Genomic DNA, 72,089 nt, shown 5'->3' with positions numbered 1-72,089 from the left:
CGAACCGGGAGCATTTCACCCCTGGTCTAGCCTATTGAAAAATAGAATTGAGGGAACCTGATAATTGTCTTCCAGAATTTGAGAGGCTGTCATAAACAATGCTTTGTAAGCTGCCCTGAGTCTCCGGAGAAGGGCGGCATATAAATCAAATTAAAAAAAAACAAAAAAAACCCAAGAGATGTTCTCCAAAGCACCAGAGGGCAGGACAAGAAGAAACGGGTGGAAGATCATAAAAGAGTGATCCAGCCTAGAATAAGGAGAAATTTCCTGACTGTGAGAACAAATAATCAATGGAATAACTTGCCTTCCGGAGTTCTGAGTGCTCCCATCACTGGAAGTTTTCAAAAACAGACTGGACAACCATTTGAACTAAGACAACTAAGAGCCTTGATGGTACAGTGGTTAATGCACCCTGTTATTAACACAGCTGCCTGCAATTTCTGCTGGTTCGAATCTCTCCAAGGCTCAAGGTTGACTCAGCCTTCCATCCTTTCTAAGGTAGGTGAAATGAGGACCCAGTTTGTGGGGGCAATAAGCTGACTTTGTATAAAAATATACAAAAGAATGAAGGCTATTGCTTAACACATTGTAAGCCGCCCTGAGTCTCCAGAGAAGGGCGGCATATAAATCAAATTAAAAAAGAAAAAAAAAAATTTAACTGGGATGGCGTAAGGCTCCTGCCTTGAGCAGGGGTTGGACTCTAAGACTTCTGAGGTCACTTCCCTTCCGAGGATTCCCTGTTCTATGATTCAACGAAAGCCTTAATAGTTCTCCCATCACTGGCAGTCATAACATGCTTCATTTGTTTATGGATTTAGCATGCTATGTGAAAACAGCAAACGGTGGCATCTCCAGTAAGTCACGGTTAAGAAATTTATGGCTGAGAGCAACGAGCGTTTAACTCCATTTAAACAAATGCACCACCGGCCCTGTTTACACGGCTTGCTAAACCGAAATCTGTGCGTAATCATTTAATAAATACACATACACGCACACCAAATTTTGGTTTGGTTTCTTTCTTTCTTTTCTTTTCTTTTATTAGATTTATATACCGCCCTACTCCCGAAGGACTCAGGGCGGTGAACAGGCACAAAATAAAATACATAAATACCAAAAGTTAAAAGATATAATTAAAACCAGATTAAATAATTTAGCCCAAGACAATTAAAAAAAATCCCAATAATTTAAAACCAATTAAAATTTCGATGTAAAAGAATTTTAAAACAGGGGAGAAAATTAGGCCAGGCCGGCTTGCTGGAATAGAAGAATCTTAAGAGCACGGCGGAAAGTGCGTAGATCCGGGATCCTCCGTATCTCTGGGGGGAGCTTTTTCCAGATAGTGGGTGCCCCCACAGAGAAGGCCCTCCCCCTGAGGGCCGCCAGTCGACATTGTTTAGCTGACAGCACCCAGAGGAGCCCCTCTCTATGAGAGTGTACCAGCCGGTGGGAGGCTGCTTGTGGTAGTAGGCGGTCCCGTAAATAACCAGGTCCTAAGCCATGGAGCGCTCTAAAGGTTTGAGTCATATATTAAAATATAAGTTGCATCCCTTTCGGTTATATTCGGCTTACAAAGACTTTTAACTAAAAACCTTCCCTTTGTTCAAAATCTTCCATTTTCTTATTGAAATAAATATATGACCATGAATATTTGAATCAGGAAAAGCTATGGCATAATGTTTCAACAGCCATGAAAGATTGGCTCCTACACACACCCCACACCCCACACACAATCCTGCTGTACACTCACAATGGACTCCCCAAAAGAAAGCATGGCTTCCATTTCAATTGAAGTTTTCTCTCCATGGTGGAAACTGATTTCTATCATGTCACCCCTTGTCAGGGGTGGGCTTCAAAAATTTTAGCAAGGGGTTCTGTGCCTGGTTGCTGGGTGGGCATGACCATGGTGCATGTGGCCAGGTTGGCCTCCTGCACCACAGTAGGGGGGGGATTTTTGCCCTCCCCGGGCTCCGGAGACTTTCTTTGAGCCTCTGGGAGGGCAAAAACGGCCTCCCCAGGCTCCGGAGGCCCTCTGGAGGGCTCTGATAGGCCTGTTTTTCACCCTCCCTGAGCCTCTGTGCGCACCCTGCACTTACCTGCATACAAAACAGGCCACTTGGGAACTCCTGGGGGGGCAGGGGGGGCGCCAGCCAAGAGTGGGATTTGGGGTTTCTCCAAACTGCACAGAATCTTAGCTAGAGGTTTTCCCGAACCCCTGGGAAGCCCCAGGAGCCCACCCCTGCCCCTAGTCCTTCTCTCGGTTAGACTAAATTAGATTAAATTCATTAAACCAGATTAGATTCCTTCCTTTAGATTAGATTAGATTAGATCTGCTGATGTTCTCAAGATGAAGGAGAGATCACAGCACAAGGGTTGAAGACTTTTGTTTTGTATGAAGAAGGTGCCAAATCCTCACCTGCTCACCTGGAACCTGGCAAAGCTATTGATACCAACAACAAGTAGGGCAGATGGAGCAATATATACATCCAATGCTTTTTAAGTCCGAGAGTGTGACTTTAACATTCAGGCATGTACATTTGGGCAATGATCCTGAATTGATCACTCGCCTGATATACACCCTTCCATCAGGAAGTCCAGCCCTTGTTCAGCACAGGAATCCAAATGAGAACATCCACAAGTGATAGAGATCAGCATTCACCTGACATCACAAAAAAGGAGTTCAACACAACTCCTTCAATGCTTCATTCCATTGTTGAAATATTACAAAGCATTGCCTAACATCCAGCTGGGATCTGCCTTCCTCTAATTTAAGATTAGGATGGTCAATGATGAGCACATGGTAGACCTCGACTTACGATCACAATTGAGCCCAACATTTATCTTGCTAAAGGGAGACATTTGTTAACATGAGTTTTGCTCCATTTTATGACCTTTCTTGCCACAGCTCTTAAACGAATCACTGCAGTTGTTCAGTTAGTAACATGGTTACTAACTAATGGTTCAATATCATTCTGCCGAGCATCCTTATCGAAAAGCTGACTGATTTGGATTTTCCCTCTTCCATCTGCGACTGGATCAAAGACTTTCTGAGGGACCGGCCACCAAAAAGACTCCTGAATGTGAAATAACATCATAACTACAATAGGTAGTACGATGGACTTGCAGGGCCAGCGCTGTTGTCGTCCGCCAACAGCCTGCGGAGCTGGCAGTGGAGTCGGACAGTGAGGAGGCTGAGGAAGAACATGGGCCAGTCCTGGAGGCTGGGGAAGGCCCAGATGAGGTCTCTGCGTCGGAGGCAAAGATGGGGCCAGGGCCATCGGGGAGTGATGTGCAGACTCCGGAGCCTCCAGAGGCTGACAGTAGAGAGGCAGAGGAACAGGAGGAGCCTGTTCCTAGTGCACACATGAGAAGAGCTGCCAGAAGGTAAGAGCAGCTAAAGCAAAAAGGACGACTCGGGAGTAAGGCCAAGAGATGATTGACCCCTCCCATAAGGCTTAAAAGACCAGCAACGGCTCTTGGGTTCTTTGTTGGAAAACAATGTTGATAAATTTGTTTCTTGTCTTGCTGCATTTATTTCTTGTCGGCGTCTTCTGCTTCTGAACTTTTGCCAAGAGAAGCCTTTGGCAAGTTGCCAAAGTATACCAAGGTTGGTGATAAGGCTGAAGAATTGTGTTATGAACAATTTGTTTTGAATGAGTTAATTCTCAGCTGTTCTAATAAAGTCTGTTTGTTTAGAACTGATTGCCTGATAATACCTACTTGGGCCTGGGTCACAGCAGGCGCAACATATGACATGTTCACACTGGTGCAATAGGACTGGGTGTTTTATTAATATGATTTATTGGGTTAGGGATTTTCTGTCTTCACTGTGAATTGAATTGTGTTGGGGGGGCTGCACTGAGGGAGCTCAACCAATCTCATTGTACATATGTTGTGCACTGACCATAAAGATTTGAAATGGTTGTTAAGTGAATCTGGCTTCCCATTGACTTTGCTTGTCAGAAGGTCGCAAAAGAGGATCATATGACCCTGGGACACTGCAACCGTCTGTTCTGCCCCAGCTACGGACCCCAAAGAACGCAGCACACACAAAGTCTGTACAAACTTTAGTTTACTAAATTAAATCAGTCTTTTTCAAACAAAGGCTGTTAATTAACTTTCTTAACAGCCTACAAGAATCCAAAGAATAAATAATCGTAATCTTACTATGGTTGGCAGAAAGCCCAGAAGCAATTTGCAGAGAACTAAGATCAAGGCACGAAGGAGAGTGAACAAAGTTGTTCCCTACAAATTGCTTCAGTCAATATTCCTCCTTAAATAGGCTAAGGGAGTGACCAATTAGCCCCAAGCCTTACTCTCGAGGAGACCTCCTCCTTAGGAGCCACTCCTGCCTTTTGGCAGCTCTACGTGCCCGTGCATCAAGAAGAGGCTCCTCCTCTTCTTCCTCTTCACTTATGGGAGCTTCTGGAGGTTCTGAAGGCCCTGGATGACTCCCCGCCTCTGGCACCACATCTTCTCCAGCCTCCTCATTGTCTGACTCGAGTGCCAGCTGCACAGGCTGCTGGAGCAGCACCACACCAGCCTCCTCGCTGTCGGAATCAGCTACTAGCTGCACAGGCCGCTGACGGGCCACAACACCGTCATAAATAGGACACAGTTGCGAAGTGCCTGAATTTTGATCGTGTGATCATGGGGTATGCTGCAACAGTTGTAGGTGTGAAAAAGGGTCATAAGTCACTTTTTTTCAGTGCCATTGTAACTTCGAATGGTCACTAAACAAACGGTTGTAAGTCAAGGACTACCTTGACTCTGCAAAATGAAAATGAACTCTGGTTCTTGGCTGTTAAAAAAAAATCTTCCATTATCTTCCTGTGAATTTTAATTCTGTTCTGCCAATCACACATTCGCTCACCATACTACCTCACTTTTAATCTCGTTTCCGACCGAACATGGCACTCAAAACATGAGCCGAGGGATTTTTTTAAAAAAAAACCGGCGCTATGATTTGGTTTTTCTCTTAATTGCTTTGAATAGTTCTTTACATCTGTGATAGGTTTTTATCTCCGTTCACTGCCCAGAGTGCCACTGATAAGATGGGCCACCATATACAGGTAGTCCTCGACTTGCGACCACAACTGAACCCAATGTTTCTGTTGCTAAGAGAAACATTTATTAAGTGGATTTTGTCCCATTTTATGACCTTCCTTGCCACGGTGGTTAAGGGAATCACTGCAGTTGTTAAGTGAGTAACCTGGTTGTTAAGCGAATCTGGCTTCCTCGTGGGCTTTGCTATTCAGAAGGTCACAAAACATGACCCCGGGATACTGCGACGTTCATAAATACGAGTCAGTTGCCAAGCATCTGAATTTTGATCACGAGACCATGGGGATGGTGCAATGGGTTGTTAAGTGTGAAAAAGGGTCACTTTTTTTAGTGCCGTCATAACTTTGAGTGGTCACTAAAGAAACGGTTGTAATTCGAGGACTATCTGTAAATTATATGTATGTGTGGCTGGAATTTCCAACCGAATTCCTGCGGCTATGATATCAGGTAAGATGGCAAGAGGAGCCCCGTCTCGCTCAGCGTCCCCCAAAATAATAAGACATCCCCGAAAATAAGGCCAAGTGCTTATTTTGGAATTCATAAAAATAAAAGACAGGGTCTTATTTTCTGGGAAACACAGTATATATCTATATATCTCCTATATTGTGTCCTATATTATAATATGTGTGTCTCTCTGTGTGTGTTTTTTTCTATTGGGGCACCTGGTAGAAAAACACTTCATCTCCCCTGGCTCAAACTGATGAAGGGAGGAGAACTTGTGGCTCAGAGGTTAATACAACTGCCTAACATGTAGGCAGCCCAAGTTCGAATTCAAGTAAGGGTATGGCTAGCTGATGAGAGCTAAATAGCTTGAAATAGATCTATACTAGTCTCCCTTTATTTCTTTATCAGCAAAATATAAATTTGATATATATATATGTATGTATGTATGTATGTATGTATGTCTTCTTAAGTTTTCGCGGGTGTACATATGCAAAAAATTAAAATCTTGGGTGTTTTCCCGCGTCATTGCAAATAAGTTAGTTAAAATGTTTAAAATTCTGGTTAAAATCCCAGCTTAAAATCTTCTAAAATCCTTACAGAGCACTCTGCAAGGTCCTTTAAAACTTCAGCTAAAATCCTACCAGTATTTTAAAAAAAAATTCTTTCTAGCAACGTTTCGACAGGCTCACAACCCTGTCACAAGAGCCTGAAGATGACAGGGTTGTGAGCCTGTCGAAACGTTGCTAGAAAGAAATTTTTTTTAAAATACTGGTAGGATTTTAGCTGAGGTTTTAAAGGACCTTGCAGAGTGCTCTGTAAGAATTTTTAGAAGATTTTAAGCTGGGATTTTAACCAGAATTTTAAACATTTTAACTAACTTATTTACAATGACGCGGGAAAACACCCGAGATTTTATTTTTTTGCACATATATATATATATATATATATATATATATATATATATATATATGTGTATGTGTATGTGTATGTGTATGTGTGTGTGTGTGTGTGTGTGTGTGTGTGTGTGTGTGTGTGTGTGTACACAAACACCACAAACACACATATATATACATACATACATATAATAAATCTAGGACAATAAAGGCAAACAATTAAGAAATTCCTGCGGCTAGGACAAACAAACAAAAGTAGAGTTTGTCTTATTCAAATTGTGTTTCGGCAATTAATTAAACACAATAGGGCTACTCCCCATATGTATAATCGTGTTTCTCTTTTGCCTCATTTTAAATTATGAATCAGTGGCATATTTTAACAGGGCTCTGGAGATCTCCTTGCAACCTTTGGGCTTCCGGACATTTAATTCAAATTGATTCACCACTGCAGAACAACAAAGACATCCTTGTAGTCTTAAATGAACCAAATTAATTGGATATTCCGGCATTAATCCCTGTGGATTAGAGTTTACCTTTTGTTTTGGACAGAGTTAAATTGCAAATGGTTATTTGAAAGAGGGCTCTGGAAAGGCTCCAAGGATGTATTCAAGGAAAGCCTCCCACATATGCAATGCAAGTAGTCCTTAACTTACGATGGCAATTTGGACTGGAATCTGGTCGTTAAGTCATTACCGTCATATCTCGAGGTATACCTGTGAACAGAAATAATTTTATAACTTTTTGTATGGTGTTCCATTAGCAAATATGGCAGTTGTATGTGTGAATTCATTAATTTGAATGGGTGTTTTTTGCCAGAAAGTAGCAAAACGCACGGCGACACATCTCAAATGATCTAAGCGCCAGAGCTCACTGTAACAGCATTGCCAAAAAGGCATTAAGAGCTGTTAACCTAATCTTGCGAAGCTTCTTCTCTGGTAATATTGTACTGCTAACTAGAGCATACAAAACCTTTGCTAGACCAATTCTCGAATACAGCTCATCGGTCTGGAATCCACACTGCATATCGGACATTAATACAATTGAGAGAGTCCAGAGATATTTTACGAGAAGTGTCCTCCACTCCTCTGCTCACAACAGAATACCTTATGCCACTAGGCTGGAAATTTTGGGCTTAGACAACTTAGAACTACGCCGCCTTCGGTCTGACCTAAGAGTAGTACACAAAATTATCTGCTACAATGTCCTACCTACTTCAGCTTCAACCACAATAATACACAAGCACACAATAGATACAAACTCAAGGTAAACCGCTCCAAACTCGATTGCAGAAAATACAACTTCAGCAACAGAGTGGTCAATACCTGGAATGCACTACCTGACTCTGTGGCAGCTGGGTGTCCTTGAGCCAGTCTAATCCTAATCTCTTTCTATTCTGACCTCTTTTCTCACCTTCTTTTTTTTTTATTGAAAAGTTTTATAAAAGATAAACATTTTCTCCCCCCTCCCACCCCTCACCCCATCCCACCCCCCCTTTCCCCCCACACCCCTTTCCTCCTCCCCCTTCCCCCCCACCCCCCTCCCTTGACTTCCCAGAACAAGCACAGGGTATAGCATTCACAAACATAAAACTAAAATATGCTAACAATTTGTTGACTTCAAATTCTCCCTAGGTCTTTAACTCCTTATGACTCAAAACACTGTAAACATAAACTAAAGATTAAAAATGTTTCATTCATAAACTATATGAAACTTCTTAGTCTGATACTTGTTTTGAATATAGTCAATCCATCTTCTCCATTCCGATATGTATCTTTTGTTTGAGTGATCTTTAAGATATGATGAAATTTTCACCACCTTCTTGAAGACCAATCAGTTTCCACCTCGTGGGTGAGTTTAAAGGTGCTAGTGAAGTTCCTGAAAAATAATAACCACATGCGTAGCTTCGTTTAAAACATCCGTGTGAAAACAGAAAAAGAGTTGGAAGGGACCTTGGAGGTCTTCTAGTCCAACCCCCTGCCTAGGCAGGAAACCCTACAGCACTTCAGACAAATGGTTATCCAACATCTTCTGAAAAACTTCCAGTGTTGGAGCATTCACAACTTCTGGAGGCAAGTTGTTCCGCTGATTAATTGTTCTAACAGTCAGGAAATTTCTCCTTAGTTCTAAGTTGCTTCTCTCCTTGATTAGTTTCCAGCCATTGCTTCTTGTCCTGCCCTCAGGTGCTTTGGAGAATAGCTTGACTCCCTCCTCTTTGTGGAAGCCCCTGAGATATTGGAAGGCTGCTATCATGTCACCCCTATCATATGATGTGTTGTGTCTGCATTGTTGTTATAGCCCCATATATGAGCCTTGGTGGAGCAGCAGACTAAAGCGCTGTTAAGTAGCACTTAAGTAGCACTTAGCTGCCAGCTGCCTGCAATTACTGTGAGTTCAAATCTCACCAGGCTCAAGGTTGACTCAGCCTTCCATCCTTCCGAGGTAGGTAAAATGAGGACCCGGATTGTGGGGGCAATAAGCTGACTTTGTATAAAAAAGAACACCGCTTGTGGGGGGGGGGGTCCGAAAGCCCTACTAAGCAGGTATATATAAAAAGTATGAAGGCTATTGCTTAACGCAGTGGTCCCCAACCTTTTTATCGCCGCGGACCAATCAGCCTTTGATAATTTTACCGTGGCCCGCTGAGCGCGCGCAGGGGTGGGGGCTTTGGGCCACACGTGCGTACCTGCGCGGGGCTCTCTTCCCTGGAGCCTTTGCGCACGGCCCAGGAGCTTTTGCGCACGGCCCAGGAGCTTTTGCGCACGGCCCAGGAGCCTTTGCGCTGCAGCGTTCATGTCCCCCCGGCCGCTGCGTGGCCCGGTGCCAGGTACTCCACGGCCCGGCACCGGTCCGCGGACCGGGGGTTGGGGACCACTGGCTTAACGCATTGTAAGCCTCCCTGAGTCTCCGGAGAAGGGAGGCATATAAATTGAACCAATAACCAATAAATAATAATATTACCCCTATCTGGAGAATAAACGATTTGCAAAATCCCAAGAAGTATATAAGGACCAGGACACAGAGATAGCACTAGTACTAGCACTTAGACTTATATACCACTTTATAGTGCTTTACAGCCCTCTTTAAGCAGTTTATAGGGTCAGCATATTGCAAACCCCAACAATCTGGGTCCTCATTTTACCCACCTCGGAAGGATGGAGATGTTGATAAACTGTTGGGGAATTTAGTCAGTAGCATCTGGTAGAGGTATCTTCATGTTATACAGTTATACAATATCATATACAATAGACAGCCAATTTGGTCTAGAGGTTAAGGCAGTAGGCTAGAAAGCATGAGACTGTGAGTTCTAGTCCCACTGTAGCCCTGAAAACTGGCTGAGTGACTTTGGGCCAATTCACCAGGAGATGGTGAGTTCTAGTCCAACCCTTAGGCATGAAAGGGTAATTTGGGGACAATCACCAAGTGACCATGAGTTCTAGTCCTGCCTTAGCCATGAAGGTTGATTAGGTGACTTTGGGCCAATCACCAGGAGACCGTGAGTTCGAGTTCCATCTTAGCCATGAAAACCAGCTGGGTAACCTTGGTTTTTTTTGAGCCCAACTCACTTCACGGTGTTGTTGTTGTTGTGTTAGGAAAATAGGAGGAGTTGTGTATTGGATATGTTTGCCACCTTGAGTTCTCTGTAAAAACAATAAAGGCAAGATGCAAATAAATAGGTAAATAATTAGATTCTACCATTGTATAAACTCTATAACCTCTGGACTCACTGTAGCAACTGGGCACCCCAAAATGCAGCGAGGGGGTGGAGGAAGGACTTCAAAGAATGTGAAGAAAGCATAGCCAGGAACATCCAATTTTAAGGCAGTTAAAGAGCCTCCTCTGTCCCGTCTCTCTCTCTCTCTCTCTCTCTCTCTCACACACACACACACACACACACCACACACCTTGAGTTGGAATGGCGGTGCTGTCAGGAAAAGGAAGTGCATGAAGTAGGGTTAAGAAAAAATCAAATAACTTAATTATGTCTAACTTCAATTCCAAACAGCCTTAAGACCGAATTACTCATCGAAATAATAGTTTTCCTCCTCTGGCGACACTCTTTACAGCAGCTGTGTTGGCACCTGCCTCAGTTTGTGAGGTTCTGTCTTTAAAAGAAATGAGGGGAGGCTTCCACAAACTGATTAACCCTGGACTTTAAAGAGAGAGGCAGGAAAAAAGAGAAGAAAAAAGTCACAGCTGAACACAACTTTTCAAAGTAAAAATGCCACAAGAGACTGCCAAGATTCCAGCGTGTCCCCTAAATTCTTCACTAGGCTTATGGTGAAGTGTTTTTCAACCTTGGCCACTCTTAAGACGTTCTAAACTCCCAGAATTTAGAAACGCTAGGCTCATACCAGTGGTGGGTTTCAAAATTTTTTACTACTGGTTCTGTGGTGTGGCTTGGTGGGCGTGGCAGGGGAAGGATACTGTAAAATGTCCATTCCCTCCCCAATCCAGGGGAAGGATATTGTAAAATCTCCATTCCCTCCTCAATCCAGGGGAAGAATACTGCAAAATCCCCATTTCCTCCCCAATCCAGGGGAAGGATATTGTAAAATCTCCCTTCCCTCCTCAATCCAGGGGAAGGATACTGCAAAATCCCCATTTCCTCCCCAATCCAGGGGAAGGATATTGTAAAATCTCCCTTCCCTCCTCAATCCAGGGGAAGGATACTGCAAAATTCCCATTTCCTCCCGATCAGCTGGGACTCGGGAGGCAGAAAATAGATGAGGGTGGGGCCAGTCAGAATTTTTCTCCGAACTACTCAAAATTTTTGCTACCGGTTCTCCAGAACTGGTCAGAAACTGCTGAAACCCACCTCTGGCTCATACATAACCGAGCCAGTGATGGGTTTCTCATTATGTTACTACTGGTTCGCCGTGAGCGTCTACGCTCACTTCGTGCGTGCACGTGTCTGGTTCACGCATGTGCCTGCCTTCTACACATACGCCTGGCCCTCCAGGCATGCACTTTGCTCATTCGTGAGCCTTCCACGCATGTGCCCAGCCTCAAAAACGTGCCTCAATAGGATGGCATAGAGCCGGGGCCCCATCCGTGATTTCCACTGCCGGTTCGGGTGAACTGGCCCAAACCGGCTGAATTCCACCTCTGAACCCAGCGAGGAAGCAGAGGAAGGGAGTGAGAACTTTCAGCGTGGAAAAATTAAGAAAGAAAACCTGACTTCTGAAGTCTATATTTTAGCCTGCAGATGAGAGGTTGAGTGCTGCAACAGGATTATGGAATACCACAATACTACTATAATCCTTTTATCTTTGGGCCAAAGGCCCGTTTAACCCAACATCATATATCAGATGTTGGCCAATCTCTAGTAGAGTACTAAACAGGTTGAATGAAGTTTGCAGAAACTTCTTAAAAATTTCTTAAAAACATCTCAGGGAGGCATTTACGGGAGCAAGATTCGAATGGTTTAACCCAATGGTTAGATTTGGGAGATTCCATTCTATCCCATAGAATGAACGTACTAGAATGGAATGGAATGGAATGGAATGGAATGGAATGGAATAGAATAGAATAGAATAGAATAGAATAGAATAGAATAGAATAGAATAGAATAGAATAGAATGCAGAAGAGAAGAGAAGAATAGAATAGAATGGAATGGAATGGAATGGAATGGAATGGAATGGAATGGAATAGGAATAGAATAGAATAGAATAGAATAGAATAGAATAGAATAGAATAGAATAGAATAGAATAGAATGCAGAAGAGAAGAGAGGAATAGAATAGAATGGAATGGAATGGAATGGAATGGAATGGAATGGAATAGGAATAGAATAGAATAGAATAGAATAGAATAGAATAGAATAGAATAGAATAGAATGCAGAAGAGAAGAGAAGAATAGAATAGAATGGAATGGAATGGAATGGAATAGGAATAGAATAGAATAGAATAGAATAGAATAGAATAGAATAGAATAGAATAGAATGCAGAAGAGAAGAGAGGAATAGAATAGAATGGAATGGAATGGAATGGAATGGAATGGAATAGGAATAGAATAGAATAGAATAGAATAGAATAGAATAGAATAGAATAGAATAGAATAGAATGCAGAAGAGAAGAGAGGAATAGAATAGAATGGAATGGAATGGAATGGAATGGAATGGAATAGGAATAGAATAGAATAGAACAGAACAGAACAGAACAGAACAGAACAGGACATTGGAGGTCTTCTAGTCCAGCCTCCTGCTCAAGCAGGAAACCCTGTACCATTTCGGACAACTGTCTGTCTAATGTTCTATGCATCGTTGCAAGAGTTCCCAAAATTTCATTGTCTTGTTTCCAGGGGTGTGTGTCTGCCTGCCTGTCTTGTGGAGTTTGCATGTTTAGCGAAGGTGTCTGCAGGAACACTGCCCTGGCCTAAACCTAGTTGTCCAGCCAGGGCTGTGCAACCTGTTGGCCGGTAACTTTTAAAGCCCCAGCTGGACTTCAGAATTCCCCAGCTGGCCAGGTTTCACCAGTCTAAAAGTTTGCAAGGTTGGAAACAAATAAGTACACGCCCACACCCCTAAAGCAGGGGTCTCCAATCATGGCAACTTTAAGACTTGTGGACTTCTAAAATCCACACATGGTTGGAAAAAATGATTAAAAAACATGTAGATTTTAAACCAGAGATTTTTTTTATTGGGGATTGTACCTGAAATATATAATAGAGAATTGAGATATCTGATTGTGAATGTATTAACAGCGGCTAGAATTGTGTTTGCTAAAAATTGGAAAAATGAGAAAATACCAACGCAAGATGAAGTCATTAAGAAAATAACGGAATGTGCTGAGATGAGCAAATTGACATTTGAAATTAGAGAACAAGAAGATAAACAGTATTATAAGATATGGGACTTATTTTATCAATGGTTAGATAAAAAAATATGGAAATGAAATATGATAAGAGATTTTTATAATAGAAGAATTGTAGAATTATATAAAATATAACATAAAGATGTATTATTATTGGATCAATTTAGGATGATGAATGTTATAATATAAATGAACTCAAATCTTAGAATATTTTGTACAAAATGAGGGAAGAATAGCTAGTCAAATAAAAGATTAATGAGAACAATAATATATAGATATAGATATATTAGATCGATAATATGAGAATTTAGGAAAACTATAAGCTATGAATATGGTGAAGACGCACAAAAGACTTGTAACCAACTGACACACTGTGTGTAATTGAAGATGGCTTTATGTTTTTATGTATGTGTGTTAAAAAAAAAAAAAGACTTGTGGACTTCAACTCCCAGAATTCCCCAGCCAGCCAGATTTTCCCCAGTCCAGAAGTTTTGGAAAAGTTTGGAAGGTTGGAAACAAACAACCCCTCCCACCCAAAAACAGGGGTCTCCAACCTTGGCAACTTTAAGACTTGTGGACTTCAACTCCCAGAGATCTTCAGCCAGCAAACTGTGGGAGTTGAAGTCCACAAGTCTTCAAGTTGCCAAGGTTGGAGACCCCTGACCTGGATGATTGAGAATTTCTGTAGATATAGGTGCTTGCTTGTTTTGCAGAGATGTAAAGAATACACAAATGTGAATACCTTGAAGATTATTCCTATGGGTGACAAAGAATCAACTAAAATGAAGATGCCTCAACTAGAACAATTAATCAGTGGAACAACTTGCTTCCAGAAGTTGTGGATGCTCCAACACCGGAAGTTTTTAAGAAGATGTTGGATAACCATTTGCCTGAAGTGGTGTAAGGTTTCCTGCCTAAGCAGGGGGTTGGACTAGAAGACCTCCAAGCTCCCTTCCAACTCTGTTATTCTATTCTATTCTATTCTATTCTATTCTATTCTATTCTATTCTATTCTATTCTATTCTATTCTATTCTATTCTATTCTATTCTACTCTACTCTACTCTACTCTACTCTACTCTAATTCTACTCTACTCTATTCCATTCTAACAGATTTATGGGAATATGTATAATTGTGTAATCGGATACATCACTACGAAACAGACACTTCAAATGATTGAATATATATAATTGTTTTATTGTATAATGTACTTTTTTTTGTTGTGCTTTGTTATATATGTTTTGTGCGTGTTTTATTTATTTGTTAATAAAGTTTATAAATTAAAAAAAGAAGATCAAGTGTGTGGAGATTTATTTATTTAAAAGACAGCCGCCCATGTTAACCCCCACAATAAAACAAAACTCTGGGAGCTGAAGTCCACAAGTCTTCAAAAAAGAGCCTTGATAGTACAGTGGTCTACGCACCCTCTTATTAACACAGCTGCCTGCAATTTACTGCTGGTTCGAATCTCTCCAAGGCTCAAGGTTGACTCAGCCTTCCATCCTTTCTAAGGTAGGTGAAATGAGGACCCAGATTATGGGAGCAATAAACTGACTTTGTATAAAATATACAAAAGTACGAAGGCTATTGCTTAAGGCATTGTAAGCCGCCCTGAGTCTCCGGAGAAGGGCGGCATATAAATCAAATTTTTTAAAAAATGTACAAAAACACGTAAGGAACACACGCAAACCCACAATTCACATAAAAATTAACACAGCTGCCTGCAATTTACTGCTGGTTCGAATCTCTCCAAGGCTCAAGGTTGACTCAGCCTTCCATCCTTTCTATTGAAAAAGTTTTCAAATACAAATTTTTCCCCCTTTTTCCCCCCCCTCCCCCCCCTCCCTAACCCCCCCTCCCCACCCTTCCCCCCCTGTGACTTCTTCGTAACAAAAAAAAAAACCCTAATTCATAACAGATTACTTACTCCCTCCTCAAAATACTGACCTTTACTTACTAAAAGTATTATAAATCCCCCTTTATCCATACATCTCAGAAAAGAAGAAGAGAAAAAAACAAAACAAAAAACAAACACATTATACTATAACTATTATAAAATAACTTCTAATTTAGCATAATAGTGTTTTATATCTATACATTATTGCAACAATTCAAAACCACCTTCCACTTTAAAACTATACGATAAGTCCTACTTTAATAACATTTCAAAGCGGGCTCCCCATAAAATCTAATTTAACATTTATTCCACTCTATCCATTTCCTCCACTCCCCTAAATGTATCACTTAAAAATCCCTTTTCTTAAACTAATCAATCTGTAGCTAGCTTATTCACCCACTGTCTTACAAATTTACCATACACAACAATTCTTGATATCTTTAATTCACTGCCCACACTACTTAAAAATATATATATATATATATTCCATTATATCTAAATAAAAAAAGAAAAGACAATAACTTTAAATTTATAGTCCATATAATATCTTCTTGAAGTCTTTCCACTGGATTGTTAGAACCAACATCCATAATAGGGTAACATAGCTTGCTGATGCAACAGTTTATTCAAGGTCTCCAATCATATCTGCCCCCATCAGTAGTAAACATCTTCTTATATATATAAAAGTAAAAACAACCACCCGAGTGACATTATAATTATATTCCATATAATAATAATTGTGGGTTTCATCAGGATTATTAATTTCCATCATCGTATTGGGTAACAACCCGATCTTCTGCATGTCCCAATGTGATTCTCTTGCCTTATAATTCAAAATAATTATAATATATTTATCAACACAAAAAGAAGTTTCAAAGTAGATAATTCAAAACCATCAATTTGAGGCTCTTTCCATGTCCCAAAATTACGGCAATGCAGAGATCTGCCACTATCCTCAGGATGATATTGACCAATGTGTCGCCTCCTCTATGTTTTCACATCCTTTCTAAGGTAGGTGAAATGAGGACCCAGTTTGTGGGGGCAATAAGCTGACTTTGTATAAATATACAAAAGTATGAAGGCTATTGCTTAACGCATTGTAAGCTGCCCTGAGTCTCCGGAGAAGGGCGGCATATAAATCAAATTTAAAAAAAAAAAATTGCCAAGGTTGGAGACCCTGCATAAAGGAATGCGCGAGTCCCCATAGCTGAGCTCCCGCCCTCCTGTTGCTTGGAGGTGGCCCGCAGCCTTGCAGCCCCGCCCGGCCTGGCTTACTCCGGCAGCAGCTGCAGCTGCAACGCCCCGCCCGGCCGTGGCTTCCCTGGCGGCTGCAGGTGAGCTGTGGGGCCCGGCGGGGCGGGCGTGGCCCCGGCGGGGCGGGCGGTCCCGGCTGCCTAACCTCCGCCCGGCTCAGCCAGCGGGCCAGTGCCCGTGCCCAGCGCCCAGCGCACCGCCAGCATGTTCGGCGTCCAGCAACACGTCCAGCCGACGCCGCTGCCTCCGCCCTGGAGCTCCCGCTCTCAGCCGGCCGTCCCGTCTCCTCCCCGGCGCGGCTACTGCCCGGTGCCGGTGCCTCCGCCGCCGGCGCCTTCCCGCTCCTGCTTCGACCCCTGCTTGGCGCCGCCGCCTTCGCTGCCCGCCACGCTGCCCCGCGCCCGCCAGAGCCGCCCGGCCCCGCTGCCCTTGCAGCTCCAGCCCTGCCCCGACCCCTTCCCGCCGCAGGAGAGCTGCAACGGGGGCGGCAGCGTGGTCTACGAGCGGGTCCGCACCTACAGCAGCCCCGGCGGGAAACGGGTGCAGCTGCTGGACGCGCCCAACGGCTGCTCCCCCCGGGCGCTCTCGCCCTTCGACGCCAGCCCGGGCTACCAGCACGTGATCTGGAGCAACGACCCTCCGGTGCAGGTAAATGGCGGCTCGCCCCCTCCCCCGCAGCCCGTTCTGCCCCCTCCCACGGTTCCCCCATTGGGTTCCTCCATGCTCTCACCTGGAGGAGAGAACACCCCCATGCTCTCACCTGAAGGAGGGAGCACCCCCATGCTCTCACCTGGAAGAGGGAGCACCTCACCTGGAGGAGGGAGCACCCCAATGCTCTCACCTGGAGGAGGGAGCACCTCACCTGGAGGGGAGAGCACCCCAATACTCTCACCTGGAGGAGGGAGCACCTCACCTGGAGGGGAGAGCACTCCCATACTCTCACCTGGAGGAGGGAGCACCTCACCTGAAGGAGGGAGCACCCCCATGCTCTCACCTGGTAGAGGGAGCACCTCACCTGGAGGAGAGAACACCCCCATACTCTCACCTGGAGGAGGGAGCACCTCACCTGGAGGGGAGAGCACCCCAATACTCTCACCTGGAGGAGGGAGCACCTCACCTGGAGGGGAGAGCACTCCCATACTCTCACCTGGAGGAGGGAGCACCTCACCTGAAGGAGGGAGCACCCCCATGCTCTCACCTGGTAGAGGGAGCACCTCACCTGGAGGAGAGAACACCCCCATACTCTCACCTGGAGGAGGGAGCACCTCACCTGAAAGAGGGAGCACCCCCATGCTCTCACCTGGTAGAGGGAGCACCTCACCTGGAGGAGAGAACACCCCAATACTCTCACCTGAAGGAGGAAGCACCCCCATACTCTCACCTGGAGGAGGGAGCACCTCACCTGGAGGAGGGAGGACCCCAATACTCTCACCTGAAGGAGGGAGCACCCCCATGCTCTCACCTGGTAGAGGGAGCACCTCACCTGGAGGGGAGAGCACCCCAATGCTCTCACCTGGAAGAGGGAGCACATGTTACACAGAGAGCAACCCACTACAAGGGTATAAAGCCCACCCCCCAGGAAGAAGGGCTTGGGTCCTATCTATCTACCTACCTACCTACCTACCTACCTACCTACCTACCTGTCTTGTTGTTAGTTGCGAAGTCGTGTCCGATCCATCACGACCCCATGGACAACGTTCCTCCAGGCCTTCCTGTCCTCTGCCATCCTCTGGAGTCCATTTAAGATTACCGCTACTACTTCAGTCCTATCTATCTAGGTCCTATCTATCTAGGGTGCCCCTTTTATGCATGGATCTGGGTGGGGGGCGCTGGATGAAACTTTACCCTCTTCCAGTTCACGGGTTGTAAAGGGGGAGGGGGGGCCCTGAGCATCTTTTTTCAAGGTAGAAGGGTCAGAGGCTTTTGGCTGCTGCCTCCCCCTCTCCCGCCAAACTGTGGAACTGGATCCAATTGGATCTCTCTCCTCCCACTCTGACTGCTTCCTCTTTTTTTTCCTCTCACCTGGACGAGAGCGCACCTTTCACAGGTTACGTAGAGACCCTGCGCTTGCCGCCCGTTGCAAGGATATTACAGGCCCAGGGGAGGAAGAGGCTGGGTCATCGCTCTCCATTCAGGGTGCCACTTATTTTTCAGGGATGTGGGAGTCACGATGGACTGAGTTTCACCCTCTCTTCAAAAAGCCCCCCCCCCTCGAAATTCACTGACAAAGTTAGGGGCCCTGAGCATCTGCGTTCAAAACAGAAGGGCCAGCTGCTGCCCCCTTCCCACGGAAACCAACAATGGGACTGGATACAGCTTGCAAATATTCCCAAGCATTATGGTTTTTGTCTGTATCACCTTTGGCAAACACAGCTGAGTGTGCTAAGAAAGTGTTTAGCAGATCGTTTGGGGCCAGGAACAATAACAAAGGGGAGTAACTTTTTTTTTTGTTTTGCAAGCTCTCTTAAACAGGCCTGTTTGGTGCTAACTATTTCCTTAGTTCCTTAAAAGTTGATTTCTCTTCCTCTCCAAAGTCCAATTACTGTATTGTTCTAGCAGGCGTGGAAACATCCTTCTCATATTTAAAGTTGATTCTCTGCACTCCTTCCGCCGTGCTGTGAAGACCTTTTTATTCCATCAGGCGGGCTTGGCCTAATCTCTTCCCTTTTTAAATATGTAAATTTTAATCTGTTTTTAAATTACTGGGGTGTTTTAATCTGTCTGGGCCAAAATGATTTAATTTGATTTTATCTGGTTTTTAAATTTTTTGTATCTATGTATTTTATTGTTGGCTGTTCACCGCCCTGAGTCCTTCGGGAGTAGGGCGGTATACAAATCAAATAAACTTAAAAAACTTAAACTTAAACTCTGTGTGAAATAGATTAATACCTCTAAATGTGTACTTCCTGGCCTTCAGTATTGATTTAATTGTCTTGTCGTTTTGTTTATTGCCCTTATATTACAATCTCCATTGACTCTTGTGTTGTAGTCTCGGTTGACTCATTGCACGCACAACGCAAATTGTGTTATAGAAATCATGCGCCCAGTTGCGTTCATTCTGACTAACATTCATTTCTAGATGAAATAGAGAGCTATAATTGTTATTAGGGCCAGAAGCTTTGCAAAACAAACAAGTACTGTATATTGAAAAAAAATACACCTTTCTAGATGTGTTTCTTTTTTGTTAACAGAACAAGGGTGGTTTCATTTTGTTGACGATGGAATTGTGTTGTTTTTGAAGAGGAGATACAATGTTGTGAGAGGAAGCTGTGTGTGTGTGTGTGTGTGTATATATATATGTGTGAGTGAAAGAGATTGAAATTGTTTCACATTTCTTAGTCACCTTTTCACAGAATTCTCTCCTCCAGCATCAGTTTGCAGTATAAAATGCACCGATTTCAAGTTAATATAAGGAAGTCATGAATTGGATTTATGCCAGTTTAAAAACCAGCTAATCGGAACAAAGTAAATCAGGAATTTGAATAATTGTTGGAAATGGCATATTTTATAAAACTTGAGCTGAAATGATTGTTTGGTTTGAAAAGAGTCTTATTAGCAGCATGCATATAAATAATCCCCCAAAAGTAGTTGGACTTTCAAATAGAGCAGGGATCTCCAAACTTGGCAACTTTAAGACTTGTGGACTTCAACTCCCAGAATTCCCATGGCTGGCTGGGGAATTCTGGGTGTTGAAGTCCACAAGTCTTAAAGTTGCCAAGTTTAGAGACCACTGACAGAGATTGGGTGTTGAGACTTTACTTCTTCTTGCTTGCTACAGTTCTGCTTTTCAATGATATGGGAAATTATACCTTTTGGAACATTCGGTTATTAGGTTTATATCCTGCATTTCATTCAAGAGGCCCAGGAGATATACAGAGTATGCCCTCCTCCCGTTTCCCTCCCCCAGAACAACCCTACGAGGTAGACTGGTTGAAAGAAATACAAGCGATGGGAAAGCAAGACTATAGCAGAACACTTGAATGTGCAACCAGACAGACTGAAGTCCCACCGATAGAGATGCAGGGTTAAAAAACAACAACAAAAGCCCAACATGACAATCCTAGTTATCCAACTGAAGCATATAAAAAAATTGATGGCATGGTTGAGGCCACTATAATGGACTGTTTTGCCCTCCCTGGAGTCCAAGTAAGGCAGATGTGGGTTGGCAAATATAATGATTCATCTTTTTGGCTGTGCTTCTATGACTACCCCGTGTCGCAGAATTGCAGATTGAATAAATACAGGCGTTCAGCTGTTGAGTGGAATAAAATTTTGGATAATAAAATTCCGCCGGGAATTAAAAACTTGGCTTTTCAAATCCCTTGACCTGGTCTGATGATGGGGTTTTAAGGGTTTTAATGGGTTAATTTTAAATTTTTTAGATTTTAGTCTTTATTTTATTGTGGCTTGTGTTTTATTGTTGTGAGCCGCCCTGAGTCCATTGTGAGATAGGGCGGCATATAAGCCGAATAAATAAAATAAATAAATAAATAAAATGAAAGCAAAACTCTGTTTTCCTAAGATGATGGGGGGGGGGAAGAAACCGCGGCAGCAATAAGAGAACAGTAACAAGCAACCGGCAGAAGAATCTGGTCCTTATCAATTCTGAGAAAAAAATCTCAGCCAGTTAGTGAAGAAATTCCGAACAGTTAGTAAAAGAAGAATTTTCCTTTGGTTACTAGATGGCGGGACTATTGGTATTATTGACATTCTTATTCTGGGATCTGCTGCCTTGCTAGCAGTGGAAATTCTGGTCCCAGTTGTTGTCATCCGTCAAGAACTACCAATATTCTACCTATACAGGAAGTCCTTGATTTATGACCATAATTGAGCCCAAAATTTAGGTTGCTGGGTGAGACATTTGTTAAGTGAGTTTTGTCCCTTCTTATGACTTTTCTTGCCACAATCTCGCTTTTAATCTCGTTTCCGACCGAACATGGCACCCAAAACATTAGGGATTTTTTTTTTAAAAAAAAATAGGAGCTTTGATTTGTTTTTTTCTCTTAATTGCTTTGAATAGTTCTTTACATCTGTGATAGATTTTTATCTCCGTTCACTGCCCAGAGTGCCACTGATAAGATGGGCCGCCATATACAGGTAGTCCCTGACTTATGAGCACAACTGAGCCCAATATTTCTGTTCCTAAGAGAAACATTTTTTAAGTGGATTTTGTCCCATTTTATGACCTTTCTTGCCACGGTGGTTAAGTGAATCATTGCAGCTGTTAAGTGAGTAACCTGGTTGTTAAATGGCTTCCCCATTGACTTTGCTCGTCAGAAGGTCGCAAAAGCGGATCACGTGACTCCGGGACACTGCAACTGTCATAAATACGAGTCAGTTGCCAAGCATCTGAATTTTGATCAGTTGACCATGGGGATGCTGCAATGGTCGTAAGAATGAAAAACGGTCATAAGTCACTTTTTTCAGTGCCGTTGTAACTTTGGACAGTCACTAAACAAACTGTTGTAAGTCAAGGACTACCTGTGGATGAGAAATGGGTTTGTAAACTATAGTTATTTGCTAGAGGACAAACCACTTTCTTTGAAACTCAGTTCTGGAGAGGATATATTTATCTCTGTCTAGCAATCCATCCATCCATCCATCCTATATTGCTCTGCATTCCTTTGCAACCATGAAAAGAACATCACTTGGGGGGGCCGAAAGCCCTACTAAGCAGGTATATACAAAAGAATGAAGGCTATTGCTTAACGCATTGTAAGCCGCCCTGAGTCTCCGGAGAAAGGGCGGCATATGAATCAAATAAATAAATAATAAATAAATAAATAAATAAATAAATAAATAAATAAATAAATAAATAAATAAATAAATAAATAAATAAATAAATAAATAAATAAACAAATAAATAAATAAATAAATAAATAAATAAAAAATAAATAAATAAATAAATATGAAATTCTGCCTGAAAGCCTTGATTTTATATATTTCAAGGCAGTGGTGAAATGTTCCCGGTTCGGACCGGATCACCTGATCCGGTAGCGATGGTGGCGGGTGGTTCGGAGAACCGGTAGCAAAAATCCCTGCCCCCCCCTCATGCCCAGCTGAGCCGCGCAATCATCAGAGGCTTTTTAAAAAAAAAATTAAAAGCATTTTTTCTACAACCTCTTCGGCCGAAAAAATGCTTTTAAAAGTAAAAAAAAAAAAGTCTCTGATGATCGCGCGGCTCAGCTGGGATCATCAAAGGCTTTTAAAAGCATTTTTTTCTGCAACCTCTGAAGAGCCTCTGACGATCCCAGTTGAGTTGCCTGATTGGCAGAGGCTTTTAAAAGAAAAAAAGAGGTCGCCGAAGAGGTTGTAGAAAAAATGGTTTTGAAAGTAAAAAAAAAAAAATTGGCCAAGCCCACCCAGTCATATTACCCCCCCCCCTCCACCAAACTCCGCCCACAGAACCGGTAGTAACAAATTTTAGATTTCACCACTGTTTCAAGGATGTTCTTCGGACAGTCCTCATCATTTCCAAACAGTATTTGTGAACCCAAAATACTTCCATCTCTCTCTCTCTTCTCCCCTTCCCCAAACCCTTTGATGATGGATCGCTCCACCCATCAAAGAGCAGAACTTCGTAGAAAATCAAATTGCTGACTCGGTTTTTATCCCTGGCCCTTAAATTGCTAGAGTTGCATATTTTCTATCCCATTAAAAGAACGAGAACTTAATTATGGAAGGTTGGATTAATTACCATCTTCTGCAATTGGGAGGGAAAGGGGAGTTGCGAGCAGCAATCTTACTTATTCAACAATCTTAATATTCCAGAAGCTTTTTGAAACAGTTATTGGTGAGCCAGAAAAAAAAAAGCTATAATAAGTAACACTTTATTTATTTCTTTATTTGAATTTGTATGGCCTCCTGCCTCAAATTCATGATTCTGGCCACCTGACAATATTTTACAAAATTGCACCTTTTTCCTATGTTGCATTGTTACGCTTAAGTTGGTGAACTGCCTTAAGCCATGACGTTTGTTTTAGGCATCTCAAGTGATATGAACCTATGTAAGATGTCTTTTGTAAGGGACGTGGTGGCTCGGTGGCTAAGACACTGAGCTTGTTGATCGAAAGGTCGGCAGCTCAGCGGTTCGAATCCCTAGTGCCTCCTAACGGGGTGAGGTCCCGTTACCTGTCCCAGCTTCTGCCAACCTAGCAGTTCGAAAGCACGTAAAAAATGCGAGTAGAAAAATAGGGACCACCTTTGGTGGGAAGGGAACAGCATTCCGTGCCCCTTTGGGGTTTAGTCATGCCGGCCACATGACCACGGAGACGTCTTCGGACAGCGCTGGTTCTTCGGCTTTGAAACAGAGATGAGCACTGCCCCCTAGAGTCGGGAACGACTAGCACATATGTGCAAGGGGAACTGTTACCTTTGCCTAAGATGTCTTTTGCCCGTTGTGGTCTACAATACATTTTTGACCCATCAGGAGTTTTTGCCTGTGGTTTCAACTGTAGGTTTCAAGGAAGAGATGAGGGGCTCCCTATAGTCTGTGTTTTTTTGAGAGTTGGAGCTGGAATTTGTCATTGAAACAGACGTTGCCTTAATTCTTCTTATCTGTTACATTCCTTCGGCTTTATAACTTTTGAGTGCCAGAGCAAAAAAATAATCTAGTTTTAGCTCCTTTTAATAAACTGAGTGAGAGTTTCACAACCCGTTTGCTGTTCTCCGTGCCAGCAAGTGAAAAAAACTGTGTAACACGTCCCAATTAAACATATTCGTCTATACAGAGGCGTCTACGAGATCAAAGGCTTTTGTCAAAACGATAAAAGACAGGTTGCAAACTCCACCTCTCTCATGCTTGTGTTATGATGTTGCCACATCAGTTTTATCATCCTCTCCCACCCGCCCATGTGTATAGAGCCAACTCAGCTTTTAACTTGCTATTCCATCTAGATCACAAATTTAATATATATCCCTAAAGGCTTAAATTTTAATTATTTCTACAAGGACCTTCTCATTTCTTCTCATGTCTTTCTCTTTTCTCAGTTTATCATTGTTCTTCGAATAGAATAGAATAGAATAGAATAGAATAGAATAGAATAGAATAGAATAACAGAGTTGGAAGGGACCTTGGAGGTCTTCTAGTCCAACCCCCTGCCCAGGCACCACTTCAGACAAATGATTGTCCAATCTCTTCTTAAAAACTTCCAGTGTTGGAGCATTCACAACTTCTGGAGGCAAGTTGTTCCACTGATTAATTGTCAGGAAATTTCTCCTTAGTTCTAAGTTGCTTCTCTCCCTGATTAGTTTCCACCCACTGCTCCTTGTCCTGTCCTCAGGTGCTTTGGAGAATAGTATGACTGCCTCTTCTTTGTGGCAGCCCCTGAGGTATTGGAACACTGCTATCACATCTCCCCTAGTCCTTCTCTTCATTAAACTAGATATACCCAGTTCCTGCAACTGTTCTTCATATGTTTTAGCCTCCAGTCCCCTCATCATCTTTGTTGTCTTCTCTGCATTCTTTCTAGAGTCTCAACATGTTTTTTACATTGTGGCGACCAAAACTGAATGCAATATTCCAAGTGTGGCCTTACCAAGGCATTATAAAGTGGTATTAACTATTTCTTTTATTAGACTACCATTGTGGCATTGTTTCTATCACATGAACTTATCAAAGAATAAAAACTAAAAAAATAAGACAAGTGAAAAAGATTAGCAGTCAATTTCTTTTTCACGCGAGGTAGGACTCAATCGTTGTTGGACTATGCCAGGGATCTCTAAATTTGGCGATTTGAAAGACTTCTGGGCTCACCTCCCATGTTGGCTGGGAAATTTTGGGAATTGAAGTCCACAAGACTTAAAGTTGCCAAGTTTAGAGACCTCTGGACGGAGCTCATTTCAGGATGTGACTTTTATATTTTATTTTGCTCCAAATGTGCTAACCATTTCAGATAAAGTCCGACTGTTAGAAATGTTTCCTGATTTGGTTCCTCCTTTGAAACCGTTTCCTGATTTGGTTCTTCCTCCTGCCTTCTGTTTCAATTTAGGAATTTTGGAGCCAGCCAAGACATTTTTAAGCACCTTAAAGATGACCATGTTCCTGATAACATAAACATTTTTTAGAGCCTTTCCCTTGGAGACCAGCAAAAGTTAATTTGTTTTCCACATGCCTGGAATTCCAAACTGGCCATCTCTTTTGTCAATTATTTGTGATTATTGATTGCTCCGCATTCTTGCTCCCTTAAAAGTGCTCTCTGGTCAAAGGAATGTAGCTTTATGGGGTTGAGAAAGCCACGCTGTCATAATCCTATACGTGTCAACCCAGAAACACATTCTACCGCCCTGTACATATTTGTGTGCAGAATTTCAGCCACCGAAAGGAGAATTGGATAAAACGAAGGAGGATCTGATACAAATTGGCTAGCATTGGATTTATTTCACGGAGTGATTTGGGGCCAAATTTATGGCTTTCTTGGAACTCGACTCACCTGTTAGGGCCATGTGGAAATGAAATTCGAAGAAACGTAGAGTGTACTTAGTTCAAATAAATAAAAGGGTCTGATGCATAGAATTGTTGTGAGGTTGGGCACACACAAAAGGTACAGAGAATGAGTTGTCGGTTCTGTTATTTCATCAGATGAGAGCACAATGTTCCCCTTAACGCTGTTGTGGCTTCTTAACAAGCCGACTACGAAATTCGGTATCCACTACACCCATTGTTCTGAGTCACTGAAATTATTTATTTTTGCTAGTTATATAATTGCATGTTAATCTAGTGGTTGTTAGAATTAATGACAGACGATGAGCTTCAGCAAAATGGCAACCTTTATAATGAATCTCCAAGTCAAGCTCTTCTTTTCTTTTCATTTTTCATCTTTTTTTTTCTTTCATCCTTTTAAATTTTTTTCAAAAGGTGTTTTTTTTTAATGTTCAGTGTAGACTTTGGCTTTAAAAAATAGAATTATTTCTTCTGAATCAGCACCCCTTGGTTAGGCAGACTGCCAGAGAACGTTTAACTTGAAGAGTTCATATTAATTAATTAATGATTGATTTATTAAGGGGTTAAATCCAAGAGTTTTGCTACAGCAGAGCCCCAAAGCTACTGACCAATATTGCACTATAAAGAGCCACACTGGAGAAAAAAAATGCCAAGAGCAAAGACCAAGCCAGACTGTTTTAACATTGAAATTAAGGAATATATAGTACATTGTATTTATTAAAGTAAATAAATGCACTGAAAAGAAAAACAACAGAACCATGAATGTTTTGGCTACAGGTAGCGTTTAAAAACAACAACAACCGTGGAGCAATTTTAGAATTTGGGAGTTGGGTTTTAAATCCAAATGGTATACAAGTAGTCCTTGACTTATGACCATAATGGAGCCCAACATTTCTGTGGCTTATATAACAAGCGAGGCAGTTGTTAAGTGAGTTTTGCCCCATTTTACGGCCTTTCTCACCACAGTTGTTAAGTGAATCATTGCCGTTGTTAAGTTAGCAACACGGTTGCTAACTCTTTGGCCAAAGAGGTTGTAAAAAATGCTTTTAAAAGCCTCTGACGATCCCAGCTGATCGTCAGAGGCTTTTTTTTCTTTTAAAATTATTTTTTCTACAACCTCTTCGGCCAAAGAGGTTGTAGAAAAAAATGCTTTTAAAAATTAAAAAAAGCCTCTGATGATCGCGTGGCTCAGTTGAGCATGGGGGGTGGGCAGGGATTTTTGCTACCGGTTCTCTGAACCAGCCGCCTCCATCGCTATCTGATTGGGCGATCAGGTCCGAACCGGGAGCATTTCACCCCTGGTCTAGTGGTTTCTCTTTACTTTGTGCATCACCTGGTATTGCAATATCAATGAACCAGTTTTTTTTCTTTTCCAAAATAGTGATGTCAGGCGTGTGGTGGACCAGATGTTTGTCTGTTGATTGTATGATGTATGATTTTGGCATTATTATTATTATTATTATTATTATTATTATTATTATTACTACTACTACTATTACTATTACTATTATTATTATTATTATTAATTATCTCTTTTATTCATTAAACATGAAACTCAGTCAACTGAGCATTTAAAAATGTATCAAAAATACCATTGACTGGCGCTGATGGTTGAGGTTGATACGGGTTGCTGCCAGCATCCTAGGTATCAATTAATATTATTATCTTTATTATTATTCTTTTATTCATTAAACATGAAACTCAGTCAACTGAACATTTAAGAATGTGTCACAAATACGATTGACTGGTGCTAATGGTTGATACGCGTTGCTGCCAGCATCCTAGGTATATTATTATTATATTATTATTATATATTATTATTATTATTATATTATTATATTATTAGTATATTAGTATATTATTAAAATGTACAATGTTTCGTGTAGCACAGTTTTTTGCAGTTCCGCTGGTGTTATTGCAGGAAGCTGAAATTTGTTGATGTATTTTATAAAATTCTTGGACATGGTACCAAGTTCCCTGATGACAATGGGTATCACTGTTACATGTTTCATCCATAATTGCGTAGTTTCGATGGCCAGGTTGCAATATTTCGTGATTTTTTCCAGTTCTTTTTCTTCGACTCTGGCGTCTCCTGGTACCGCAATATCAATAAATTGTACGCTTTGGTTTTCGACAACTGTGATATCTGACGTGTTGTGTTCCAAGTGACGATCCGTCTGTATTCGAATGTCCCACAAGATCTTCACTGTCTCATTTTTGATAACTTTTTCCACTTTGTGCTCCCATGACTTTTCGGATACAGGTAGGGCGTATTTTTTACATAATGACCAGTGGATGAATTTAGCAACTCGGATCATGTCTAGCTTTGTAATCAGTTTGTGCGATTTTGCTGCACCCATATATTAAGTGTGAAACAGTTTCAACTTTGTCATTGCAAAGTCGGCAGTTTGGATTGTCAGTGGATTTTTATATCTTTGCTTTCATGGCATTAGTTTGTAGTGCTTGTTCTTGAGCAGCGAGTATTAAACCTTCTGTTTCTTTCTTGATGGTTCTTCTCTTAAGCCATGCCCATGTCAAGTTGTTATCACATTTTCCTTCAATGTTTTTCAAGTGGTGTCAATGAAGGATATTATTATTATTATTATTATTATTATTATTATTATTATTATTATTTGTATTCATATTCGTATTATTATTAGTATTATCGTGTTTCCCCGAAAATAAGACCCTGTCTTATATTTTTTTGAACCCTGAAATAAGTGCTTGGCCTTATTGCCATGCGCTCAAAAGCCCGATTGGGCTTATTATCAGGGGATGTCTTATTTTGGGGAAAACAGGGAATCATCTTATCTATCTATCTATCTATCTATCTATCTATCTATCTATCCATTCATCCATCCATCCATCCATTCACCCACCCACCTACCTACCTATCTACCTATCTACCATGTTTTCCCAAAAATAAGACCCTGTCTTATATTTTTTGAACCCTGAAATAAACATTTGGCCTTCTTACCATGCGCTCAAAAGCCCGATTGGACTTATTATCAGGGGATGTCTTATTTTGGGGGAAACAGGGTAGTATTAGTAGTATCAGTTTGTTGCACAGTCAGCCAGATGTTCAGACAGGATTTGGCATTTTTGTCTACCTATCGAGTCCTTCCCAAGGACCTGGGATAGACAGATGTGGATGTTTGATGGTGTTACAGATTTTATTATTGGTGCTTCATATGAAGCTTGAAGAATCTGTTCCAGTTTCTTCAGCTCTTCCCAATGAATGCCGTTCTTTTCAAAGGGGCTGTGTATAGGGAGTGAAGTAGGTCTGGTAACTATGCAGCCAGGTCATGCCTGGACAGCATTAAAACAAAAACCCTTCTGATCTCGTGGAGCTGGAAATACTAGAAAAGTCTGTTTGAGAGCAAGAGAAACCAGGTTACTCATTTCAGTGTCTCTCATTTTTTTTTATAGCAGTCCTGGGTTAATATTGAGTTCCGTTCCTAAGTCTGTCTTTAACTTGAATTTATACGGATAGTCCTTGAGGTAGGACCACACTTGAGCCTAAAATTTCTATTGTTGAGTGAGTGTTGTCCCATTTTACGACTTTTTGTGCCGCAGCTGTTAAGCAAATAGCTGCTGTTGTTAAGTGAACCATGCAGTCTTTAAGCGAATCTGGTTCCCCCCCGACTTTGCTTGCCGGAAGCCAGCTGGGAAGTCATGTGACAAATGCTAGTCACATGACTCGGGAACTTTGCAACCGTCAGAAATACACGCCAAGCAGCCAAATTTTGATCACATGATCTTGAGGATGCTACATTGGTCGTAAGTGTGAAAAATGATTAGAAGTAACTTTTTTCAGTGCCGTTGTAACTTCGGTCACTAAACGAACAACTGTAAGTTGACGACTTTCCTGTATGCAAGTCAGACCACGTACTTACCAATGGTCTGTCCGTTACTAAAAATGGTGGACGGATTTCTCTTTCCTTGGGCCCAAAAAACCAAAACAAAACTATTGAGACTGTGAATTTTTTTCATGAACTGCTGAAAACCGTCTGTATAAAAAGATGTCTCCAAATGACTTAATATTAAATTAAGACACAGATTCAGGGGTTCATGAAAACACGGCATTTGCTTGGCAATTCGTTGGGTTGAGGAAGGAAAACACCATCCGCCATTTTTAGTCATAAGCCACCCATTCATAGGTACAAGTTGTAAATTGGACATTCTTAATCCAGGAAATGACTGTGTTACTATTTAAAGTTAGACGTCCCAAAGATGCTTTTTCAAGAGGCAAGTGGACTTCCTGCTTTTTCTTTGAGGACGTTTCGCTTCTCATTCAAGAAGCTTGTTCAGTTCTGACTGGATTGGGGGGAGGGGGAATTGGAAGGATTTATACTCTCCTGCAGAGAGTATAGGTGGTCCCACACCCATTTGCATTCTTTTAGAGAGTCGTTGAGACCACTTGGAGGTTTATCTGTGTCCTCAGGGTCACCTGAGAGGTGCAAATGGGTGTGGGGCCACCTTGGAACTGTTGAAAAGACTGTGTTTGCCCTTAATGCTGCCATGTACTGGTTGATGGTTTCTCTCTCCCTCCTGGTTTCTGTGAAGAAACGCGTTGCGTCGGGCAACTGACAAAGGCAAAGGGGCATAATGGCCTTTCAGCCGTGTCTCCCATGGCACCTCAGGGACTGTCTGTGGGGTGAGAAGGGCCCTGGCGGTCTTGAACATTTTGTGTCCGCAGACACTTAGGAAGTAAGCTCATTTCCAATCACCGGCAAGCTCCATTTGCGGCTAGGAAGCACTCAAAACAATCTATGTAAGAGTCCCATGTTTCAGTCACTCGATTGAAGGGCGCAAATGTGGTTAAGGTGGACATTTCAGTCAGAATGGACATCTGAGGAGATTTCCTCATAGCGCGGCGTATCGTCGCCTGTGGCTAAATAGCCCGTGGCTCAGCTCTTATAGTGCGACAGCTCTGTGTTAGTGACTTCGCTTGACCTGCCGCCTCAGCCTTAAAATCCCATCTTTGTCACCAGTGTTCTGTCCTAGAATAAGGCGGGAAAGGACTGAGGCATGAGACACGGTAACAGTACAGCTGACAATTTATTGGGCTAACAGAACAAGCTAACAGTGATCAGCTCTTGGGTCGGCAGAGAGCGTGAGAGAGCAAAGCTCTCCATTCTGACAGCTCTTCATATCTCCGCTGTCAGATGGCTTAGCCAATCAGGCAACGTATTTCTCCCACCTGGTGGCTGCTGACAGAACAGCCAATCCGTGGCGCTCCTTCTGCCGCATGGACCAAACGTAACACTGTTGTAGACTGGAGATAGGTGATGTCATATCCTTCCCCCTCTGTTGAGAGAGGCCTGTTCAGTTTTGACATAGTTAGTTTCAAGAAGGCTCCACACCCATTTGCACTACTCAGGTGACCCTGAGGACACAGACAAAACTCCAAGTAGCCTCAATAACTCCCTATGCAAATGACCAGCTGTCTGCAAGGAGTATAAATCCTTCCATTCTCTGATAACCAGTCAGAGCTGAAGAAGCTTCTTGGATGAGAAGCGAAATGTCTTCAACAGAAAAAAACAAATCCAGTTGCCTCTTGAAAAAGCTCCTTTGGGACAACCATGACCTGGATGACTGAGAATCTCCATAGATATTTAAGTTATTTTAGTTTCTATGGATTTGGAGTTAACCTTACAGCAAAGTTTGAACAATATGCTATTGGGAAAATAAGCTAGAAAGCTCCATATTTCCAGGATTCAATATTTTATAAATAAACACTAGGCCTGTCAAGAAGAAACGAGATAAAAGAGGATCTAAGATGGTGTTTATTATTGTTGTTGTTTCGACAGAGATTTTACGGATGGCTTAAAAAGAAATATTGTGAGGGAGAAACTAATTCCCCATCTCCTTCCTGGAGTAAAATCCTTCCAGATTCTGGGAAGGTTAAATGTTTTGCACAAACAGGAGGCTGGCTGAAGGGTCATTTTTTGCAATTTGTGTTTGATCCACCGCTCCAAGTAAATCGGCATTAAAAAAAAAATGAAACGATCATGTGTCAATGCTTTATAGTTTTCTGCAATTCAGAAAAACGGAGCGAAATTAGATATTTTGATGATTTTTCCCCCCTACTTTTGGATTATTTCCACCAAGAAATTTTTACAGTTGGAATTGGAAAAGAGCGTTTCCTGCTCGGAGTTCACCTGAATAGGGCTGAAGTCCAGATAGCAGATGAAGCTGAAGACCAAGAGACAGCTAGGTGGCTCAGACTGGCTAGGTGGCTCAGTGGCTAAAACGCTGAGCTTGTCGATCAGAAAGGTCGGCAGTTCGGCGGTTCGAATCCCTAGTGTAGGTCTTCTGCGCGAGCAGGGGGTTGGACTAGATGACCTCCAAGGTCCCTTCCAACTCTGTTATACTGTTATAACCATAGATGGGGCACCTTTTTTAAAAAAAATCACTCTCTCCAACAGGTGAAAACACCTGGCTGGCTCAGAAGCCTTAAGCAGTGCTGGATAGGGTTGATATTTCAACGGGAATCCACCAGGGAGTCCCAAAGTTGTTTTTAATTGAGAAGGTAAAGGCTATTCCCAAAGCTAAACTGCATTTGAATTGTTGCCAAAAAAATAACTATGGGTCAGGTTTGACTCAAAGGAGTGTGTATTTTCTTGCTAAACAGGCTTCTGGCAGGTTGACAAATCATCTATGAAGTTTGAACTTTGCTTTGGAGTTGGGCAGAGTTGTCATGGGTCCATCCTTTCTCAAGAACTCTTGCCTTCCAGGAAGTCCAACCCAGAAACATTTTGAAGTGCCTTATGAATGTTCGCAGCTTGGAAAGTTTATTCCAAATTTACAGTTGCTCTGCCCAGGTTTTACGTCTTTCATATCTGCCTTTGAACATCTTAAACTCAGGGGTGAAATCCAGCAGGTTCTGACAGGTTCTAGAGAACCGGTAGTGGAAATTTTGAGTAGTTCAGAGAACTGGCAAATACCACCCCTGGCTGGCCCCAGAGTGGGGTGGGAATGGAGATTTTACAGTACCCTTCCCCTGGAGTGGGTTGGGAATGGAAATTTTACAGTATCCTTCCCCTGGAATGGGGAGGGAATGAAGATTTTGCACTAGTCTTCCCCTGGATTGGGGTGAGAATGGAGATTTTGCAGTATCCTTCTGCCACACCAACCACACCATGCCCACCAAGCCACACCACGCCCACCAAGCCACGCCCACAGAACCGGTAGTAAAAAAATTTGTATTTCACCACTGCTTAAACTGCTATTCAGCCAGGACTCCAGTGCTTGGTGATAAATGTAAAACCCACGTTGAAAGCAAGGATATGAAAAGCTATGAAAGATAGAGGTGTGTTTTTTTTAAAAGGAAGATAATAATAATAATAATAATAATAATAATAATAATAATAATGATGATGATGATGATGATGATGATGATGATGATGATGAGAGGTTGGATCTTTCCGCTCAGCATTTTTGAACTGCTTCTGCATTTGAATAATTCATTGCCAAGGGAATCATATTGTTTTGCAGATGTTTTCCTACAGACTTTCCCATAATAGAATATTTCAGCTAATGCTGTGTTGCATTATATTGCATTGCCTCTTTGAAGTCTCCGTCATTTGTCTCCTAGAGTTGGAGTCTTGTGTGGGTGGTGGGACTAAGCTGACCTTGGCTTATGTGCTTGGAGAGGAATCCACAAATATAAATTCTGGAACTATAGTCTAGGCCAGGAGTCTGCAACCTTAAACACTCCAAAAGAGCCATTTGGACCTGTTTCCCACAGAAAAGAAAACACCGGGAGCCACAAAACCCTTCCCGTGCTTGACTATTTCTTGAGCGGCCACAAAACTAGCATATGTAGTTGAATTAAACGTTCTGTTTTCTTCTGAAACTTTTCTTTTCTTGGATCTATCCATGGTTGGCCTACCGAGGGTTGAAAAGCTCAATAAATTGTGTGCCAGCAAGTGTCACACATTGGCAGCTGTGAGTGATATTTTGAGTGATGCAGAGCCGCAGCAGAGAGGTGAAAGAGCCACATGCGGCTCCAGAGCCGCAGGTTGCTGACTCCTGGTATAGGCTAGGAAGTAAAATCATCATCAGAATCAACCTCCTAGAAGGAGGCAATAGCGGACCAACCATAGATGACAGCATTAGCTGACCTTGATTTTTTTGTTAACAGAATAATAGGGTTGGAAAGCACCATGGAGGTCTTCTGGTCCAACCTCCTGCTCAAGCAGGAGACCCTATACCATTTCAGACAAACGGTTGTCCAATCTCTGTTTAAACATCTCCAGTGATGGAGCACTCACAACTTATGAATAAAGACGAACATATGTGTCCCACGAAAACGTTCCAGGATCCAATCTGGATCGGACACCGGGATCTGTCTTCTGAGCTTTCAGACTTTTGCTGGAGCCCATCCTCAGGGACCATAAGAAAGGCTGAGCGCCAAAGAATGGAGGCCTTTGAACTCTGGTGCTGGAGAAGATTCCTGCGAGTCTCTTGGACTGCAAGGTGATCAAACCGGTCAGTCCTAGAGGAGATCGATCCTGACTGCTCTTCAGAAGGCCAGATCCTGAAGATGAAACTCAAATACTTTGGCCACCTAATGAGAAGGAAGGACTCCCTGGAGAAGAGCCTAATGCTGGGAAAGATTGAGGGCAAAAGAAGAAGGGGACGACAGAGAATGAGGTGGCTGGATGAAGTCACTGAAGCAGTCGGCGTGAGCTTAAATGGACTCCAGAGGATGGTAGAGGACAGGAAGGCCTGGAGGAACATTGTCCATGGGGTTGCTATGGGTCAGACATGACTTCACAACTAACAACAACAACAACAACAACAACAATCCTCAGGGAACATCTCTCTGGGAACACACACTGTGCTAGAGAGAAGTTCCCTGAGGGAGTCTGAAAGCTCAGAAAACGAAACTTCTGGTCCCGGTGACCGACCCAAATTGCATTCTGCACCCACAACTTAGGTTAGCTTGGTTAACACTTGGAAAGATGACTATGAGGTAGTTTTAGGGCTGAAAGCTAGCCTGGAAAGTAAGAATAAAAAGTACTCAAAGAAGACAATAGCAAGCCCCTTTCATAGTATCTCCCGAGAAAACTACATGGGTATGTCCATGTAGTCACCAGGAGCTGAACTTTACTCAAGAAAGACTTGGCTATACAGTGGAATGTCCCAGTTCATGGATATCTGTGTGATGTATGTTGTCATGGTTCTGTCAGACCTGGAAGCCATCTTTTACATTTGGCCCTTCAGGCCTGCCACATTTTCTACTGTGGGAAAATGGGAGGAGGGATTGCATAGAATATGGGTGATAGGTAGTCAAAATAACATTCCTTTCTCAGAGAGTCAAGGACATCTTGCCCTGGCACCTGGAGTTGAATGACTGGGAGGTGTCTCCAGTTTGGACGGTGGATGATTGGATCATGTAATGGACATGTGGGCACTGGGGAGGGATTGAATTTTCACTTGGATGGAAAAAACCTGGAGTCTTTCAGATTCAGGTTTTCCCAAATGTGCCAATATGACATCAGTAATAAAATGGAACTTTGAGGAAACTCAAGTCTCGGAGTTTTATTTTGTTGGGGCTGTTACTTGGAACCCTGACAGGTCCTTAGCCAGCTATTTTTTGGCGGCCCTCTTGACATATCTCTGGGCAGTAGGAGTCATACTTATTTCTGGTTTTGCCCTTTCTGTGTCTAAAATGTGAGATTGAAGTCTTGTATTTTCCAGCAGAAATATGAGTTACATTCCTTACTCCATAATCAGTTCCCAATCACGTCAAAAATAGGACGTGTGTTATTTTTCAGGTGGAAAAAAAATAGACCGCCAAACTCCATTTTAGAGGTGGTGTGGCTGCGCTGTTGCTTCTGATTTCATTAATTTGACGGGTTGTGTTGATGTGTTGTGACACGTGCCAATTACAATAAAAGAAACCTGGATCTCTGCCCCACCTGGGATCTAACGCTTAGCCAATTTTTGCAGAATCTGTGCCATCTTACTGGCATCGACCAATCACCATCCTAGTTAAAAATAATAACCATGGAGTTTTTTTCCAGCCTCTTATTCTCTGTAGGATTAGGAAAACCATCCTTAATAAATCTCGAAAGATCAGCCTTTGATTTTGCTTCATCCTTTCTTTCACTGTCAGCAGTAATATGAGTTGGTAGACCACGAATAGGCCAATTCATTTATTTTTTTTAGCTTACTGTGCTTAAACTGGGAAATACGCACATGAGTTATGTATGTTCCAGGCCCCTGAGGCTGCAGGGTGTGGTTTAGACAAGTTTATGAGGATCTCCTGGAGATTATTTGCCTTGAGAAGATAAATGAACATTCTTCTTCTTCTTCTGATCCTACCAGATTCTAAGATGGCTGTTGGGAATGTCGTCGGCTTAGAGAGAATAGGAAAGACTGACTTGTGGCTTTTTCCTGCCCTTGATGTATGGATTGTCCTATATTTGAAGAATAGGGGACACGGTGGCTCAATGGCTAAGACGCTGAGCTTGTCGATCAGAAGGTCGGCAGTTCAGTGGTTCAAATCCCTAGCGCCGCGTGATGGAGTGAGCTCCCGTTACTTGTCCCAGTTTCTGCCAACCTAGCAGTTCGAAAGCACGTAGAAAAATAGGGACCACCTTTGGTGGGAAGGGAACAGCGTTCCGTGCGCCTTTGGCATTTAGTCATGCCGGCCACATGACCATGGAGACGTCTTTGGACAGCGCTCACTCTTCAACTTTGAAACGGAGATGAGCACCGCCCCCTAGAGTCAGGAACGACTAGCACATATGTGCAAGGGGAACCTTTACCTTTACCTTTACCTAAACCTGAAGAAATATCTCCCAACTTTGAGATCCGGTTTTCCAATATTTGAGAGGCTGCCACAAAGAAGAGAGGAGGTCAACAACCTGTTTTCCAAAGCACCAAGAAGGCAAAACAAGGAGCAATGGGTGGAAACTAATCAAGGAGAGAAGCAACCTAGAATGAAGGAGATATTTCATGATAGTGAGAACAATCAACCAGTGAAATGACTTGCCTTCAGAAGTTGTGGGTGCTCCATCACTGGAAACTTTTAAGGAGAGGCTGGACAGCCACTTGTCTGAAATGGTACAGGGCAGGGGTCAGCAACCCGCGGCTCTGGAGCCGCATGTGGCTCTTTCATCCCTCTGCTGCGTCTTCCTGTTGCTGGTCAGCTCCACAATTGACAGGGCTTTCGGTTAGGACAGGTAGAGGAAAAAGGATGCCGCGCTAGGAGGAGACTCTATGGTAGGGTAACGGACTTCTGGTCGGCTCCAGAATAGAATGGGGGGCTTCCGGTTAGGACCTTTGTGACTCTTTGAGTGTTTAAGATTGCCGATTCCTGGTTACAGGGTCTCCTGTTTGAGCAGGGATTGGGCTAAAAGACCAACTCTTATTCTGTTATCCCTTTACTGGCTAAACAGCCAATTCGGGATGCTACCAGATTTGAGGAAATGTTTGTACTAAAACGTCTTCTGTGCCTTCACTTCTTTTAACATAAGGCCGTTGTTTCCTTCCCAATATTGTCAACCAACTGAAGTTCCTTGTTGGTTGCGACCATCTGCATGGGTGTCTGGCGAGGAACCCAAGAAGAATGGGTTACCTTCTGCACAAGTGCATCCGAGAAGTGGATGACACAAGTGCCTTGGATAGCAATGGAAATTTGGGGCTCAATTGTGGTCATAAGTTGAGAACTGCCTGTACTTTAAACCAGGTGCTGAATTGAATCATTTTCCTATGGAATGCTACTCTTGTGAACTTAAATGATACCCACTAGGAGCCCTAGTAGCACAGTAGTTAAAAGTGCAGTATTGCAGGCAAACTCTGTCCACAGTCTGGAGTTCGATTCTGATGGACTCCAGGTTGACTCAGCTTTCCATTCTTCAGAGGTTGATAAAACGAGGATCCAGATTGTAGGGGGCAATATGGAAATTATGCCTTTACTGCAAAGTGCTATGGAATGGTATATAAGCTTAAATGCCATTGCTATATCCAGGGTGGATTTGATTTAAATCCAGTCGATTTAAATCATGATTTAAATCATGATTTAAATCACTAGTAAAAAGACTTGACTTAAATCAATTCGATTTAAATCATAATTTTTAAAGAGCAACTGTCATCTCTGCTACTCCTTTGACTCGCTGTTGACTCACCGATAGTCCCAGTGTTGCAGAATATACAGCCTTGTGCTACATAACTAAGCTCCATTTCATGCTGAATAAACTAAATTGTTTATGTATCCTAAATAGAAAACTATCTTACGATAGATTTTTACCCCCAAAGTTTTTTATTAAAATAAATTCAGTAAAAATCAAAAAAATCTGATTTAAATAAAAAAATCCGATTTAAATTAAAAAAAAATCCGATTTTTTTGATTTTTTTAAAAAAATCATTGATTTTTATCCACCCTGGCTATATCTAATTTTACATGCCAGGCAATAGAAGGAGTATTGGGGTAAGCAATGGTCAAATAAGTTTGAGTTCAACTAGGATTCTGGCTGTGTCAGGTTTCCAAGTAACACACCCATAGCAAACAGAACTCTGAGGCAGGATGATTCCTCAAAGAATAGTTTTATTTGGTATGTCATATTGGCACAGGCTGGTGAAAACCGACTCTGAATGTTCCCGCGGTTTTCCCCTAATTAAAAGTAAAAGTTTTTCCCCTTCCCCAAACAATCAGTCACATGGTCCAATCAAAGCATCATCCAGTTGCCTGGTAACTTCACTCCTCCTCTCTCCGACCACCTGTGGGAATGACCTTGGTTCCCAGGAGAAAGTATTTTGTTTTGGCTACAAAGCACCAGCTATTTCTATTCCCCTCTCCCCTATCCCTCAGCTCTAGTGTGGCAACCCTGAAGCCTCAAAATCAGGGGTGAAATGCTACTGGTTCGGACCGGTTCAACTGAACTGGTAGCGGTGGCGGCGGGTGGTTCGGAAAACCGGTAGCGGCGGCAGTGCGAGGCCCCGCCCCCCTGCCCTGATGTCATTACTTCCTGGTTTTAACCAGGAAGTAACCTGTTTTTGACCCTCTGTGCAAGCGCAGAAGGTTTCTGCCCTTGTGCAGAGGGTCAAAAACAGGTTACTCATGCACAGAGGCATGACACTTGCACAAGCACGCACTTCCGAACTGGTACGGAAGGTAAGTAGATTTCACCCCTGCTCAAAATGTCTTCGGTCAGATCAGGGTTGATAGGCTGTTAACATCGAACCATTTTGTCCATTCATTGATCCATCTCATTCATTCATTTGTATTGTTACCTTTGGCAATAGATTTGGAGGAATTGATGTAGAGATCCGATGTATTCTGCTAATCGTAAATGCTGCCATCTTTTAATGAAAGAAAAAACACAGTGTTGGACTGTGGTCCACAGTGTTGGACCATCAGGCCATGATTTTTAGCTGGGCATGATCGTCTGCTTCTAAGGCAGGATTTGGGATGGATTCCATAGGTCAGGAGTAAACAATCTGATGTCCACCAGAAACCTGGAGCTCAGCACCATGTCATAAACCATGCTTGACGTGACTGATGAGTGTTGAGGCTCAAATATCTGAGGACATCAAATGACCTAATTTGCATGCTAAAAGAGTCGATTCAGAGGGAAGTGTGCTTTCAAATAAGTAATTCAGAAAACTGATTTATTCACGGGAGCTTAGATCATCCACTCCCGTGGCTTATCACAGGATATCATCTAGAATATACCATACAAAAGTAATGAGTGGAAGCTTGTTAAAATCCAACCTAGGAAAGGTTTTCTAGCAGCGGGAAAGCATTGGAACAGCTTGCCTTCCACAGTTGGGATGCTCCCATCACTGGAGGTTTTCAAAAAATAGTTTGGTCAACTATTTGACCTGGTTGGATTAAGGTTTCCTGCATTGAGCAGGGGATTAGATTAGACCTCCAAGGTGCCTTCCAGCCCAATGTTCTCTAGATCTTCAAACGGATCTTTTCAAATATTTGAAACCTGGTCCTTTGAAGTGAAAACAGCAAAGTTTTACAGATTAACGGAGTTGGAAGGGACCTTGTAGGCCATCTAGTCCAACCCCCCACCCAAGCAGGAGACCATACACCATTTCTGACAGATGGCAGTCCAGTCTCTTCTTGAAAGCTTCCAGTGATGAAGCTCCCACAACTTCTGTTCCATGGGTTGATTGCTCTCACTGTCGGAACGTTTCTCCTTATTTCCAGGTTGAATCTGTCCTTGATCAGTTTCCATCCATTATTCCTTGTCTGGCTTTCAGGTGCTTTGGAAAATAGCTTGACCACTTCCTCTCTGGGACAGCCCCTCAAGCAGTGGTGGGTTCCTCCCGGTTTGGCCCGGTTCCGCCGAGCTGGTAGCAGTGACAATATGACGTCACTGAACTAGTTCTGCCCCTCCCGTACTCCCGCCCCCCACGTTATTCTTACCTTTTATTGGCCCCACCCCCAATCTATTGCTGCCTCCTGAGTCCCAGCTGATGGAAAGCTAGAGGGGAAAAAACTGTTTAAACTCTTGCCGCGGGGCTTCAAAGGGCTGCCCTACAGCTGATCAGTGTTAAAAGAAAACAAATGAGTAGACAGGTGCCTGCAACAATAAATGGGTAGACCGGTGTCTGCAACAATAAATGGGTAGACCGGTGTCTGCAACAATAAATGGGTAGACCAGTGCCTCCAAAAACAAATGAGTAGACCGGTACAGCTCTGCAAGCAGTTAAAAGCCTGGTAGACTAGTACCTCTGCTAAATCCTAAAGAATTGTCACATGACCATCAAGCCACGCCCACAAAATAAGCCACGCCCACAGAACCGGTAGTAAAAAAATTTAGAACTCACCCCTGCCCTCAAGTACTGGAAGACTGCTATCATTGTCTCCCCTGGTCCTTCTCTTCACTAGACTAGCCATGCCCAGTTCCTGCAACCGTTCATCATATCTTTTAGCCTCTAATCCGCTAATCGTCTTTGTTGCTCTTCTCTGCACTCTTTCTAGAGTCTCCACATCTTTTTTTATAGTGTGGTGACCAAAACTGGATGCAGTACTCTAGGTGTGATCTTACTATAGCTTTATAAAGTGGTATTTGTACCACTCTATAAAGTTTGAAAGCCTGGGCTTTTACCTCTGAACTACTTTGTCTTCCTCATACGTCACCTCTGTCATCCTCTTCCTGTTTTTCCCCCACTTAGATTGATAATAGCTTTTATTATCACAATTGAACACGCCGTGGGAGGTAAAGGGAAGCTATCTGCATTGCTATGTGTCAATTCAGCAGCGACAGTTGTAACACTGAGGTGGTGTTTTTTTTTTTTTTAACTTGCAGTAATTGACACAGAAAGAAGGGTGTCTATTCTATATCTGGTCTTTTTTCCCCTGATTCATCTATTTTTTTGCAAGTAGCATGAGAAGCTCCTCAGGGCATTTTGCTTAGAAAGAAAGATAAGGATTCATTCTTATACATTGACCTCATTTGAATTCCTTTTTACCTAAAGTGAGGGCTTGTTTCTTCCACCCATAATATATAAGCAATAAATCACCAACAGCCGGCTGGTTTTAAAAAAAATGCTTTGAAGGGCAAAATGAATAGTCGCAATGAAACATTATTTTAGGACACAGTTTATCCCAAAGTGTTATTAAAGGCAAATGTTTGCTGTAAATTTTATCACAACTGGAGTTTGCCGAGGGGCATCCCAGGTGTGAGGTTTCGGTTTTATAATTTTTTTTTTTTTTACTGTTCTATGATTGCTTTATATATTTCGTTTTGTTGTGCTGGTTAAGAAGGGTGGCCGTATACGTCTTTTAAATAAATAAATTTCCACACACTTGATCTTCTGTTAGAATGGAATAGAATAGCAGAGTTCGAAGGGACCTTGGAGGTCTTCTAGTCCAACCCCCTGCTTAGGCAGGAAACCCTACAGCACTTCAGACAAATGGTTATCCAACCTCTTCTTAAAAACTTCCGGTGTTGGAGCATCCACAACTTCTGGAGGCAAGTTGTTCCACAGGTTAATTGTTCTAGTTGAGGCATCTTCTTTTTAGTTGATTCTTTGTCACCCATAGGACTAATCTTCAAGGTATTCACATTTGTGTATTCTTTACATCTCTGCAAAACAAGCAAGCACTTATATCTACAGAAATTCTCAATCATCCAGGTCAGGGGTCTCCAACCTTGGCAACTTGAAGACTTGTGGACTTCAACTCCCAGAGTTCCTGCTGGCTGAGGAACTCTGGGAGTTGAAGTCCACAAGTCTTCAAGTTGCCAAGGTTGGAGACCCCTGATCCAGGTCACGGTTGTCCCAAAAGGTGCTTTTTCCAAAAGGCAACTGGACTTTCTTCGTTTGTTTTTTTGAAAACGTTTCGCTGCTCATCCAAGAAGCTTCTTCAGTTCTTGGTTTGTTTCATTGAAAACATTTCACTGCTCATCCAAGAAGCTTCTTCAGTTCTGAACCGAAGAACCTTTTTGGATGAGGAGCAAAACGTTTTCAAAGGGGGGGTGGAGAAAACCCAAGAAAGTCTAGTTGCCTTTTGGAGAAAAGCACCTCTAGAATAAGCAAATACTTAACATTGTTCCCTGATTTTTACTCAGTCTAGTTCAGGAGTCAGCAACCTGCGGCTCTGGAGCCGCATGTGGCTCTTTCACTCCTCTGCTGCGGCTCCCTGTCACTCAAAATATGCGTCACAACCGCCAATGTGCGACGCCCACCGGCACACAATTTACTGAGCTTTTCAACCCCTGGTAGGCCAGCCATGGATAAATCCAAGAAAAGAAGAGTTTCAGAAGAAAACAGGACGTTTAATTCAACTACATACGCTAGTTTTGTGGCCGCTCAAGAAATAGTCAGGCACGGGAAGGGTTTTGTGGCTCCCGGTGTTTTCTTTTCTGTGGGAAACGGGTCCAAATGGCTCTTTGAGTGTTTAAGGTTGCAGACCCCTGGACTAGTTACATTAGTACAGTATCAGTTTTTCCATGGAACGGTTAACAATAGACTTGTTTCCAGTGAAGGACTTCCCATACAATTTAATTCTTCCTTAGAAAAACCCAGTAGTCTTGAGACTACTGTTGTTTGTTAGAACATCTCATGAGGGAGGTCCAGTTGTGGTGTCAATCTCATCAGCCAGCTAAGCGCCAAACATTTTCAGTGATGAAATCAACTCCACCTAAAAGAAGAAGAAGGAAAAAAAAAAAGCACCACATGATCTGCAACTTTGTCTTAACAAGTCTTATAATTTGCTTTGGGAATGCAAGTTCCCCTTTTCTGGTTATGTCAACAGATTTTCATCACTTTCCCTTGGTAAGCCATCAAAGGCTGCAAGAATGGTTACACCAGGGAGATATGGTAATGCTTTAAAGCGTCGGCTTGATGCATTCATTTGCTAAAGGGTAAATCTCTGTCCCAGCAATTCAATATCAGACTTGTTAGACTATTTATGCAGCCTCTTGCCTGCTTACGTATTCCCCAATTTGATCCTCACCAGTTTGTGTAGGACTTCGGCTCCCATAATTCCTCAGGTATGAACCTTAGAGGACTGTGGGAATTGAATCCAGTACATCAGGTTGAATAAAACAGTATTCTGGATCCATAGTTGGATCCAGGATCTAATCAGAAGTCCAATGTAGGGAGAACACCTCCATCTACAGAGACTGAACCACAATTTCCAAAACCCTCGGCCAGCAATGATCACTAGAGAAGGATTTGGGACCTGTAGTTCAGCAATAGACCTCCAATACAATGAACGGCTGCAGGAACTGGGCATGGCTAGTGAAGAGAAGAGAAGGACCAGGGGAGATAATGATAGCAGGATTCTAATATTTGAGGGGCTGCTACAGAGAGGAGGGAGTCAAGCTATTTTCAAAAGCACCTGAAGACCAGACAAGGAATAATGGATGGAAACTTCAAGCTAGAAATAAGGAGAAATTTCCTAACAGTGAGAACTATCAACCAATGGAACAGAAGTTGCCTTCCGAACTTGTGGGAGCTTCATCACTGGAAGCTTTCAAGAAGAGACTGGATTGCCATTTGTCAGAAATGGTGTAGGGCCGTGATGGCGAACCTATGGCACGCGTGCCACAGGTGGCACGCGCAGCCATATCTGTGGCCACACGAGCGCACACTGACCAGCTGATTTTTGGGCCTTCTGGGCCTACTGGACATTGGGAAACAAGCCATTTCTGGCCTCCAGAGGGCCTCCGGGGATGGGGGGAGGCTGTTTTGACCCTCCCCAGGCTCCTAGAAAGCCTCTGGAGCCTGGGGAGGGCAAAAAAACGGGCCTACTGGGCCCACCGGTAATCTTGTTGCCATCTCGTGCCAAAAGCGGGGGGAGCACGGGGGAGTTGTGTGTGCATGCACGGGGGGCATTGAATTATGGGTGTGGGCATGTATGCATGCGACCCCCGCTTTTGGCATGCGATGGCAAAAAGGTTAGCCATCACTGGTGTAGGCAGTCTCCTGCTTGGGTGGGGGGGGGGTTTGGACTAGATGACCTACAAGGTCCCTTCCAACTCTGTTAATCTGTTAAATCTGTTAACAGATCCCTTCCAGATCATGTATTCTAAAAAATATCTATGTTAAGGATATTGTTGTGTTACCAACCAGCAGAGTGTAGAACACAGAGAAACGTTGCTGAGAGCAATGAATAAGAGATGTGCAAACTGGTTTATCAAAAGTTTACTTTATAGTGAAAAAACAATCTCATAGTCTTTAAACAATCCAAGTCTTTGCCAGTTAAATCAGTCCAGTGATGCAAAAATCTTCTTACCATACAAACAGTAGTTGGTTAGAATAACAAGTTCACTCTGATAACAAACCACGATGGTAGCAGATCCATCCACCGATGATAGCACAATGGTAGCAACTCCACACACAATGGTAGCATATCATCAACTGAATACGTTACAATACCTTTCTTAAATACGTTTACAACTAGTGATTATCTAATTACAGCATGACTCAGCATTACAATGAATCAGCAGTAAAACTTTAAAGTCACACAATACATATTCATGTTAAAGTCACAGAACACATATATTGCCTGGACAACCTGTTAGGCTCAAACCATATCCTAACAATCTAGATAGCCAAGGAGTCTGGCTAACCAATTCTGCTGAAGGTGCTTTGTAAATTCTTAGAGGTCCATAGACTTTGGCTCTGTTTTTATTTTCTTCTCTAACCAAACCATACGGGATTACGTTCCTCGTGAAACCATGCTAACGATGCATTTTGCTTTCTTGCAGGAAGTTCCATCTCCAGCCTTGAAATTGTCTCCATATTCCCAGGGCAACGTTCGAAGGATTATCTTGGAGAATCCTGAGAAGGTAGGAAAGTTGTACTGTTGTTACAATGGCATTGGGTGCAAGACAGTGATGGCAAATGTTTTCGGCATTGAGTGCCCAAACAGGGACATGTGTGCATGCACGCGTGCCAGAGCACCGGAAACCCGAAAACCAGCTGGTTGGCACACACATCTTTTTTTTTGGCTGTTTTCAATCTGTTTTTCGGGCCATTTTTTGGTTGTTTTGGGGCCATTCTTTGAAAAGGCCCAGAAAACGGCCCAGAAAAGGCCCAGAAAATGGCCAGAAAAACAGCCTGTTCTTTGCCCATTTTTTGGGCTGTTTTCTGGCGCTCCGGCACCACTGATACCAGCTGGCTAGCATGCATGTGCTCGCCGAAAACCAGAACAGCAGCTGGCGACAGCATGCGTGCCCACAGAGAGGGCTCTGTGTGCCACGTCTGGCACGCGCGCCATAGGTTCGCCATCACGCGTGTAAGATGTTGGAAATAGATTTAAGTATTTGTGTGTGTGTATGTTAAAGTATAAATGGATCTATAAGGATATACAGGGAGGTTTCGACTTACAGACATTCATTTAGTACCAGTAATAAACAAAATTTGGGTTTCACCACTGCTCTAGAGTTCTCTCTCCAAATAAGCCTGGAGAGTAATACTGGAGACGAACAATTTAGTTTAATCTCTGGGAAGAGGGGAGTTTGAAGACGAGGGGAGTTCAGGAGAGTTAATCCTAACATTTTTACTTAACTGCATTCTTGACCTGACCCTGGCTGAGGTTTTTTGGGGGAATGCGGCTTTTAGGTGGAAGAAACTTTTTCTTTTATCTATCTGACTGTTTATCCACCAGAGTCTCCTGGGAGAGTTGAAATGTGTGTAGATCAATTAGGAACAGACAGTCCCGTGCCTGCTATTTTTCTCGATCATCTGAGATTTAGCCCGTCCTTGTCTTGCCATTCTGGGCTTCAGCACAGAACAGATTAACAGAGTTGGAAGGGACCTTGTAGGTCATCTAGTCCAACCTCCCACCCAAGCAGACACTACACCATTTCTGACCGGACACATGGCAGCCCAGTTTCTTCTTGAAAGCTTCCAGGGATGAAGCTCCCACAACTTCCGAAGGCAACTTCTGTTCCATCAGTTGATTGCTCTCACTGTCAGAAAATTCCTCCTTATTTCCAGGTTGAATCTCTCCTTGTTCAGTTTCCATCCATTATTCCTTGTCTGGCCTTTGGGTGCTTTGGAAAACAGGTTGACAGCCACCTTATCTCTGTGGCAGCCCCTCAAATATTGGAAGACTGCTGTCATGTCTCCCCTGGTCCTTCTCTTCACTAGACTAGCCATGCCCAGTTCCTGCAACCGTTCATCATATGTTTTAGCCTCCAGTCCCCTAATCATCATTTTGTAAAGTCAGATGCTTTGCAGTCTGCGAGAGCCTGTGTGTTAATAAGGAGTTGCTTTGTTACTTCCAGGAGCCACTGTCTCCACTTCTGAGAGGAGGGAATAATGTGATCTATGAAAAGACCATCAGGAAATACGAGCTGCTAAATCCAGAAGAGGTAAGAGATTCTCCCACCCCCATCATCCATCCATCCTTCCTTCCTTCCTTCCTTCCTTCCTTCCTTCCTTCCTTCCTTCCTTCCTTCCTTCCCTTCCTTCCTCCCTCTCTCCCTTCCTCCCTCCCTCCTTCCTTCCCTCCCTCCCTACTCACTTCCTTCCTTTTCCCTATTCCCTCCCTGCCTCCTTTCCTTCCTTCCTTCCTTCCTCCCTCCCTTCCTTTCCTCCCTCCCTCCTTCTTCTTTCTTCTTTCCCTCCCTCCCTCCTTCCTTCCTTCCCTTCTTCCCCACTCCCTCCTTTCCTTCCTTCCTACCTTCCCTCCCCCTCCCCTCCTTCCTTCCTTCCCTCCCTTCCTCCCTACTCACTCCCTTCTTACTCCCTCCCTCCCTCCGTCCTTTCCTTCCTTCCTTCCTTCCTTCCTTCCTTCCTTCCTTCCTTCCTTCCTTCCTTCCTTCCTTCCTCCCTTCCTCCCATCCTCCCTCCCTTCCTTCCTTCCTTTCCTCCCTCCCTCTCCTTTCTTCCTTCTTTCCCTCCCTCCTTTCTTCCTTCCCTCCCTCCCCACTCCCTCCTTTCCTTCCTTCCTTCCCTCCCCCTCCCCTCCTTCCTTCCTTCCCTCCCTCCCTACTCACTCCCTTCCTTCTTACTCCCTCCCTATCTCCTTTCTTTCCTTCCTTCCTTCCTCCCTTCCTCCCTCCCTTCCTTTCCTCCCTCCCTTCCTCTCCATTCTTCCTTCTTTCCCTCCCTCCTTCCTTCCTTCCTTCCCTCCCTCCCTCCCTCCCTCTCCTTTCTTCCTTCTTTCCCTCCCTCCTTCCTTCCTTCCCTTCCTCCCCACTCCCTCTTTTCCTTCCTTCCTTCCTTCCTTCCCTCCCTCCCTCCCTCCCTCCCTTCCTTCTGATGATTTTAAAGAGAAACCGGATGTTTAATTTGACCGTTGTGCGGGGGAGTTCAAGAGCTAAAGAGGACAGAATCCTCTTTCGGTTGTCTGAGCCCTTAGCGGGTTTCTTTCTCTATGGAGGTTTGCACCTTTGGACCCAAACACCTGCCGTCATTTGATCTCCAGGGCCAATGAAAACAACTTAGCCAATTGCACAGAAAGCTGGACGCTGCCCTTGCAACAAAGCTGCCCATTCACTAGGCGCCCTGCCCTTTCGAAACAAATGAATGCGGAGCCTTGTTTCCCCTGGCCCTCCCTTCTCCAGGAGCATCAAGTTGCAAGGTGTTCCCTTTTTAGAGACTCAGATGAACTCAAGAGGTGTTTTAAGACCACTTGACAAGTCTGTGTGTTGAGGAATTGAAAGGAGGGGCGGGGGGGAAGAACAGGTGAACAAGGAAACCCAAAGCATCGGCTTGTGTGAAAACTAGAAGACAAACATCCTTGTGAGGTCCTTGGTGCTTTCTGAGCGTGCTTATTTTCCTTTAGACATTTCATTACCCAACTCTGTAATACCATCCGTGCTAGAAGGGAATGGGGTTTGCTCTCTGTTTATATACCTTGCCCGTTCTATACACAGAGCAAACCCCCACTCCCTTCTAGCACGGATGATGTTACCTAGTTGGGTATTGAAAACTCTGCAGGAAAGCTCAGAGGGCGCCAAAGACCCCACAGTTCAACCCTGAGGAACCAATATTGTCTTCTGTTGGAAACATCCTTGGGATTCCCTGCCTTTCCCTGCAAAATTTCAGTTGAGAACAAAGAGTCTTTGCCAAGCTGCTTTTGAGGGAGCTGATCAGGATGGAAAGCTAGACAAATATTGGAAGCACAACTAGACATATACCATACTTTTTGGAGTAGAAGACACACTTCCCCCCCCCCCAAAAGAGGGTGGAAATGTTGATGCATCTTATACACCAAATACAGCCATTTTTGGCCTCCCGAAACCCCGCCCCGTGTGTCCCCTTTTCACCAGTTTGGAAATAGGTTCCCTATGGAGGAAAAAAAACCCAACAAATTTCCTATAAAGTTGTGTCTGCAGTAGGACTGAGTTCACACATTGAACCCGTTGCACAATAAGTCATTGTTGGCTGGGTTCACGCACGGCTGCACTCGGCTATTAGTTGTGTGTCCCAAAGTTGACTCACAAACCAGAGTAAGCAAACAAGCTCCGTGTGTAAACAAAACACAGCAATACGGTCAAAGTCAAATTCAAATAATTCAGAACTGCTTCATTATGCACAGCCGGCTTTATGTTGGAGTCAGTGTTGCTTGGCAGGGAATGCTGAGTGGAAGGCTTCTATCTAAAGTGGTGTGTCTCAACCTTGACAGAGAGAAAATGGGTGGACTTCAGCTTGAATGATGATTTCCCAGCCGGGGAATTCTAGGAGTTGAAGTCCACCCCTCTTCAAGCTGCCCAGGTTGAAAGACAATCTCTACAAGGATTTTGAGTGCCAAACTTACTGAAACTTGTGCCAAACTTTAGAAGGTGAGGATTCTGAGAAAGGGTCTACACTTCAATAGAATAGAATTCTTTATTGGCCAAGTGTGTTTGGGCACACAAGGAATTTGTCTTTGGTGCATCGGCTCTCAGTGTACATAAAAAGAAAAGAGACATTCGTCAAGAATCATAAGGGACAACACTTAACGATAGTCATAAGGTACAAATCAAATCATACTAGGAAACAAAATCAATATAAATCGTAAGGATACAAGCAACAGTCATGAGTGGGAGGAGATGGGTGATGGGAACGATGAGAAGATGAGAAGATTAATAGTAGTGCAGACTTAGTGAATAGTTTGACAGTGTTGAGGGAATTATTTGTTTAGCAGAGTGATGGCGTTCGGGAAAAAGCTGTCCTTGTGTCGTTCGGATGGTTTTGCTGGTTAACTACCACAATAAAGTTATTTAGGATAGGATAGGATAGGATAGGATAGAATAGAATAGAATAGAATAGAATAGAATAGAATAGAATAGAATAGAATTGGCATGGCATGGCATGGCATGGCATAGCATAGCTTTATTGTCACTTTGAATGTATATTAATTTGCATACATTAAAAATGAAATTTCATTGCATACAGTTTTTAAAGGGTCACCACCTCGTTTACCAGATGGATGGCCTAGGGAAGAAAGCTGTTACAGAATCTTGTAGTCCTGCTAGAAATACTTTGAAACCTCATCCCAGAGGGGAGCAACAGAAACAGACCGTAAAGTGGGTTTCTGGGGGTCTCTAACCATGCTTTGAGCTCTAAGCGCATAGTGCTTCTAAGCCGCATCCTAAATGAAGGGAAACGAGCTTCCTATAATCTTCTCAGCTGTCCTCACTACTCTCTGTATGGACTTTCTATCTGAGGCACTGATGCCACCAAACCAAACAGGGATGCAGTTTGTTAAAACACTATTTGAATTTGACTTCATTGTTCATTGTATAATTTTGACTTGAACGTTATTATTATTTAAACCCCAGGGTGTCCACTGGGTGGTTGGAGAAGGTCAGGATGGCCGTGCCTCTCTGAAACCTCACCTTCTTTTACCTCTTATTACAACACCCCCGGGAAAAGGGGAGGGTTTCCCAGCTTCCCTTCTTTTTAACACCCATCTCCCAAATCTGCATTTAGACCAGGGGTGAAATCCAGCTGGTTCTGACAAGTTCTGGCGAACTGGTAGCGGAAATTTTGAGTAGTTCGGAGAACCGGCAAATACCACCTCTGGCTGGCCCCAGAGTGGGGTGGGAATGGAGATTTTGCAATATCCTTCCGCCAGGAGTGGGGAGGGAATGGGGATTTTGCAGTATCTTTCCCCTGCCACGCCCACCAAGCCACACCACGCCCACCAAGCCACGCCCAGTAGTAAAAAAAATTTGGATTTCACCACTGATTTAAACATTCAGCACAAACTGGGTTATTAACATGAAGGATTTGCGCAAGAGATGTGAGCTTTCAAGAGAACCTCTTTGTCCTAGGAGAAGCACTACCAATACCTGCAGCAAACCCAGTCTGACCAGTGCCAAGTCAGCCAGCCAGTGGAACGAGTCCAAGTGGTTCAGCAATGCCAACATACAACCAATGCCTGCGACTCTACTCCCGTCCGTGCCAATGATGTGGGACAGAACAGCTTTAACAAAGTTATCATACAGACATGTGAACCGGTAAGCATTTAACCTATCCAACTTTGGCCACTTTAAGACGGGTGGACTTCCAACTCCCAGAATGCCCCAACCAGCCAAGTTGGCTGGGGTATTCTGGGAGTTGAAGTCCACAAGCCTTAAAGGGGCCGAGGTTGATAAACACTGTTTTGATAGAATCGAATACAATTCTTTTTTTAAAAAAAATATTTTTTATTGATTTTACAACAACACAACACAACATATAAAAACATCGACACACCGTATGTGTGTCTTTTTACATATCAGTTTCGTTCCTCTTACTTTCCACTTTCTACATTCCCCATTTTTCTCATTCTTTATTTTTATTTTTTAATTTTTTTAATTTGATTTATATGCCGCCCTTCTCCGGAGACTCAGGGCGGCTTACAATGTGCTAAGCAATTGCCTTCATCCTTTTGTATATTTATACAAAGTCAGCTTATTGCCCCCACAACTGGGTCCTCAATTTACCTACCTTAGAAAGGATGGAAGGCTGAGTCAACCTTGAGCCTGGCGAGATTCGAACCTGCAGTAATTGCAGGCAGCTGGTCTTAATAACAGGGTGCTTTAGACCACTGTACTATCAAGGCTCCTTGTCTTTATCTTTATCGTCCCTTTATTTCTAGTTTTATTCATTTACAATATTTTACACATTTATCACATCCTTAATTCCCTTTTACCTTCCCTAGTCTTTAGCCAATCATACCACTTATTCCATACTAGATAATATTCTGTATCTTCTTTTTCTTTTATTTCTTTCGTTAATTTATCCATCTCCACACAGTCCAGAATTTTCCTAATTGTTTCTTCCTCTGTTGGGAGTTTTTTTCACTTTTCCAGGACTGTGTGTAGTCTATCCTTGCCGCTGTAATTATATGCAGAATCAAATATCTAATTTCTTTACTGTAGGTTCTATTCAGTACAATTCTTTATTGGCCAAGTGTGATTGGACACACAAGGAATTTGTCTTTGGTGTATATGCTCTCAGGGTACATAAGGAGAATAAAATACATTCATCAAGAATAAAAAGATACAACACTTAGTGATAGTCAAGGTTACTAATAAACTATCAAATTGTGCTAGGAAACAAGTAAAAACAATATAATGGAAAGATACAAATAAAAACAATATAATTGAAAGATACCTGCAACATGGTTATAGTTAAGTATATATAACTATATATTATTATTATTATTATTATTATTATTATTATTATTATTATTATTTATTCAATTTATATACCGCCCTTCTCCTATTGGATTAATATATAGTATATACTATAACCTAATATGTAAGGTTATAGTAATAAGCGGGAAGAGATAGCTACTAGTAAGGAAGAGAAGAATAATAGTAATACAGTCTTAGTAAATTAGTTGTTAAGCAGAGTGATGGCCCTTGTGCCTAGGTGTTCTGTGGATGTTTTCTCCTTTAAAAGGGACTCCATTGTCTAGTCCCATGCATGGAAGAGTCCTCTTAGTTGTGTAAAGAGTCATTCTTTGCAGATCAAGTGGCTGTCAGGTTACAGCACCATCCGATCACATCTCATTTCTGAACCATTTTGCTCAAGTTGCAAGAATGGCCAACACCCAGGCTGGGGTGGGGTGGGGTAGGATGGGGGAAGGATGCTATTATTGCTCTCAGTTTCTGCAACTGAATTTATCAGGGAGTTAAAATCAGAAAAGTGTGCCACTGTTTGCCTCTAGCAAGAGGCAGGCGAATTTGCAGAAGCCGCCTCTGCAAGACGATTCATAACGCAGGTTAGCCACAAGTTATGAAACAAAATAAATGTAGGTGGAGTGCTTGGGAACAAAAAGGAGGAGGTTGAATTCTAATTAGGCAAACAGCAGCTTCGTCTCCTTTGAGAGGCTGAAGACGCATCGTGGGAAAACCAAGAAAAAACTGAGGGTTTTTTTTTTCTCCCCAAACCCTCCTCCTCCTTTAAAAGAGTGAAGAACAAAACTAAGAGAAAAGTAGAAAGAAGATATAAATTGTCTTCTTTAACTGCAGCAGTAAGGTTTTTAACTTTATTATGCTGTGAACATACCAGACAAGCCCCACCCCCAAAGCACCTGAGTTTTTAAAATGTTTGCATTTTCTTTTTATACTTTTGTTTTCCCGCCCCTGAAGTTTAAACTGCTTTATTGAAAAGTTGGGCTTGTTCTGCACCGTAAGCCATTAATCACGGTTTGAGGGGTCCTTGGTGCTCTCTGAGTTTGCTTGTTTTCTTGCAGAGGTTTCATTACCCAAACTGGGTATAACCCAGGGGTGAAATCCAGCAGGTTCTGACAGGTTCTGGAGAACCGGTAGCGGAAATTTTGAGCAGTTCAGAGAACCGGTAGCGGAAATTTTGAGTAGTTTGGAGAACCGGCAAATACCATCTCTGGCTGGCCCCAGAGTGGGGTGGGAATGGAGATTTTGCAATATCCTTCCCCAGGAGTGGGGAGGGAATGGGGATTTTGCAGTATCCTTCCCCTGGAGTGGGGTGGGAATGGAGATTTTGCAGTATCCTTCCTCTGCCACGCCCACCAAGCCACTCCCACCAAACCACGCCCACAGAACCGGTAGTAAAAAAAATTGGATTTCACCACTGGTATAACCTCATCAATGCTCTGCCTCATCACTGCTGTCAGCACTCATGATGTTACCTAGTTGGGTAATGAAATTATTGCAAGAAAACAAGCAAGCTCAGAGAGCATCAAGGATCCCTCATGTCAGCCCTGAGCTACAAATATTCTCCTTTATTAGTAATAGCAATAGCACTTAGACTTGTATACCGCTTTACAGCGTTTTACAGCCCTCTCTAAGCGGTTTACAGAGTCAGCATATTGCTCCCAACAATCTTGGTCTTCATTTTACCCACCTTGGAAGGATGGAAGGCTGAAACAACCTTGAGCCTGGTGAGATTTGAACTGCCAAATTGCAGGCAGCCAGCAGTCAGCAGAAGTAGCCTGCAGTACCGCACTCTAACCACTGTGCCACCAAGGCTCTATACTATACTTGTAGCAATAGCAATAGCACTTAGACTTATATACCGCTTTTACAGTGCTTTACAGCCCTCTCTAAGTGGTTTACAGAGTCAGCATATTGCTCCCAACAATCTGGTTCCTCATTTTACCGACCTTGGAAGGATGGAAGGCTGAGTCAACCTTGAGCTGGTGAGATTCGAACTGCCAAATTGCAGTCAGCCGGCAGTCAGCAGAAGTAGCCTGCAGTACCGCACTCTAACCACTGCGCCACCACGGCTCATAATCATGGTTTATCTGTCCCACTGACTGCCTTTGTACCATATATTGACTCCAAAGCAGGCAAACCAAGTTGCGAAGGAAGGCCAATATACGTGTCCCAGCATAATGTTGCAGGATCCAACCTGAGTCAGTCACTGGGACATCCTTCCGAGCTTTCGGACGCATGCTGGAGCCCATCCTCAGGGAACCTGTCTCTCTTGACACGTTCTGGTGAAAGAGAAGTTCCATGAGATGGGCTCCGGTACGAGTCCAAAAACTCGGAAGATGAAACCTCTGGTCCCAGTGACCGACCCAGATTTGGATCCTGCAAACCAATCTTGGATTGTTGGTGGCGAGAAGAAATTCCCCAACATGGAACTTGGTTTGCAGAAATCCTCCGCTGCAGGACATTCTTGCATTTTATTGATGCCTCGTGTAGAAAACAAGGGCATTGAAGAAATCATGAATCAAGCGAGAAATATTTGACAGGCACCGCAAGGGGAGATTGAGTGCAGAAAGTAGGTCGGTGCAGTGTGCAATCAAGAATGAGAGGAGAGCTTTAAAACAGCCATTTGCATGCTGAGGGTCGAACGTTGCTTTACGACCAGGGAATTAGAATGGTTCTAATGACGTCCTTTATGACCTCCTGACAGGTGAAGCGCATCCAGGAAACAAATGACCAGCTGGACTGCCGATACTTTGGGGAGCTCCTAGCAGAACTGCACCGCAAGAGCAACGACCTGTACAGCTGTTTGCTCCAGCATGTTGAGAAGCTGGGCGGAAGGTAGAGGCCGGGCCTCATCCTAGCTTGGAATTTGGAGAATGTTTGGCAGCTCTTCTTGGAAAGGAAGCCCAGCTACTTGCCTGAACAGCAGGCAGGCTGTGGGTCTGTTGGTTTGCAGCCATCCTGAGAAATGGAGGTGGATTAAGGTTTCCTGAACCCCGTTCAAAAATAAAATCCCCTTAAATCTCTCACCTTAAACGTCCTTGCTCGTTTCTGTGAATAGACACATAATCCCAGTCCTCGTATTATGGCTGAGCGTTGTTGCAATATTCTGAGTTTTTAGTTACAGATGGTCCTCAGTTAATAGCAATAACAATAGCCCTTAGACCAGGGGTGGGCAAATGTGGCCCTTTTACAACCTGTGGACTTCAACTCCCAGAATTCCAAGACAGCCAAGCTGTCTCAGGAATTCTGGAAGTTGAAGTCCACAGGTTGTAAAAGGGCCACATTTGCCCACCTCTGCCTTAGACTTATATACCACTTTATAGTGCTTTACAGCCCTCTCTAAACAGTTTACAGAATCCGCCTTTTGCCCCCAACAATCTGGATCTTCATTTTACCCACCTTGGAAGGATGAAAAACTGAGTCAACCTTGAGCCCTGTCATGATCGAACTTGTAAAATTAACCTGCAGTACTGCATTCAACCACTGGGCCACCAAGCTCCTAATAGCGCTAGCAATAGCACTTAGACTTGTATATCGCTTTACAGCCTTCTCTAAGTGGTTTACAGAGTCAGCCTCTTGCCTCCAACAATCTGAGTCCTCATTTTACCCACCTTGGAAGGATGGAAGGCTGAGTCAACCTTGAGCCTGGTGAGATTCGAACTGCCAAAGTGCAGGCTGCACTGCCTGCAGTACTGCACTCTAACCACTGCACCACCATAATTTTTTTTTAAAAAATTGATTTATATGCCATCCTTCTCCGGAGACTCAGGGCGGCTTACAATGCGTTAAGCAATAGCCTTCATCCTTTTGTATATTTTATACAAAGTCAGCTTATTGCCCCCACAATCCGGGTCCTCATTTTACCTACCTTAGAAATGGAAGGCTGAGTCAACCTTGAGCCTGGTGAGATTTGAACTTGCAGTAATTGCAGGCAGCTGATGTTAATAACAGTGCTTTAGTCTGCTGTGCCACCAGGGCTCTAATACCGGATGTTTTGTCGCTAGGTGATGTGGTTGCAAAGGGCAGTCTCCAGTTACCGTTATGAAATGAGGACCTTGCATGATGATTTCCCGCTGGCTTCCCCATTGATTTTGTGGGAAACTGGCAGGGAAGGTTGCAAATGGTGATCATGGGATATTACAGTGGCAGAAATCTGGTCTGGTGTCTAATAGCAATAGCACTTAGACTTATATACCGCTTCACAATGCTTATACAGCCCTCTCTAAGCGGTTGAGATATTATTGACCTCGGAAGGATGGAAGGCTGAGTCAATCATGAGCTGGTGAGAATCGAACTGCTAGCAGTGGGCAGAATCAGCCTGCTATACTGCATTCTAACCACTGCACTACCACTGCTAAGCACTCTGAATGCAATCGCATGACCAGCTGGAACTTCAGGGACTGGTTGCAAATACCACCTGTTTAGCACCATTGCAAGTTAGAATGGTCGCTGAACAAGTGTCATTAAACAAGGACCACCCATCTATAATTGCTATATACTGATTCCCCAAATCCTAGTAAGCCATAATTTGGTCATAGTTTGCTCGATAAATCGCAGTTGCCTGGGTTTTGAAGAAGTTTACTTAGCCATAAAAAAGAAGAGCCATCACTGTTCCAATCCTTGAGTGCCACCAGTTGGACTGCATTACAGGGAGGTGCATATTTTAACAAATGAACAAAATTGGAAGGGACCTTGTAGGTCATCTAGTCCAACCCCCCGCCCAAGCAAGAAACCCTACACCATTTCTGACAAATGCAGTTCAGTCTCTTCTTGAAAACTTCAAGCTTCATTTGTGGGTGGGTGTATTGTGTCTAAATATTTACATGTTATATTCCAGAGGCAGTCATACTTTTATTAAAGGTAACTTGGGATATAGTTTCCTCAGTTAAGTCAGAATGAAAGACTTACCATAACAGTGGTGGCGATAATTGTAATGTACTCAGTGGATAGAGAAAGGACAACGCTAATGTTTCCTTATGTTTCTCTTACAGAAGATGCGATCTGGAATCTCTGAATGATGTAAGTACCAAACAGTTTCCAGAATTTATAGAAATATCTGGGCTTTGTGCATTCATGAGCAAACAACGGCTAACTGTCTTTAAGTCTGGTTAAAATCCCAAAAATGAGAATAAAAGGCTGGTCTTAACCTGCCTGAATGGAAATCATGCTGATCTGTACATATAGTAGAGCTTATCTTTTTTCTTGAAATAGAATAGAACAGAACAGAACAGAACTGAACAGACAGCACAGGGAAGGGAAGGGAAGGGAAGGGAAGGGAAGGGAAGGGAAGGGAAGGGAAGGGAAGGGAAGGGAAGGGAAGGGAAGGGAAAATAGAATAGAGAATAGAGAATAGAGAATAGAGAATGGAATGGAATAGAGAATGGAATGGAACAGAACAGAACAGAACAGAACAGAACAGAGAATGGAACGGAACGGAACAGGGAGAAGGAGAGAAGAGAAGAGAAGAGAAGAGAAGAGAAGAGAAGAGAAGAGAAGAGAAGAGAAGAGAAGAGAAGAGACTTACTCTAGTCTACTCTACTCTTTATTGGCCAAGTGTGATTGGACACACAAAGAAATTTGTCTCTGGTGCATAAGCTCTCAGTGTACATACAAACAACAAAGTAATGTATCATAAGATACCAATAGGAGAAGGAAGTAGAAAAGATGAGAAGGATAATAGTTTACAGCCCTCCTGCATGGGTAAATAGACAAAAACAGTTGTAGTTGTTTTTTTCTGGAGTCCTAACTATCCATTGGACGCAGTGGCTCAGTGGCTAAAACGCTGAGCTTGTCATTGAAAGTTCGACAGTTCAGCCATTCGAATCCCTAGTGCCGTGTAACGGGGTGAGCTCCCGTTACTTGTCCCAGCTTCTGCCAACCTAGCAGTTCGAAAGCACGTAAAAAAAATGCAAGTAGAAATATAGGGACCACCTTTGGTGGGAAGGTAAAAGCGTTCTGTGCGCCTTTGGCGTTTAGTCATGCCGGCCACATGACCACGGAGTTGTCTCCGGACAGCTCTTTGGCTTTGAAATGGCTCTTTGGCTTTGAAATGGAGATGAGCACTGCCCCCTAGAGTCGGGAACGACTAGAACATATGTGCGAGGGAAACCTTTACCTTAAGTAGAGGAGCAGGTACGAAAGTATCTCTCTGCAAATTTTTTTTTTATTTATTTTAAATTTATATACCGCCCTTCTCCCTGAGGACTCAGGGCGGTGTACAGCCAGAATTAAAAAACATAAAATACAAATATTAAAAAACAATTAAAATATATATAAATTTGGCCCAAAATTAAAAATACAAACCAATTAAAACATTTAAAATTTCTTCTTAAGCCAGCCCGGCTTGCTGGAAAAAGTGGGTTTTAAGGGCATGGTGGAAGGCTGTGAAATCCTGAAAGCAGCTGGTATTTTTTCTACATTGGATAGGTGCTGTTTCAAAAGGGGCTTTTGGCTGACTTTGAGGGTCTATGACAATTCCCCCATGGCCAGCTTGCCATGGCCAACTTGTCATGGTCAACTCAACTGCAGGACAATTCGCTACAGCCAGCTCGTCGCGAGACAGTTTGCTGCAGGACGAGAGTTACACTAATATCAAAGCAATGGTGGAATAGAATCATCAAGGAAAGGATGCAAAAGGAGGATGAAGACAGGATGAGATGTGAATGGCAAGCTGATAATATGCCTTTTATTTCTTGGGGTTATTTTTTTCAATAGGCAGAGGATATTGAGAGCTTGATTCCTAAAGGGCTATCGGAGTCGACAAAACAGCAGATCCGTTACCTTCTGGAGGTAAGGGGGTTGCGGAGAAATTTGTGGAAATCGATGGAAATTGTGTTTAATTTCATGTAGGGAAGCCCTTTTTGGCCAGACCGCTACACACTAACACGCGGTATTGATGGCCTTTTGCATATTTATTTACTGTCCTCCTGTATGATGGATACCGTGTTGACGAATAAACAACTATATGTAAGCCCAAGAATGACACAGAAGAATCGAGCCAGAATTCAGTTCTTTTATTTGCTTACACACAACAGACAGAATCTTGCCAGAGTAAACCTTTACTGCTGTCACAGCAGTTGGATATTCCCTGGGAGCTTCATCACTGGAAGCTTTTCAAGAAGCTGTTAGAAATAATGTAGGGTCTCCTGCTTGGGTGGGGTGGAGGGTTGGACTAGATGACCTCTAAGGTCCCTTCCAACTCTGTTAATCGATGATGTTTTGCTTCTCACCGCTTTTCTCCCCTAGATATAGGAATCATTATCCCATCCTCGGCCTCCTGTCAGATGACTAAAAAGCTATGTCATCCACTGTTGATTTTGGTATTAAAACCTTTCTGCTCTGAAACCATCCTAAACAATCTGTTTTGCTGTCCATCTTTCCTAGATGAGAGCCACAGCTGATAAGTCCATGAGGCTGGTCCTTACCACCTTCAGTAACCTTCGAGAGGAGCTGGTCCACCTTCAGGATGACTTAGGGGTACGTAATTCTGTTGTTTGGAATGTGTCAAAGTGCGTTTGAACCAGGAGTGAAATCCAGCAGGTTCTGACAGGTTCTGGAGAACCGGTAGGGGAAATTTTGACCAGTTCGGAGAACCGGCAAATACCACCTCTGGCTGGCCCCAGAGTGGGGTGGGAATGGAGATTTTGCAATATCCTTTCCCCTGGAGTGGGGAGGGAATGGAGATTTTGCAATATCTTTTCCCCTGGAGTGGGGAGGGAATGGGGATTTTGCAGTATCCTTCCTCTGGAGTGGGGTGGGAATGGAGATTTTGCAATCTCTTTCCCCTGGAGTGGGGAGGGAATGAGGATTTTGCAGTATCCTTCCCCTGGAGTGGGGAGGGAATGGGGATTTTGCAGTATCCTTCCCCTGGAGTGGGTGGGAATGGGGATTTGCAGTATCCTTCCCCTGGAGTGGGGTGGGAATAGAGATTTTGCAGTATCCTTCCCTTGGAGTGGGGAGGGAATGGAGATTTTGCAATATCTTTCCCCTGGAGTGGAGAGGGAATGAGGATTTTGCAGTATCCTTCCCCTGGAGTGGGGTGGGAATAGAGATTTTGCAATATCCTTCCCCTGGAGTGGGGTGGGAATAGAGATTTTGCAGTATCTTTCCCTTGGAGTGAGGTGAGAATGGAAATTTTGCGGTATCCTTCCCCTGCCACGCCCACCAAGCCATGCCCACAGAACCGGTAGTAAAAAAAAATTGGATTTCATCACTGGTTTGAACTTCAGCCTTCCCTGAACTGGTGTCTCCCAGATGTGTTGGGACCTGCTGTTTGGAATTTACATTCCAAACACATCTGGGAGAGGCCAGGAGAGGAAAAGCTGCACTCAGATGGCACTTGTGATCTAGAGCCAGGATTCCTAAAGCAATTTCAGATTTTCAAGATGCTCTTCTTGTCAGTGCCTGTTTTTGAGAGTCCCCTGGATTTTGAGTGACATGCCTCCGAATTCTGGGTAGAAATAGCTGATCCTTTCTTGGATGGCGGAAATCAAAGCTGTGTCAGTCAATATTTCTCAAAGATTGTAAGGCAATCTTGCAGTTACTTTTCTCTCGGGACAAATGGAAGAATCTTTTGAGACCAGAGCATGGATAATAGGCGATTTAGTAAGTTATGAGCCGTTATGAATTTGGGACGTTTTTAATCAGAGATATTTTGCATTGTTTGTTAGTTGCATTGGAAACTCTGATTGATTCCTTTGTTCATTTCCCCCGTGCTTGTTTTTCAACAGCTGATTGTTGGAAATCCATGAAATTCTGCCTCTCTTCAGAGGTACAAAGGCAGGCTTGAGTGTCAGTGTGTCACAAAAGAAAAAGGGCATATGTTATGACTGACTTTATGGTTCAGCCATAAACTCAGCCTTTGGAGATCCAAGCATTACTTTTTTTCTGGATCACAAATGGAAATAGGAAAAGAAGGAAGGAAGGAAGGCAGGAAAGGAAGGAAGAAGGAAAGAAAGAAGGAAGGAAAGGAAGGAAGGAAGGCAGGCAGGCAGGCAGGAAAGGAAGGAAAGAAAGAAAGAAGGAAGGAAAGGAAGGAAGGAAGGAAGGAAGGAAGGAAGGAAGGAGAGGCAGAGAGAGGAAGGAAGGAAAGGAAGAGGCAGAGAGGAAGGAAGGAAAGGAAGGAAGAAAGAAAGGAAAGAGGAAGAAGGGAGGGAGGGAGGAAAGGAAAGAAGGAAGGAAAGGGGAAGGAATGAAAGGCAGAGAGGAAGGAAGGAAAGAAAGAAAGGAAAGAGGAAGGGAGGGAGGAAGGAAGGAAGAAAAGGAAGGAAGAAGGAAAGAAAGAAGGAAGGAAGGAAAGAAAGAGGAAGGAAGGAAGGAAGAAAGGAAAGAGGAAGGGAGGGAAGGAGGGAGGGAGGAAGGAAAGGAAAGAAGGACGGAAAGGAAAGAAGGAAGGAAGGAAAGGGGAAGGAAGGAAGGAGTGGCAGAGAGGAAGGAAGGAAAGAAAGGAAAGAGGAAGGGGGAGGGAGGAAGGAAGGAAAGAAAAGAGAAAGGAAGGAAAGGGAGGGAGGAAGGAGAGAGGGAGGAAGAAAGGAAGGAAAGAGGAAGGAAGGAAAGAGGAATGAAAAGGAAAAAGGAAGGAAGGAAGGCAGGGAGGTATATAGCATATGTAATATTTTTAGTGCATTTTTTTTTTTTGTAAACCGTGAGGCAAAGAGACAGACAGATCTGTTTGCACATAGCAAATAGAGTATTTTTAACAGCCTGTTTTTGGACTTTTACAGAAACTGGAAATGGACAAGATGCTGCTTGAGAAAGACCTGGCTTTCAAAGAAGCTCAAGTAAAAGAATATGAGATGATGTTGGCATCTGTGCGGGAGAATAACCGTCAGCAACAGGTGAGCGAGCTGTTAGTTGTCCACTTCTTCTCTTTCCTTACACCTTTCCCACCACTCTCTAGAAGCATCCTGTGTCCTAAGTAGGATAGCCTGAATCAGAGCATTGGTGCTTCAAGTGAGAACTCTTGAGTTGCCGATAAAGTAAACTCAGGGGTTGAAATGAGGGGTCCTTGTTGCTCTCTGAACTTGGCTGTTTCCTTGTAGACGTTCCATTACCCAACTAAGTAACATCATCAGTGTGAATAAGGAATGGGGTGGAGAGCAACCTAGTTTGGTAATGAAACATCTGCAAGAAAACTGTCAAGCTCAGAGAGCACCAAGGATCCCTCAACTCTGGATTGATTTCTTCAACGATCCATTGGATTTCTTGGTTGTCCTTGGTACGCTCAAGAGTCTTCTCCAACAGCAAAGTTCAAAAGCTTCATTGTTCTTTCAGTCTTGCTTATTTAAGGTCCATGTATGGTAGGATGGTCATTCGGAATTATTCCAAAGTGACCAGCATGTAGGAACCGTGGCCCAATGAAAATTGGGAAAATACAGATATACAAATGTAAATACGTTAAGCTAAGCCTTAAGGAATTACCATATTTTTCGGACTATAAGATGCACCGGAGATTTTGAAGACTTAAGAAAAAAAAAGTTTTTGCCCTCCCCAGGCCCCAGGAGCACTCTACAGGCCTCCCAAACCCTCTGCGAAAAATGGGCCCGTTTTTCACAAAAATGGGATGCGCAGAGGGTTTGGGAGGCCTGCAGAATGCTCCTGGGGCCTGGGGAGGGCAAAAACACAACACATGGTTTTGTTTTTTGTTTTTTTTTGCAAAAACAGGGTCCACAGAGGATTTGGAAGGCCTGCAGAGTGCTCCTGGGGCCTGGGGAGGGCAAAAACATGACACATGGTGGTTTTTTTTTTTTTTTTTTTTTTGCAAAAACAGGGTCCACAGAGGATTTGGGAGGCCTCCAGAGTGCTCCTGGGGGCTTGGGAGAGCAAAAACGCCCCCATTTTTGTGAAAAACGGGGCTGTTTTTGGCCTCCCAACCCCCCACACATATCACGCTTTTGCCCTCCCCAGGCCCCAGGAGCACTCTGCAGGCCTCCCAAACCCTCTGTGCGTCCTGTTTTTGTGAAAAACGGCCCTGTTTTTCGCAAAAACGGGACGTGCAGGTTGGGGTTTCGGGAGGCCAAAAATGGCTGTATTCGGTGTATAAGACGCACCAACATTTCCACCCTCTTTTAGGGGTGAAAAAGTGCTTCTTATACTCCGAAAAATACAGGTAAGTTCTCCCAGCTGGCAAAGTTATCTAAGACTGTTTCTTTTTGGCTGGGGTGGATTTTTGCAGCAAGCCCTCCGCGAATACACTCTGAAGTGCCGTTCGCTGGAAGAGCAGCTGTTGTCTCTCCGTCACAACGACAGCGACCGGGAATTTCGGCTGAAAGACCTGGAATATAGCAAACGAGCCTTGGAGCAGGAAATCCAGAATTTGAGACTTCAGGTAAGCCAATTCTCCTTTGGACAGTTGATGCTTGGAATTCCAAGGGCTACCCTTGAAAAAAGAGGAGCATCCCCATTAAAAAAAAGGGGGGGCAATGAATGGACACCCCCGTCTGTCCCAAATGGTCTCCTTGAGGGCTGCTTTCTTTTCTTCCCAAGTCATCCTTGGATCCAGAAGCGGCATAGTTACGGGAAATTAGATATGTTGCAGATCAGAGGTCGCGCTGTGAAAAAGCAAGTTGGGAATGGAACATACATGAACATTCGATCTAAGTGCATTTGATTTGAATTGTGATTCAATCAATTGGATCCCCATTGAAAAAAATATATATAGATTAGCAAAAGATTTTGGACAATGGTTGCTAGTTAACATAAACTTGACTGAGGCAGGGAAGAGAAAGGAAAAGGGAAGAGAGAAAGAAAGAGAAAAAAGGAAAGGAAAAAGAAAGAAAGAAGAAAGGGAAGAAAGAAACAAAGAAAAAGAAAGAGAAAGAAAGAAAAAAGGTAAGGGAAGAGAAAGAAAAAAGGAAAGGAAAATAAATGAAAGAAGGAAAGGAGAGGAAGAAAGAAAGAGAAAAAGAAAGATGGGAAGCAAGAAAGAAAGAAAAAGAAAGAAAGGGAAAGGGAAGAGAAAGAGAAAAAAGGAAAGGAAAATAAATGAAAAGGAAAGGAGAGAAAGAAAGAAAGAAGAAGAAAGATGGGAAGAAAGAAAAAAGAAAGAAAGGAAAAAGAAAGAAAGATGGGAAGTAAGTAAGAAAGAAAAAGACAAAAAAAGAAAGATGGGAAGGAAGAAAGAAAGAAAAAGACAAAGAAAGATGGGAAGGAAGGAAGGAAGGAAGGAAGGAAGGAAGGAAGGAAGGAAAGAAAGAAAGAAAGAAAGAAAGAAAGAAAGAAAGAAAGAAAGAAAGAAAGAAAGAAAGAAAGAAAGAAAGAGTTCCATAGAATAAATCTCTCATTATGTTGAGGTTGCTTTAAAGAACTGTTGGTGGGTTTTTTTTTAATTGCAGAAACTAAAATATTTTTCCTTTGCTCAGGCTTCCACCAATCCTCTGGGCCAGACCACCACTGATGAACTTTCCAGCCGCTACGTAGAGATGATCAACCAACTCAGAGAAGATAAAGACCGAGAGATCCGCACTCTGCGGGTAAGTTGGCTTCCTTATCAAAGATGCCTTATTGTTTGACTCTCTTTTAAGTTTTGTAGAGCTGGGCCCTCTATAAGTGTTGACACCTTCTTTGGCCTTGTCTGGTCTGGAACTAGTTGGGTTGAGGTTGTTGAACCACATGGATATCACAGAAATGTAGACTAGCTTAGGGCATTACAATGCATTCCAGAAGAAGGTAGTGGCAAACAAGTCCTACACCCGTGATGGCGAACCTACAGCACGCGTGCCACAGGTTGTACGCAGAGCCGTATCTGTGGGCACACAAGCATTGCCCTAGCTCAGCTCCAACATGCATGTGTGTGCCGGCCACCTGATTTTCAACCCTTCCGGGCCCACCGGAAGTCGGGACACAGGCTATTTCCAGCCTCCGGAGGGCCTCTGAGGGGGATGGGGAAGGCAGTTTTTGCCCTCCCCAGGCTTCTAGAAAGATTCTGGAGCCTGGGGACGGTGAAAAACAGGCCTACCGGGCCCACCGGGCCATCGCTTGCCAAAAGCGTGGGGAGCGTGGGGGGGGGGGGGTTGTTACTCGTGCATGTGCGGGTGGCTGGGTGGTGGGGAACATTGAATTATGGGTGTGGGTACACAGACGCGCAAATCTCCCGGGCTCCCCCCATTTTTGGCACGCGACAGCAAAAAAGTTAGCCATCACTGTCCTCCACTGTTATCAGGAAACTGCATAATGACATCCATCAGGGATCCAACTTCACTCAAAGGCATGGGGATGACATAGTGTTCCAATATCTCAGGGGCTGCCACAAAGAAGAGGGAGTCAAACTATTCTCCAAAGCCCCTGAGGGCAGGACAAGAAGCAAAGGGTAGAAACTAATCAAGGAGAGAAGCAACCTAGAACTAAGGAGAAATTTCCTGACAGTTGGAACAATTAATCAGTGGAACAACTTGCCTCCAGAAGTTGTGAATGCTCCAATACTGGAAGTTTTTAAGAAGAAATTGGACAACCATTTGTCTGAATTGGTATAGGGCCATGGTGGCGAACCTATGGCACGCGTACCAGAGGTGGCGCACAGAGCCTTCTCTGTGGGCACGTGAGCCATCACCCCAGCTCAGCTCTGCTGCGCATGCACGCAAGCCTCCTGCCGGCCAACTGGTCTTCAGGTCTCTGCCACGCATGCGGGGGGGGATGCGCATGAGCAGAGTGAGGCATATGCGAGGGCACATGGACATGCATGGGGTGCATGCGGAGAACCATGCGTGAATGCTCAGGGTTGGGGGGGCATGCACGGGAGCCGCATGCTCATTGCATCTTGGGGGTATATGCGCATGTGCATTCATGCGCATGTGCACACACTTTGGACACTCGGTCCAGAAAAAGTTAGCCATCACTGGTATAGGGTTTCCTGCTTGAGCTGGGGTCTGGACTAGATGTTGTGGCCCGTCAGCGGCCTGTGCAGATTGTAGCTGATTCGGACAGCGAGGAGGCTGGTGTGGTGCTGCGCCAGCAGCCTGTGCAGCTGGCACTCGAGTCGGACAGTGAGGAGGCTGGAGAAGATGTGGTGCCAGAGGCGGGGATTCAGCCAAGGCCTTCAGAACCTCCAGAAGCTCCCTCAAGTGAAGAGGACGAAGAGGAGGAGCCTCTTCTCGATGCACGGGCGCGCAGAGCTGCCAAAAGGCAGGAGTGGCTCCTCAGGAGGAGGTCTCCTCGAGAGTAAGGCTTGGGGCTAATTGGCCACTCCCTTAGTCTATTTAAGGAGGAACACTGACTGAAGCAATTTGCAGGGAACAACTTCGTTCACTCTCCTTCGTTCCTTGCTCTTAGTTCTCTGCAAATTGCTTCTGGGCTTTCTGCCAACCATAGTAAGATTACGATTATTTATTCTTTGGATTCTTGCAGGCTGTTAAGAAAGTTAATTAACAGCCTTTATTTGACAACGACTGATTTAATTTAGTAAACTAAGGTTTGTACAGACTTCGTGTGTGCTGCGTTCTTTGGGGTCCGTAGCTGGGGCAGAACACTAAACGACTTCCAAGGTCCCTTCTAACTCTATTATTCTCTTATATTTAAATACGGCAGAGCACTTGTTGATATGAACGCTTGTTGATATGAGCTTTGTTGTTTCTGTAGTGCTCGTTGTCTGAATTCCAGAAGGATTTCTCAAGGAAGCAAGGGAGCGACGCTGACCTTCAGATGAGGCTGCAAGATTTGATCCTCAAGCTGGAAGAGAGGGAGGCTTGCATCAAGCGACAGGAGGAGGTGAGTAGTACCACAGAGAGGGTTGGAGCAGATTCTTGGCTAGATCCCTAATCAAGGAACCCTTAAGGAGGAAATCACACCCCAACTGAGACTAGCAAGGCAAGCTACTGTATGTAAAAGCCAGCAAAGCGTCACTCACCCCTACACTGATTATGTCACCCATCTTGGTAATGAAACGTCTACAAGGAAAACAAGATCAGGAAAAACACCAAAAACTTGACTCTCAATCTCACTTTTCTCCTGAGATGGTGTCCATCAGTAGAATTTCATCCTTGTCACTCTTTAATTTACGTCTCCTTTCCTTAGGGACCTATTTTCAGCAAACTTAATCACTGTTAGGAAGATTCTGAATGGCCAGAGGAACCGCAGGGTATGAATCAGAGGTGAAATGCTCCCGGTTTGGACCGGATCGCCCGATCCGGTAGCGATGGAGGCGGGTGGTTCGGAGAACCGGTAGCAAAAATCCCTGCCCCCCACCCCCAATGCCCAGCTGAGCTGCACAATCATCAGAGGCTTTCTTTTATATTTTTAAAAGCATTTTTTCTACAACCTCTTCAGCCGAAAAAATGCTTTTAAAAGTTAAAAAAAAAAAAAAAGCCTCTGATGATCGCGCGGCTCAGCTGGGATCGTCAGAAACACTGGTAGGAAGTGTTGAATAGTCTATATGGGATGATGTCTTTTTGCCTGAAATGTTGTTTTTTTTAAAAAAAAATCTTTTAGGAAATCTTCAGATTGAGACAAGAAAAAATAGCCGTCAACCCATCGCAAGGAATCACAAAGACCATCATCACAAAAAAGTAATGCCATTGGAAGCAACTGGTTGTTTCTGTTTCTGAAAAGGTGTTATTTATTTTTTGGTACCAATCTTTCCGCCCCGATCAGCATCCCCAAAAGCCAGCAGACTTAAAAACAAATACAAACTTGACACCAGGCCATAACAAAACAGCAAAAGCTAAAACTTATTGAAAAAAAATGCCTTTACTGAGAATAAAGTATACAGAATGTAATTACTTCCCCTCTGGCAGGGTTTAATTTAGCTAAGAGTCACAATTACATTTCAAAGGAAAGGTTGAAATAGAAAAGGTTTCACCGCTTTTATCACAGTTAAATTTAAATTTACTAACGTTAAATTTGGACTCCCAATCAGCTGGAGAAAACCAAAATTATAAAAGGAAAGATATAAAAAAAAAATCAAAAGGAAAAAAAAATTAGAAACGGTGCAGGAATGTTTATGCCATATGTATCCTTCCATTTCTTCTAAATGTAGATAAATAAAATTATTATTTCATCAGATATAACTCAACTGGAACAGTTGGATTTTTTAAAAATAGGGTTGGGTGGAATCTGTGCACAAACTTTGTGTGTGTGTGTTTGACTCAGTCTTTTGACTAGTCGCTGCAGTTTTCTTGGCAAGATTTTGGAAGTGGTTTACCATTGCCTGCTTCCTAGGGCTGAGAGAGAATGACTGGCTCAAAGTCACCCAGGCTTTGTGCCTAAAGTGGGACTAGAACTCACGGTCTCCCAGTTTCTAGCCTGATGCCCAGACCGCTAACTCTAACTGGCTTTCAATCTAATTGTGGCAATTGTTGCAATAGACAGATTATAGTCCGGCTTTGAAGAATGAGAATAGGAATAGGAATAGAAATAAAAGAAAGAGAAATAATAGAAATAGAAATAATAGAAATAAAAATAATAGAAATAGAAATAGACCAGATCTTGGGAGTCTTCTAGTCCAGCCTTCTACTCAAGCAGGAGACCCTATACCAGTGATGGCTAACTTTTTTGCCGTCGCATGCCAGGAGCGGGGTGGGTGGGTGTCACGCGCAGGTGTGCCCACACCCATAATTCTCTGCGCCCTGCCCCCGCGCATGTGCGCGCAATCCCCCCCCACTGCGACCCCCGCTCCTGGCACGCGATGGCTCAGAGGCCCATTTTTCTCTCTCCCCAGCCTCCAGAGCCTTCCTAGGAGTCTGGGGAGGGCGAAAATGACCGGAAGTTTGCAAACAGGCCATTTCTGGCCTCCGGAGGTGAGAGGGCATTTTCCCCCTCCCAAGACTCCTAGAAAGACTCTGGATGCTGGGGACAGCAAAAAACAGGACTTCCTGTCCCACCGGAAGTTGGCAAATGGGCTGATTCTGGCCTCCGGAGGGCTTCCGGGGGTGGTGGTGGTGGGAAAGGCCGTTTTCGCCCTCCCCAGACTTCTAGAAAGGCTCCTATTTCTGGTGGGCCTAGAAGGCCTGAAAATCAGCTGAGCTCGCATGCCCACCGATATGGCTACGTGTGCCACAGGTTCGCCATCACAACCCTAGACCATTTCAGACAAGTGACTGTCTAATCTCTTCTTAAAAACCGCCAGTGATGGAGCGCTCATGATTTCTGGAGGCCAGCTGTTCCACTGGCTAATTGTCCTCACTGTTAGGAAATTCCTCCTCAATTCCAGGTGGCTTCTCTCCTTGATTAGTTTCCAACCATTGTTTCTTGTCTTGCCTTCTGGTGCTTTGGAAAATAATTTGACCCCCTCCTCTTTGTGGAAGCCCCTCAAATATTGGTCCTATCCTGTCACCCGTAATTCTTCTTTTCTTTAGACTAGCCAAGCCCAGATCCTGCAGCCGTTCTTTATATGTTTTAGTCTCCAGGTCTTTGATCATCTTAGTTTTGCTCTTACTCTGCCATCTAAGATCTACTTGAGACTCTAGAAAGGGTGCAGAGAAGAGCAAGCAAGATGATTAGGGGACTGGAGGCTAAAACATATGATGAACGGTTGCAGGAACTGGGCATGGCTAGTCTAGTGAAGAGAAGGACCAGGGGAGACATGATAGCAGTCTTCCAATATTTGAGGGGCTGCCACAGAGAGGAGGAGGTCAAACTATTCTCCAGAGCACCTGAAGGCCAGACAAGGAATAATGGATGGAAACTGAACAAGGAGAGATTTGACATAGAAATAAGGAGAAATTTTCTGACAGTGAGAGCCATCAACCCATGGAACAGAAGTTGCTGTCAAGTTTCAAGGTCGTCTCAAATAAATTGCATTTCAAACAAAGTCTTTGAAGAAAAACTCCTATTTATTAAGCACGGCATTCTAAACCCGACTACAATCGAAGCCAACACTGACTTCCAGCCCCAAAACACTCCCTTTCCGTTCCCCACTCCCCTGCACTCATTGGCCATCTTCCAAGTCATTCTACCCCTAATCTACTCCAGCTCAAAAGAATTTCCCCCCCTCCCATCCCATCTCCTAGGGGATATTATCTCCAGGGAAAATAAGTAGGTGAAAAGTCAAACATCCCTTTCCAGACGCCTTCGCTTCTCCTTCTTATGTCAGCACTAGAGTAAATGCAGGTTGAAGTGCTGACAGTTGCCTTCGGAAGTTGTGGGAGTTTCATCACTGGAAGCTTTTCAAGAAGAGACTGGACTGCTAGCTGTCAGAAATCTCCTGCTTGGGCGGGGGGTTGGACTAGATGACCTACAAGGTCCCTTCCAACTCTGTTAATCGGTTAATAATTGTTGACGTTTTGCTTTTCTCCCCCAGATACAGGAATCATTATCCCATCCTGGGCCTCCTGTCCGATGACTACAAAGCTACGTCATCCCCTCTTGGGGAAACCCAGACGATCGTGATTGAAAAAACTGGAGAAACCTGGCAGAAGGTAACTTCCCCTGACATAAGGTCTCCCGCATCCTGTTAGAGGTGGAGGAGCTTCAGGATCTGAGCCTTAGGATTTGAAAAGAGGGGAGGTCGTGGGAGGACAGTAACCAAACTCAAAACTACAGGTAGCCTTCGACTTTACGACCGTTTGTTTAGAAACCATTCGGGGTTACAACGGTACTGAAGAAAGGCATTTAGGGCTGGTCCTCGCAGATACGACCATCGCAGCATCCTCCACGATCCCATGATAAAAATTCAGTCTCTTGGCAAATGGCATTTATTTGCAATGGTTGCAGCATCCCAGGGCAGTGGTGAAATCCAATTTTTTTTTACTACTGGTTCTGTGGGCGTGGCTTGGTGGGTGTGGTGTGGCTTGGTGAGCGTGGCAGGGGAAGGATACTGCAAAATCTCCATTCCCGCCTCACTCTGGGGCCAGCCAGAGGTGGTATTTGCCGGTTCTCCAAACTACTCAAAACTTCCGCTACCAGTTCTCCAGAACCTGTCAGAACCTGCTGGATTTCACCTCTGTCCCAGGGTCATGTGAAATCTGGATTCACTTAATGACCACACGATGGCAGAAAGATTAGCCACCATTGCTCTAAGGCAAGGGCGGAAAAGCATTATTACAGGTTGGTCAGAAAACCTCCAAAATTTTACTAATTGCTATTTGGCCTTGAAGGCCAACGCCTTAGATCAGAGCTGGACAAAAATACCCAAAAAGTTCAGGCTAAATAATAATTGATCAGTAATTGGCAGATATCCTAGCAAAGAAATGGAGATGAACAACATGTCCTATTTTTTTCCTTCCCCCAACAGGAATCGTTTGCTTCTGATTAGAGATCCTCTGGCTTCTTTCAAGAATGATCAGATCTACTGGACAAGTTGTGGCCTGATCAGAAGAGTCTGCACAAAATGAATATCGTTGCGTTATTATTGTTTTGCTTGCCTTCATGTAACGCTTAAAGTCTGAGATAATTCTGGCTCCGTCAGGGGTTGGAAGAAGTTGTGAAAACACACACAGTACCAAAGGCAGCGTTTGAACAAGTTATTCGCAGCAGTTGGGTTACTGCTTTCAAACTTAATGGGTCAACTGAAGCGATGGATGGATGGATGGGGATCAGGAAGGGAGGTGGGCTGGGGAATCCAGAAATCACGTTTATGCTAGCCAAGCTTCTCTCTTCCCCCTTTTTTACTCCAAAGATCTGAGAAACTATATCCGATACCTGCCTGATGCTTCAGTTTGCAGAGATCAATAATTACTGAATAAATGTTTGTTTGTTTTTTCCTTTATTGGAAATGTTCAGTCCATTACCAATATTATCTAGGAATTGGTAGAGATTCTCAGTCATCCAAGTCATGGTTGTCCCAGATGCTTTTTTTCAAGAGGCAACTGTGGACTTTCTTGTTTTTCCTTTTGAAGACGTTTCGCTTCTCATCCAAGAAGCTTCCTCAGCTCTGACAGGATACTGGGGAATGGAAGGATTTATACTCCTTGCAGACAGCTGGTCATTGGCATCCTTTTAGAGAGTCGTTGAGGCCGCTTGGAGGTTTATCTGTGTCATCAGGGATGACTTGAGTAGTGCAAATGGGTGTGGAGCCTTCATTGAAGCTGACGCAAGGAGTATAGCTGAAAGTCTACACACCAAAATTTCCACTGCTAAGCAAGACAGACTTTTAGCTGCACAATTTGGGATGAACACCCTTTGAATGGTGTGGGTGTAGGAATGGATTTCCAGAGGAACCAGAAGCACTACTCAGGTGACCCTGAGGACGCAGATAAACCTCCAAGTGCTTCAAAGACCCTCTAAAACAATGATGGCTAACCTTTTTGCCATCGCGTGCCGGGGTGTGTGTGTATGTCACCCGCATGCATGCACAACCCCCTC

General features: G+C 43.5%; 1 protein-coding gene across 1 annotated transcript; it reads left to right on the top strand.

Moving 5' to 3' along the window:
* Positions 1-16,565: 16,565 nt before the first annotated feature.
* Positions 16,566-71,314, top strand: POF1B (POF1B actin binding protein). The gene is made up of 15 exons (XM_070951806.1): positions 16,566-17,009; positions 44,997-45,077; positions 46,521-46,607; positions 50,502-50,687; positions 54,562-54,692; positions 56,849-56,876; positions 58,572-58,646; positions 59,241-59,333; positions 61,580-61,693; positions 63,031-63,183; positions 64,217-64,327; positions 66,429-66,557; positions 67,278-67,354; positions 70,087-70,204; positions 71,020-71,314. Exons 1-15 carry the CDS (start codon positions 16,566-16,568, stop codon positions 71,038-71,040), a joined length of 1,848 nt encoding a protein of 615 aa, XP_070807907.1. The 3' UTR covers positions 71,041-71,314.
* The last annotated feature ends 775 nt before the right edge of the window (positions 71,315-72,089 follow it).

The sequence above is a fragment of the Pituophis catenifer genome, unplaced genomic scaffold, assembly GCF_029215685.1.
Source record: "Pituophis catenifer annectens isolate HBS135680 unplaced genomic scaffold, rPitCat1.0.hap2 SCAF_11, whole genome shotgun sequence".
NCBI classification, from domain to species: Eukaryota; Metazoa; Chordata; class Lepidosauria; order Squamata; family Colubridae; genus Pituophis; species Pituophis catenifer.
Note: the sequence above shows the minus strand (reverse complement) of the source record. Positions and strands in the feature narration are given on the sequence as shown.

Bases quoted from the DNA above. Each gene is read 5' to 3' on its own strand.
- POF1B (XM_070951806.1), top strand. From the start codon at position 16,566: ATGTTCGGCGTCCAGCAACACGTCCAGCCGACGCCGCTGCCTCCGCCC. The intron at 46,608-50,501 runs GTAAGAGATTCT...TCTTTGTCCTAG, and splicing joins AGCTGCTAAATCCAGAAGAG to GAGAAGCACTACCAATACCT. The intron at 61,694-63,030 runs GTGAGCGAGCTG...GGATTTTTGCAG, and splicing joins AGAATAACCGTCAGCAACAG to CAAGCCCTCCGCGAATACAC.